Genomic DNA, 59,935 nt, shown 5'->3' on the forward strand with positions numbered 1-59,935 from the left:
CGACCTCTAAGTGAATTTGAAAGGTGGAAAGCTACTGAATTGCGCCAATTTATAATTTACAGTGGACCTGTCGTATTGAAAGGTAAACTCTCAGATGATGTTTATCTCCATTTTCTTCTCTTATCTGTTTCAATATATTGTTTATCCAGTTCATTGTACTTGCCGACATATTGTGACTATGTTAAGGAATTGCTTGACACATTTGTTAAAATGTGGGCAGGCTTGTATGGGCGAGATATGCTTGTATATAATGTCCATGGGCTAACACATTTGGCAGCTGATGCCAAGAAATTCGGTCCTCTCGATTCGTATTCTGCCTTCCCGTTTGAAAGTTTTCTTGGGAGATTGAAAAAAGTGGTACGTAAACCGCATAGGTGTCTACCTCAAGTGATACGAAGACTATCTGAGAATAAAATAGGAGGAAAGGATGAAAAAAAGTCGAATGACTTTTGTTTGGGGCCTGAGCATACAGACGGTCCAATCCTCCTTGCCCACAAAAGGCACTTAACACAGCACAGATATGTACAATTCAATGGCCTTTACTTTTCAGCAAAGGACAGTGACAGTTGCATTCAAATTGGTTCACGATACGGGCTGATAAGAAACATTATTCAGGATCCACAGAATTTGACTGTGATGGTGATGTTTCAACAATTTATGAGGGTTGACAACTTTTTCCAGCGCCCACTGGATTCTTCAGACCTTGGGATTGTGAAAGTCAGTCGATTATCTGATACTCTGAAAGCCGAAAAGCTATCTGAAATTGTTTGCAAGTTGTACCGAATTCCTTATAAGGAATCATTTGTACTTGTGCCCCTTGTCCACCAGTTTTGTTGAATTTTCTGTCTGAGTTCAGATTATTACTTACAAGAATCTTCTGTAGTTTGTACAGTAACGCAACTCTTGTATCAATGAACTCTTATGCAATTTGTTTATTAATGATTGAATACATCTAGATGCAATTTGTTTATTAATGATTGAATACATCTAGCTGCATTTAGTGAAGGATAGTTAAGAAGTGTTTGAGACTTGACAGATCTATCAAAAATATATATTTTTTCTTTGAGCTGTCGGGTAGATATTGATGATGACATTTTGCACTAGCCATATCTCTGGGCTGTCGGCTCTCGACAAAATATCTCGACAAAATATCTCGACAAAATATCTCGACAAAATATCCCGCTAATTGCAACTGCAGGCTGATGAAGACCCAAATTAGCTGGATAATTTGCGATTGGGATAGTTTAAATAGCGGCAATCTCAAGCTGATGAAAACAGGCCTATGGTCCCCCCCCCCCCCAATTTCCAGTAATTTGGCTTGCGTATCTTGCTCACTGCTTGTGTACAGGGATCAGCAATCTGCTGTGAAGCTACAGTGTATCCTTTAGTCCATGAAGTTGGAAGTATTATTATCAGAAGCATAGAAATGACTTAGAAATTGTGTTGAAGATGAGTGGGAAAGAGAATACTTTTACTACAATTACTGTACATACACATTTTAATGTAAGTGTACAATTAAAATCACAGTATCACAACAAATTTGTCACTTCTCAAAATCTTTAAAGATAATGCCATTGAACTACGTGATAGTAGAATTTGAGAAGGAGGCTGGGAGCGGAGAGACATCTCTAGAAGTCGTACCAGAAACCTGGAGGGACACAGAAGGGAATGGTTGCTTCCTGTACCCGGAGCATTACACTGCACCACGGGTGATAAAGGCTGCTAAGAAAGGAGAACCTCCAACGGACCTGTGGAAATCTTTCCCAGTTAAAAAGGAGTGGCTTACCACAGGTAAAGAAACATTTTAGTGTATAATTGTTATAATCCTGTATTAAATGTAATGAATACAATACAAGAATAAATTTTCTTGATATTAGAAGATTCACTATGCAATTGGTACCCCCCCTCCCCCCCCCCCCAAAAAAAAAATGAAATAACATAACATAAATAAATAACAAATAAATAAAGTATGGTGGTCAGGGATATTCTGTGCTATGTCATATGACCTCAAATCACAAGTTCAACTTTAAGTATATTGTTAAGTTTTGTATTATGTGTGGCAAGTATTCAATAAGACTGAAAAGCATGGGGGGGGGGGAATCAAATTTCTCTGTATCTACAGTACTTGATCTAATTTGATGAGGATGTTTTTGTGTTTTTTTTTGCTTTACAGAGTCATGGGATCGTGCCAACAGAAGGTGCACGAAATTGGTCGCAACTAGCAACCCAAGCGATTCTGAGGAGGATTTAAGCATCAGGAAGCGGAAGAGGAAGTAGGTTCCAATATATTGCATAGATTAATCAAAGTCGTGAATTCTTGTCTGTGATAAGTACCTCTAAAAATAAGTTTTCTAGTGCAGGGCCAGGTAGCAGGTGGAATTGACTGAGTTAATGTTTAGATCTGAAATATATTACTAGAGATACTTAGCAATTAAATCCAGCAACAGCAAACACATTTTGAAAAAATTGTTTGAAGTTTCCACTTTAAAAGTCTATAGATGACCTGTTCTTTAAAATTGTAACTAAGTGATACATTAAATTAAAGCTCATTAGCCACTCGTGCAATGAAATAGAAAGTCTCTGCTGACAATTGCCTGTTATTGGGTCACATATAATAGATCATGCATTTTTTTCTTTAATGAAATATTCACCAGCTTACGCATGTTGCGAAATTTATATTTTAGGAAGAATTCCAAATACATAGATGAAGATGACGATGATGACTGTGAAATGATCATGGACAACAGTCGTGACACAATCTCGGAAAGTGAAGAAGAACAAGTAAACCTCCCAACACCACCACGTCTTCTAGTTGCAAGTAAGTTTCATCATCTTTTGATAATTTTGCACAGATATTGACATGCATATGAAGTACACTGTTACAGTCATTTATTTATTAGTTCATCACAATTTAGGCAAATAATTAGATGACAATTTTTACATATTGGATTCTTTTATGAAGGTCAAAAGTTCTGAGTAGCATAGTCAACAATTTTGTATTAAAAAAAAGAAATCAAATTTCAAATCTATACCTTAGTATTCTTATTGTTTTTCTAATTTCTGATCTATTCTATTGTTTTACTAATTTCTGATCTATTCTATTGTTTTTATTTCTCATGTATCGCTTTATTTTTATGATTTGTTGCAAGAGTTGCGAGAAACTTAAAAGAGGCAAAAGTCATGAAAAGGCAAGTCGCGATCTGCAGCGGTTGAGCAGCTGTCATGGAATATTAATTACCCCCCTTCCCACAAATGGGATGAAATTTGTTAATAAGACTATTGAGGCAATTATATTTCCCTTTAATTTTTATGCCTCCGCTACAAAGTAGCCGGAGGCATTATGTTTTCTGGTTGTCCGTCCGTCCGTCCGTCCGTCCGTACGTCCCGTTCTCGTGATCGCGTTATCTCAAGAACCAATTGATGTATTCCCTCCAAACTTGGATCATGTATGTATCTTACAGAGCCAATGAACTGATTAGATTTTGGGGTCACAAGGTTGAAGGTCAAAGGTTACAGGGCTCATTATATATGCAAAAATAGCTCGTGATCGCGTTATCCCAAGTACCGGTCAATAGATTCCTGCCAAACTTGGGTCATGTATGTATCGTACAGAGCCAATGAACTGATTAGATTTTGGGGTCATGAGGTTGAAGGTCAAAGGTCACAGGGCTCATTATGTATGCAAAAATAGCTCGTGATCGCGTTATCTCAAGTACCGGTCAATAGATTCCTGCCAAACTTGGGTCATGTATGTATCTTACAGAGCCAATGAGCTGATTGGATTTTGGGGTCACGAGTTTGAAGGTCAAAGGTCACAGGGCTCATTATGTTTTCAAAAATAGCTTGTGATCGCGTTATATATTCCTGCCAAACTTGGGTCATGTTAGCCTATAATCTAGGCGGAGTGCCGAGCTTTTTTCTTTGCTGCTAGACTAACCTTAAGCAGAACGTCTGATACGGCGAGACTACGTACCGTGAGCCGCGCACCACCTATAATCACTGGTCTAGCTTTAGTCGTTGTTTTTTTATTATCGACCATGAATCCGTGGCAGTTTTTCGTACGAAAACTGCCACGGATTCATGGTCGATAATAAAAAAAAAACAACGACTAAAGCTAGACCAGTGATTATAGGCGGTGAGCCGCTTCGCGACTCACGGTTCGTAGTGCCTCTACTTATAAAAGTTAATATTATCTGGTCCTGTGACTTACAACACACCATACCAAAGCACAAAATGCTAACATTTACATTTTACATACTACTACTTCGATAATTCTTCCCACAGACATGTCTATTGTGAGCTTAGTTGCTCCCTGAATTCATGATAGTTGAACTTGCTGCTAGTGAGTCTACCATCATATTTTCTTTCCTTAAGAAATGTTTGCCTTCCATTTTCCTTAGTGCATTTAATCAATGTATTGTCCGGGATTGAGCTACAGTGGGCAGGAACACCAACCACAGATCAAGTTCAAAATAAAATAGGCAGATATTTCTACCATTCCAGCTTAGAAAATGTGAAATTGGGCATTGGTAGCGAAGGACAAATATTTGTTAAGGTTGAAAACTAAATTGTCATGAATGGCACCCGGTATACAAATATGCTTTTGACATCCCTGCATACTGCCAAGTCCAATATTATGTGCTACCCTAGATTCCTCTGGAAGATGGATTTCAACAAACTTTTGAAGTGTTTTTTGTGTCATACTTGAAAGAACACTTCTTCATTTTCAAGATTTCACTGGAGCAGATTAAGTATTGAGGAAGAAATTACATCTGATTAATTGTGGATGTTGTGCTGTTTCTTTATTACAGGACTAAATAAGGTACTAGTCACCAATGACAGAACTTCAAATGACAGAACTTCAAATGCCGAACATCCATCTATAAGTACTCCTAGTAAGTTCTTATCCCGACGTTGATTTCAATTTTTTTTTCTTCTTGCTATGTGAATGGGGGCGATGCCTGGGAGCAATTGGATCAAGTTAAATTACTCTGTTGGATTAGGGTGGAGATATCCAGTGATACGAGGACGCAAGGTGAGGACTGTATCTAGATTCTTAGTATGGGTACTTTGGCACCATACAGATGAGGCATCCTGCGCAGCGCTGTAGACCAATGCAAATGCACTGGTGCATAATGTACTGCCACCCAACAAGAGACAGCCAGGTGTCGTAGAAGTCTGGTTTTCATAGTCACCTTTGCTTATAATCAATGCTTTAAGATGTTGTTTGTCTGTCCAGTTGTTGCCTTGTATGAGAGAGATCAACCAATCTAAAGTCTTAAATTATCTTCAATTCATTTCCTAAGTGTGATTGCAGATTCAAAGCCCCAACCAGTCAGACTTTGTATATAAGACGTGCATCAATTACACTAAACTTTGAAACAGAAATGTTGCATCGTAATATCTTCTTGAATTTTTTTATCTGGAAACATTTCTATTTTCATTTAACCAAATGCTAATGTGAGTGCTGTTTTCTTTCACTACAGGAACTACTAAGTCCACAGGAGCTGCCAGAAATTCCACATCGGAGGAAAGTTCACCCCTGACTGCCGCCAGTAAGTTCATATTTTCATATTGATCTCCAATTTGATGTCTTACATTATCTTTAATTTCTTTGTAAATGTTCTCAATGATTTTAATTCCCAACCAGTCTGACTGTGGATGTACAATTAAAAAAAAAAAACAATGATTTTTATTAATTGAGGAGGCATTATACTAACTTCTCTTGAAAAGCGTATTTTTCAGTTAAAATGCAATCAAATAACAATTTAAACGGCATAATGCTGTCTTGTCTACACCTAGCAATTTGCCTATTAAATAAGAGTGAACACTACTTATTGATATTTAATGAGAAATTTGATAATTCGTCCATATTGACTAAAATCAGGTGAAATAACCAACCACTGGATATCAACACCATTCATTCAATCAAACATAATTGACCTTTGATCTTGGTGATGAAATTTCTTCCAGATAATTGGTGATACCGGTACTTCATATTTGTTGGGTGCAGGTTTTTAATTTGGACATCCACTTTTGAAATGAGAGTTACAATTCAGGGATAGTTGAGTTCTTGTTTAAGACCGCAAATGCCTTCAAACTTCAAAGTGCATGGTTATTGCTTTTATTCTTATTTATGACGTTCCAGTTGCTTTTTTAGGACCTAACATTGCTATGAAGGTAATTTTATACTCCCAAAATGTGTGAAATTTGGCTAATACGATTATGCCAATTCAGCTCCAATTTCAAAAAAATATGTGGACCGTTAATTAATTAATAATAACAATACATGGGCCAGCTGGTTGTGCGTATAATAACCAACACGAAAAAGCCAACAAAAAGCCAACATCGGCATTGGCTGGAATAAAACGTATAATGTGCTTTTTTCAACGGCTGGGTAAGGTCATCTTTTTTAGGTCCTCCATTAGGATTTAAAAAATAAATAAATCATAACTCATAAGGGGGGTTCTCAAACAAATACACATAACAAAAACTGAAGGGGGGGGGTTTAACCCCCCCCCCCCCCCCCCTGCGTACGCGCCTGCCTGAATCATATATCAAAATGAAGCTTCATCAGGTTACATTTTGTTTCTCAAATTGTAGTGACAAGGATGTTTGCTGCCTTGGAGGCCATAAAGCAAAAACAGGATAAGCAAGAGCAGATGCTGTCACAAGTACTGCAATTGCTTGCTGAGGCAAGTTTGGGAGGATTACGCACAGCTGCTGATGAGGAGGAGGCCGGGCTTCCAAACCTTCCCAGCAGCTCATTCGAGGAACTAGTTCGGCTGAACGAAATAGTTCAAGATCCCGCGGCAAAAAAGAAGCTGGTAATGTTTTTTTCTTTACATCTTATGCAAGGACAGATTATTCCTTTATTATCATTTAATTCCACAATAATTATACATGTACATATTCATTAAGATCATTTTCTCCTCGTTCATTTGATACCACATTTATTACTCACACTCCATACATGACTGGCCACAATGTGAAACTCAAACATCAAAGTCCTGTTTGTTCACCTATGAGGAGTGATGGTGCACTAGTGTTTTGTGAGGGATTTGTCAAGTATCAAATTAAAGTTATGAAAATAGGACTTTAACTGATTATCTTTACATACCAAAAAAAAAATCACGATGGACTGACTGAAAATTAACCTCATAAATGTTTTCATCCCGTGAACATATTGTTTGTGGCAAGCATGGAGAGTGTGTGCAATAAATTTGGTACCAGTGAACATCCCCAAATTGCAGATGTGAGATGCTTGTAGGATATTTTAAATACTTTTTGTTGAAAATCTAATATCATGGACTACGCCGTTAAATATAACGTATCAACAACATATTTTATATTATAGAAAACAATGCAGTGCAATTTCTCATCAATTAAGTACCGGCATGCCTTTGGAAATGAGAACATGAGAGACACCCTCTATTTGAATGCTCAATTTTTTTTTTAAAGTAACGTACAGGGGGTGGATTACTTGCAAATTATTTGAGGGGTTTCCCGTCAAGTCCTAACCAGCACGCGACTGTGGCTAAATTTCACCAACGCAGTTTACATTTCATTTCACAGCACCGAATGCAATGCAAACTATTGCTCATTTATCTAGCTGCCTGTGGATTTTCACGCGTTCCACTAGTAATAATGTGTAATATGCATGGGTTCAGGGGCGTCGCTAGACCTTTTTCAGTGGGGGGGGGGGGGGTGGAGGCCAACGATTACCGACAAAACTAGCCACCAATTACCGACAAAATAAATTTTACAAATTTTTCAAATTTAACCCTATAAACCCGGGGCCGAAGGCTAAATTGTTTTTCCTATGAACTATCTATAGTTAGTACTTGCGTATGCGCAGATTGTCATTTTCCTTGACGACATAAATATACGAATTATTTCGTCAACTTAGTCAGCATCATAGCTATATATATATTAATGTAGGCGCGTAGCTAGGATCTTATTTTAGGGAGGGGCGGTAGTGAGCTACTCCGGGAGGGGGGGGGGGAAGGCGCGAAAGCTTAGACGTTTTATTAAATTATTAGAAAAAGAAGACGATTTGTTGTACCGCTCTTGACCCTTATTTCTTGTCTGAATTCAGTTTCCCATTCCGCGAGACGCGTGGAAGCTTAGACTTTTCATAAAATTATTAGATAAAGAAGACGATTCGTTGTACCGTTCTCGACTCTTAATCCTTGTTTGAATGAAGTCCCCCCCCCCCCTCCCGCAAAAGTTTTGACGTATAGAAAAAAGATGATTTGTTGTACCGTTCTCTACTCTTATCCCCAATTGTCTGAATTCAGTTTCTCCCCAAGCTATGATGTTTCATTACATTTTGAGGAAAAAGCAGACGATTCGTTGTACTATTCTTGACTCTTAATCCTTGCCTGAATTCAGTTTCCCCCTCCCGCGCGAAGAGCGGAAGCTTTGGCGTTCCATTTAATTATTATAGAAAGAAGACGATTCGTTATACCGTTCTAGACCCTAATCCTTGTCTGAATTCAGTATTCCCCCTCCCGCGCGATGCGCGAAAGCTTAGACGTTTCCTTAAATTATTTGAGAAAGAAGACTATTTGTTGTAACGTTTTCTAATTATCAGAATACAATTTTCCCCTCTCGCGCGAAGCGCGGAAGCTTTGACATTTCATTGAATTATTATAGAAAGGAGACGATTCCTTGTACCGTTCTTGACTCTAAATCCTTGTCTGAATTCAGTTTTCCCCCTCCCGCGTGAAAAGCTTTGGCGTTTAGTTTAATTATTATAGAAAGAAGACGATTCGTTGTAACGTTTTCGATCCTAATCATTGTCTGACTTCAGTTTTGCCCCTCCCGCGCGATGCGCGAAAGCTTAGACGTTTCCTTAAATTATTTGAGAAAGAAGACTATTTGTTGTAACGTTTTCTAATTATCAGAATACAATTTTCCCCTCTCGCGCGAAGCGTGAAGCTTTGATATTTCCTTAAATAATTAGAGAAAGCAGACGATTCGTGTTACTGTTCTCGACTCTTTAGCCTTGTCTGAATTCAGTTTCCCCCCCTTCCGCGCGAAGCTAAGACATTTCCTTAATTATTAGAGAAAGAAGACGATTCGTTGTACCGTTCTCCACTCTTAATCCTTGTCAATGAAGTTGCCCCCCTCCCGCGCGAAGCGCGGACGCTCTGGCGTTTCATCAATATATTAGAGAAAGGAAGACGATTCGTTGCACGGTTGTTGACTCTTAATCCTTGTTTGAATTTAGTTTCCCTGAAAATTTTAAACCTCTGATTTCTTAAGCTGTTATTATAGGAAAGTGAAACTTCGAGAAAATACAAATATTGTAGTTGTAGTCACTCTCGAAGTCGTCACAGCGGATTAAAAAGTCACATGTCGTAGGGAAAAAAAACTTGTCGGCCGACCGACATTGTACATCTCACCGACTTCAAACTTATGCATTGATATAGTACACGAGGATCGAACAAGAATACCGACACAGCAACATATTTAAGCGTGTCTTTCTTGCTCCCTCGAAGAGACAACTCCACCCAAAACCCCCCCCCCTCCCCTCTCTCTCTCCTCTCTTTCGTCCCCCGTTTCTTGGTTTCCTTTCTTTTCCTTTCTTTCCTCTCCTCCCTGTTTTTCTTTTTTCTCTTTTTTCTCTCTTTTCTTTCCTTTCTTTTTCTTTTCCTTTTTTTCTTTCCTTTCCATCTTTTCCTTTTCTTTTTTTCTTTTCTTTCCTTTTCCCTCTTTTTTTCCCCTCCCCCTTTTCTCTTTTTTCCCGACGGCAGCGCAATTTTACCGACAAAATCCTGACAGGTGGGGGGGGGGGTGTCACACCCCCCACACCCCACTTTGGAGACGCCCCTGCATGGGTTCTTTGTACAGGCAGATCACAAAATATAGTCACAAAAATCTGGGTTTACTGATGTGATGTGGCATCTCATATGCATCCCATTTTTAGTGGTGTCCAGTGGTTCCTCACAGGGGTACTATTACCAGGGTATGTGAGTTAAATATCCCTGCTATTACATAAACTTTGGGTAGCAACAGCATCCTTGCTGGCGGGGGTGCGCTATGATTGGTTGTTATATTAGTCTCAACTGCATACAGCATTGATTTTTTCCCTGCACATATTTTGAAAACTACTATAATGTATGATTTCACTAGTGTGCACATGTTGTAATCGTCACAAGAGTTTGTGAGCACATGACATAATCTACATCACGTACATGTACTTATATTTTAACGAATCAAACCTTTTTCATTTTGTTTCATTATTTTGAATTGATAATTCTTGGTATCAGTTGCTTTAAATTGTTTCAGCATATGTACAACATGGAATATTGGGAACAAAAATTATCTGAAACTAGATAGTTATACAGATTTTTTCCTTCTCTTCAGGTACGTTCCCTCAGCCTCGTAGGGGGTAAAAATCTTCAAGCTGTCATTCGAAATGTTTGCAGAAAAATCATTGACAATGAACTTGCCAAGAAAATGAACCTTACAGGTTCTAAGGGCAAGCAGGGTTTGTCTGTCCACAGCTCACTTCTTGCTGTAATGACAAGTAAGATATTTGTTTACTTTTGTACATAAATTATCAGTTAGGGATTAGTATATACACACAAAACGGGAACAATGTACTTCCCATTATATAATCCACAATGCATAACGCCATGTTGAACTTTGTAAATTACCTATTTTCAGATGCATATATATCCAAGCTGGCACTTGACTTTTAAAAGCCCCAACTTGACAGTGCGATAATGCTTTGTGATTACACAAAGTCTAAGGACTCAAAGGCCGAGGGAGGGGGGGGGGGGGGACTTTTAGCTGAGTTACGGTTCTGAAGAATCATATAATTTGGGTTGACGTTGGATTGGAACATAAAATATGCTCCAGAATAAAAGCTACTCAACAAAATTAACTTACAATTTAAGTGTTGCTCTTAGCGATGCTGTAAGTGATTTTAATCTTAAAATTTAGGAAGCACATTCATGCTGAACCATTTTAGGGGCTACCCAGTATTGTGAGCTATCTTGGAAGTTTACTGGAATAATGCTATATAGTGTACATGTATATAAAATTCCATTGCTTTTAATATTGTTAGCAATATATAAAGTATTGATCTTCAGGATAAGGAGTCTAAGAAGAAAATTGTGTTTGGTTTACTGAATTTTCAAATTGTATGGGAGTTTCCATTTGGTGACCCACTTTTTCTGACACCACTGACACTTTTTCAGAAACTTTTTTTGCCATTCACTTCGTACACGGGGGCTTTTTCATGAGAGTTTCTGGATTGGCTTTTTTTGCTCGTGGATATTCATTAGCTAACTGTGATTGGCTTTTTTGGTATTGAATATTAATTTATTAGCTAATTGATTTTTCAAAACTATTTTATGGTCATCTTTTCGTCGCGCGAAAAATACGATTAACTTTTAAAAAAGTTCCTGAAAATGACTCTTTCAGCAAGTAAATTTTTAATGAGTCAACTTTGTGATCTCAGAGGTGTGTATGTTGATTTCGTAATATTGAAATGTTATGAAACTGACCTATATATTGTTCTCAGGACCATGTTTTGGGGAGGGTAACAGGGTTGAACTTTGCTTTTCAAGTTTATAGTGAAGATGACTTTTTTAAAAGTTGATATTTTTCGCAAAACGACAAAGAAGACCACAAACTTGTTTTGAAAAATCAATTAGCTAATGAATGTACAATAGCAGAAAAGTGTGTTAACAAATGGAAACACCCAAATTGTATTCACACTTCTTTTGAGTCAAATTTCACAGTAGGGTTAAGTAGCATCCAATCTCCTGACCCCTTAAAGGGAAATAAAACCTTAATAGCAAGTTGCTCGATCTGGGAAGCAGATTGGTGAAAGTTTTAACGAAATCGGACAAAGAATGAGGAAGTTATGAATTTCTGAAAGTTGTAAATAAATGTAATCACTATACATATGGGAGTATTAAATTGGCCGAGTCTGTAATGCCACTGTGACGTAGTGCAGGTACAACTCTCCCATTTGTTCCAATACAAAATATGACTCCAATATCATTTTTGAGAATTTAGGACTAGGAATCATTTTTTTTGTTTTAGGGAGGTTTTTTATGGCATGATATCATTAATATATGTTGAGTATTGCCCTGTGTGAAGAGGCGATTAGGAGAAAACCAGAATTTAATGATATTTTAGAGTACAACAAATGGGAGAGTTTCCCAGGAATACGTCACAGTCGAATGACTAGTTCCGCAATTTGAGAATCCCATATGTATAGTGATTACAACTTTCAAAAATTCATAACTTTTTTATTCTTTGTCCAATTTTGTTCAAACTTTCAACAATCTGCTTCTCTGATTTTTCTGCTTTTCCCATTATAATCTCTCAAAAAGGTGAAAATGAAGCACAACATTTTAATATGCAATGTAATTGTCTGTTTGTGCATTTGTTTATAGTGTTAAAATTGAATTTTCCCTGAAATTTTTTTGATAATGAAGTATACTTCCAGTCCCCAACCCTTTGTTACAATTGGATTTGACTGTACAGTTGATGTAGGTTTTCCCACCATTTGCATTTGATTCATGGATTAATTCCCTGGAATATGTCAAATGAAATTTATTTGAATATGTCTTTTCATCCATTTAAATTACAGATGGTATTCGAGGCAACAAAGGGTACCGGGATGCCAGCGAAAAGGAGATTTACGCAAGTATGGGCACCTGGTTTACTGGATCCCGTGACCGGAATGGGGAGAGGAATGCGAGGAGGAATATTCCAGCACCTGCACCTGTACCTTACCCCGTTCCAATGCCTGACCCAGTCCAAACGCCTGACGAAGAGTAATATAAACAAGTAATACAAATCAAAACAAGCAATAACTAATAAATGATAATGAAATGTAGACCCATAAACAATAAAGTTAATAAAATGTGACCCTCTCCTCAAAACCACCAATAAGTTCCTGGAACTCATTAAAAAAACATCTTATCTGAAACTAGAGGTTCTAGTAAGTTTTTATATACAATGATATGTAACACTTCCATTTAGTCTTGTAGAGCAGTCAATGGCATATATACACATGAATATGCCTTTCTTTCCCTATTTGCTCCTTTGTCAGATTTGCGACTTACTGGTGGTTTTGAGGTGGCGGTCACAAATGTAAACCACAGGGGGCGACATAACTTTTTTGTACTACTTTTCCCATCGGGCAAACATAATTTCAAATTATTAGCAAATACTTGACCCTAGAAGAATTTCCGTACTCTAAAACAGTTCAAAACAAATCCCCCCTTTTTTTTTCTCTTGCCGGCGTACTCTTTATGGCCTCGGATACATTTCTATTGCCCGGCAGCCGCCAAAAATATCCTAGCTACATTGAGAAGATAGGATGTCATTTTGATATAGAAATGAATATACTAGTTTGATTTAAAGAATATTATTAGTTTCCAATGAGTTTTTTTTATTTAGATTGCAAAAGTAGATCATTAACTGCAAAATTTGTTGCTACGTACCACTTCCAGTGCTTATGTCGGCATTTTATCCACATTGCTGGTCCTAAATTTTGACAGGATTGGGTTGTTCTCAGGTTTTTTATAAAGTGTTCATGCATGATTCATTGTGGCAAGCCTCGGGTTCTTTTTTTTAATTTGTATTGTTATGCAACTAAGTTTAAAAAGTTTATTATGTTCTTGAAATGAGTTCAACTAGATATTTGTTGTCTGGCTGATTATATTGTATGCTATCATGATGTGCTATACGATGTCTCAAACGATTTCATGTCTAAGTATGTAGCACAAACGGTAGGTGTTTTTAAGTGTGACATAACGTATTTGAAGACATGTATGTAATTGAAATTTTGATAAACCGGATGATGCACCGAGATCAGAAGGTATAATGTTACATTATCTTCTAATTACATGCCAAAAGCGTGGTATACCAATTCAATCTTGAATATATATTTTTTACCGCAGTGGTGCCCCTGTCCGTTCATCCCTAAATTGGTTTTCATTCGATAACTTTGAAAATCTTCATCGAATTTGGATGATAAGTTAGGATTTGGAATATGAAGGTCAAATATGCATAAATATACATAAATGAAATGCTCATTAAATATGCGTAAATATACATAAATTAAATGCTCATTAAATATGCATAAATATACATAAATGAAATGCTCATTAAATATGCGTACAAATTAAAAGAACCAAGATATTTTTTGAATTACATTACGCAGGTCATCAGTGTCCTACGGACACTGTGCGTTTCTAGTTCATATTTGAAATGCAAGTACTACATGTATACAGTATACATGATAGTATAAGCAAATAGCAAACCTGCTGCCAATTGAGGTTTATGGAAATTATTGTAACCACTTTATGCATGACTTGCCAAACTTAATTTGCTGCAAATATTAAGGTAACTAAATGGAAATTATTATTATTACGTTATTTTCTTGAGCTGAAAGATACACTATATTCTGGCCAAACTAATAACTACTTCTATGCTTAAATGTCTTGTATGCCTTATTTATATGCATATTGATATCTGTTTTCTACTCCCCCCCCCCCCCCCCCCTCCCGAGATAACGATGTGTACGTAGTATTAGAGTACATGCAGGGTTCCCACAGTAATGGAAAGTCTCGGAAATGGATCGCGGATATGGGCAGTACATGGCTATTGCAGCATTCCAATTTTGACAGACGATGGAAGCGGAATTTATACGCCGCTTGGATACCATAACCCATACCAGAATGGTATTTATCTGGTCATGGAACCGCTAGGGTGAAGATGGGTCATGGAATTTAGTCCTCAAATTTATGTGGGAATCCTGACATTTATGTAATCATATCTTAGTGGAAGTTTGAAGTACATACCATGTTTTGGGACTGTAGCTGACATGTATATAAACAGTAGAAGATGTACCCTGTATGTAATACATGTAAATGTAGTAACATTTATAGTTCACGTGTTGAGTTTTATTATGGAAGAAATAACGTTTTCCTTTTACCATCTATTAAAAAGAAAAGAAAATGTATCTTGATTTTGTATGTTGATTTTATTTTTCTGTGTTCTACGATCTACATTTATAATGTGGACCCCAAATGATACCAAAAACCTCACTTGATACGAGATACGCCCAATTATGAAGATTTTGTCCAGATGCGTGTCATGTGAGAATTACAAGGGTTTCAGTTCAGATTGACCAGCTTTTACTCATACAAAACCCACGTGGCCCATATGGGACCCATATAAAAACACAATTATTGATACCATATGGTTCTCAGATGGGCCATAAGGGGTTTTATGTGCATGGGAATGCCTAGATTTTACCCTAAACCCGCATGGCCCATATTTGACCCAGATGAAAAAGCGACACTAATATACTATGTTGGGCCCATATAGGACACAGATGAAAAGAGGAAATTGGTACCATGTGGGGCCCATATAGGAGCCAGATAAAAACATGATCTTGGTACCATGTGGGGCCCATATTGAACCCAGATGAAAAAGCAATATTGATACCATGTGTGGCCCATAAGGGGCCCAAATGAATATCTAATCTTGATACCACGTGGGGCCCATATTGGACCCAGATGAAAAGAGGACATTGATACCATGTGGAGCCCATAAGGGGCCCAGATGAATATCTGATCTAGATACCACGTGGGGCCCATATTGGACCCAGATGAAAAGAGGACATTGATACCATGTGGAGCCCATAAGGGGCCCAGATGAATATCTGATGTTGATACCACGTGGGGCCCATATTGGACCCAGATGAATAGAGGACATTGATACCATGTGGGGCCCATAAGGGGCCCAGATGAATATCTGATCTTGATACCACGTGGGGCCCATATTGGACCCAGATGAATAGAGGACATTGATACCATGTGGGGCCCATAAGGGGCCCAGATGAATATCTGATCTTGATACCACGTGGGGCCCATATTGGACCCAGATGAAAAGAAGACATTGATACCATGTGGAGCCCATAAGGGGCCCAGATGAATATCTGATGTTGATACCACGTGGGGCCCATATTGGACCCAGATGGAAAGAGGACATTGGTACCATGTGGGGCCCATATAGGACCCAGATAAAAACACAATCTTGAAACCACATGGGGCCCATATAGGACCCAGATGAAAACACAATCTTGATACCACGTGGGACCCACATAGGACCCAGATGTAAAAACCAACATGGCCCACATGGTACCCATTTGGGGACCCGGGTGCAAACGGTATATGGGCCCCATATGGGCTATATGGGATCCAAATGGGCCCCATATGTGCATCACAGCTGGGGCCCATATTGCATCCCAGATACGCCCAGATAAATCCCATATGGGCCCCAGATACTTTGCTATCTGGGCTAGGCCTATTTAAAAAAAAAAAAAAAAAATTCTAGTTCAATAACTAAGTTTTCATGCATTGATTTGATGCAAGAACTGTAACATAATAGACCCTAGATTGTGATTATTTCTGACCATGAATTTCGATAATCATTTTTCAAAGTAAAATTTTCACAGGAAAATCAAACAGTCTTTTAAAAACGAAGACATTAGAGTCTAGTAATACTTTTACTTATTCTAAGCTCAGGTTTCGTAAATCTATTCACGAAACTATATTGAAATCGCGGCAATAATGATGCAAACCAACAGATAACAATTTCAAAGTGTCAAATCTCTTCGACTCGAATTCAACTCACACACTTTCAACTGCAACTCAGCTCACTGATCTCACACACACTAAACAGTGGCAATGCACTGTCAGTTACGGTGATTTTGTCTGATTTTCTTTACTTTGAAGAAATGATTATCAAAATTACGTAAACATGGCGAGAACATCACAAAATAGGCTTTAATTTCATACCTCTATTTATGGAAACTTTATAATATTGCAGCAATCGTGAATTCGTGATGGAAATTGATTGCAGTTTTGCGATGTTTAGTGGTTCATGGTCTAGACTCACACACTTTCAACTGCAACTCAGCTCATCTCACACACACTACACAGTGGCAATGCACTGTCAGTTACGGTGATTTTGTCTGATTTTCTTTACTTTGAAGAAATGATTATCAAAATTACGTAAACATGGCGAGAACATCACAAAATAGGCTATAATTTCATACCTCTATTTATGGAAACTTTATAATATTGCAGCAATCGTGAATTCGTGATGGAAATTGATTGCAGTTTCGCGATGTTTAGTGGTTCATGGTCTAGATTCAGCTTCTACCGAAACAAAATCGACCGCCAAAAACTCGAGCCCTACGCTCCGTCTCGATCTCGCAACTGCGAAAATGTACGTGTTTTGGCGTACTTGCGTGCGACATGGTAAGCCAGGTAAGGTATGGAATATGGTTCGAGTTTTTTTACGACCGATTTTTGTGTATACAATTTTATACGGATAGTCATCGGTCGTGTGTCAATGTTGAATATCCATGAGGTATCTCTGTCGTCACGCATATCCTGCATTATGCATGTCGCGTCTGTTTTCGCCCTGGACGTCGACACGGAGGAGGACCTCGGGCGGAGTATAGCCAATTCCACAGAGTAGACTCTCCCGCGGACGATGGCACCGGTCACCGGGACCCCGAGGGGAGGGTTCAGGAGGAGATAGCTGCACCAACTTGGGTCGGCGATCTCATTAAAAAACAATAGAATACAAAGGCTGGCGGAGACGTCATGCCCCCCCGCGGAGCCTTAGCGTATTATTATTATAGATATCTGACTGGGCGTGCCGTTCTCCTACAATTTAAGGGGCAAGCCCCGGTAGGCACATCATTCACAGGTCACCATCTCCCAGCCAGGAAATACCCACACTAAATTCTACTAAGCAAAGAAGGCCTACATAAAAAATTAAAAAAATCAGTACCTGTCCAAAAAGGGTCTTTAAATATATTAAGAAAATATATAATACCCGACTGGGCGTGCCGTTCTCCTACAATTTAAGGGGCAAGCCCTGGTAGGCACATCATTCACAGGTCATCATCTCCCAGCCAGGAACTACCTACACTAAATTCTACTTAGCCACGAGGGCCTACACAAAACAAAAGAAACAAGTCCAAACAGGGTCTTTAAATATATTAAGAAAAATATATAATACCTGACTGGGCGTGCCGTTCTCCTACAATTTAAGGGGCAAGCCCCGGTAGGCACATCATTCACAGGTCACCATCTCCCAGCCAGGAATTACCTACACTTAATTCTACTAAGCCAAGAAGGCCTACATAAAAAAATCCAAAAAAAATCAGTACCTGTCCAAACAGGGTCTTTAAATATATTAAGAAAAATATATAATACCTGACTGGGCGTGCCGTTCTCCTACAATTTAAGGGACAAGCCCCGGTAGGCACATCATTCACAGGTCACCATCTCCCAGCCAGGAATTACAAATACTACATTCTACTAAGGCTCAAGGGCCTACAGAAGGAAGATTAAAAAAAAAAATCAGTTCCTGTCCAAACAGGGTCTTTCAATTAATTACGAAATATATATAATATCTGACTGGGCGTGCCGTTCTCCTACAATTTAAGGGGTAAGCCCCGGTAGGCACATCATTCACAGGTCACCATCTTCCAGCCAGGAACTACCTACACTAAATTCTACTAAGCCACGAGGGCCTACAGGAAATTAAGAAACAAATCATTACCTGTCCAAACAGGGTCTTTAAATATATTAAGAAAAATATGTAATACCTGACTGGGCGTGCCGTTCTCCTACAATTTAAGGGGCAAGCCCCGGTAGGCACATCATTCACAGGTCACCATCTCCCAGCCAGGAATTACCTACACTAAATTCTACTTAGCCACGAGGGCCTACACAAAACAAAAGAAACAAGTCCAAACAGGGTCTTTAAATATATTAAGAAAAATATGTAATACCCGACTGGGCGTGCCGTTCTCCTACAATTTAAGGGGCAAGCCCCGGTAGGCACATCATTCACAGGTCACCATCTCCCAGCCAGGAATTACCTACACTAAATTCTACTTAGCCACGAGGGCCTACACAAAACAAAAGAAACAAGTCCAAACAGGGTCTTTAAATATATTAAGAAAAATATGTAATACCCGACTGGGCGTGCCGTTCTCCTACAATTTAAGGGGCAAGCCCCGGTAGGCACATCATTCACAGGTCACCATCTCCCAGCCAGGAATTACCTACACTTAATTCTACTAAGCCAAGAAGGCCTACATAAAAAAATCAAAAAAAAATCAGTACCTGTCCAAACAGGGTCTTTAAATATATTAAGAAAAATATATAATACCTGACTGGGCGTGCCGTTCTCCTACAATTTAAGGGACAAGCCCCGGTAGGCACATCATTCACAGGTCACCATCTCCCAGCCAGGAATTACAAATACTACATTCTACTAAGGCTCAAGGGCCTACAGAAGGAAGATTTTTAAAAAAAAATCAGTTCCTGTCCAAACAGGGTCTTTCAATTAATTACGAAATATATATAATATCTGACTGGGCGTGCCGTTCTCCTACAATTTAAGGGGCAAGCCCCGGTAGGCACATCATTCACAGGTCACCATCTCCCAGCCAGGAACTACCTACACTAAATTCTACTAAGCAAAGAAGGCCTACATAAAAAATCAAAAAAAATCAGTACCTGTCCAAACAGGGTCTTTAAATACATTAAGAAAAAATATATAATACCCGACTGGGCGTGTCGTTCTCCTACAATTCAAGGGGCAAGCCCCGGTAGGCACATCATTCACAGGTCACCATCTCCCAGCCAGGAATTACCTACACTAAATTCTACTCAGCCACGAGGGCCTACACAAAACAAAAGAAACAAGTCCAAACAGGGTCTTTAAATATATTAAGAAAAATATATAATACCTGACTGGCGTGCCGTTCTCCTACAATTTAAGGGGCAATCCCCGGTAGGCACATCATTCACAGGTCACTATCTCCCAGCCAGGAAATACCTACACTAAATTCTACTAAGCCACGAGGGCCTACAGAAGTAAAGAAACAAATCAGTACCTGTCCAAACAGGGTCTTTAAATACATTAAGAAAAAATATATAATACCCGACTGGGCGTGCCGTTCTCCTACAATTAAAGGGGCAAGCCCCAGTAAGCACATCATACACAGGTCATCATCTCCCAGCCAGGAATTACCTACACTAAATTCTACTAAGCCACGAGGGCCTACAGAAAAGGAAAAAAATCAGTACCTGTCCAAACAGGGTCTTTAAATACATTAAGAAAAAATATATAATACCCGACTGGGCGTGCCGTTCTGGGGCAAGCCCCGGTAAGCACATCATTCACAGGTCACCATCTCCCAGTCAGGAACTACCTACAATAAATTCTACTAAGCCAAGAAGGCCTACATAAAAAATCAAAAAAATCAGTACCTGTCCAAACAGGGTCTTTAAATACATTAAGAAAAAATATATAATACCCGACTGGGCGTGCCGTTCCCCTACAATTTAAGGGGCAAGCCCCGGTAGGCACATCATTCACAGGTCACCATCTCCCAGCCAGGAATTACCTACACTAAATTCTACTGAGCCACGAGGGCCTACGGAAAAAAAAAATCAGTACCTGTCCAAAAAGGGTCTTTAAATATATTAAGAAAAATATATAATACCTGACTGGGCGTGCCGTTCTCCTACAATTTAAGGGGCAAGCCCCGGTAGGCACAACATTCACAGGTCACCATCTCCCAGCCAGGAATTACCTACACTAAATTCTACTAAGCCACGAGGGCCTACAGGAAAAAAGAAACAAATTAGTACCTGTCTAAAGAGGGTCTTTAAATATATTAAGAAAAAATATATAATACCTGACTGGGCGTGCCGTTCTCTTATATACAATTAAAGGGGCAAGACCCGGTAGGCACATCATTCACAGGTCACCATCTCCCAGCCAGAAACTACCTACACTTAATTCTACTTAGCCACGAGGGCCTACAGAAAAAAAAGAAACAAATCAGTACCTGTCCAAACAGGGTCTTTAAATATATTAAGAAAAATATATAATACCTGACTGGGCGTGCCGTTCTCCCACAATTTAAGGGACAAGCCCCGGTAGGCACATCATTCACAGGTCACCATCTCCCAGCCAGGAATTACAAATACTACATTCTACTAAGGCTCAAGGGCCTACAGAAGGAAGATTTAAAAAAAAAAATCAGTTCCTGTCCAAACATGGGTCTTTCAATTAATTACGAAATATATATAATATCTGACTGGGCGTGCCGTTCTCCTACAATTTAAGGGGCAAGCCCCGGTAGGCACATCATTCACAGGTCACTATCTCCCAGCCAGGAAATACCCACACTAAATTCTACTAAGCAAAGAAGGCCTACATAAAAAATTAAAAAAATCAGTACCTGTCCAAAAAGGGTCTTTAAATATATTAAGAAAATATATAATACACGACTGGGCGTGCCGTTCTCCTACAATTTAAGGGGCAAGCCCTGGTAAGCACATCATTCACAGGTCATCATCTCCCAGCCAGGAACTACCTACACTAAATTCTACTTAGCCACGAGGGCCTACACAAAACAAAAGAAACAAGTCCAAACAGGGTCTTTAAATATATTAAGAAAAATATATAATACCTGACTGGGCGTGCCGTTCTCCTACAATTTAAGGGGCAAAGCCCGATAGGCACACCATTCACAGGTCACCATCTCCCAGTAAGGAACTACCTACTCTAAATTCTACTAAGCCAAGAAAGCCTACATAAAACATTTAAAAAATCAGTACCTGCCCAAACAGGGTCTTTAAATACATTAAGAAAAAATATATAATACCCGACTGGGCGTGCCGTTCTCCTACAATTTAAGGGGCAAGGCCCGGTAGGCACATCATTCACAGGTCACCATCTCCCAGCCAGGAATTACCTACACTAAATTCTACTGAGCCACGAGGGCCTACACAAAACAAAAGAAACAAGTCCAAACAGGGTCTTTAAATACATTAAGAAAAATATATAATACCCGACTGGGCGTGCCGTTCTCCTACAATTTAAGGGGCAAGCCCCGGTAGGCACATCATTCACAGGTCACCATCTCCCAGCCAGGAATTACCTACACTAAATTATACCAAGAATTAATTCAATCCATATTATATGCATGTATACATAATTTGAATAGCAAACATGGATATGTATATTTAATTTTTAGTTATTTATTCAGTCTTCTTTAAAATACAGGGTAGTCCCTGTAGGCAAGTGACAAAGTACATGCTAACAATTACACTATATTTACAAAGTATGATGATTACGGATACGGATTCACATGAAATTAAAAATAAACTGAATGCCACTAACAAAATAAGAAAAGCAATCTCTTAGGATATAGAACAATAGCAAAAACGCACCCAGGTAAATGTACAGAGGTGGCCCCAGTGTAGTGTAGACCTATGGTCGGATTCCTAAAATGGCACCAACTTTTTGGCGCCGGAATCGTTGAAGAACTTAAGTAATCACAAAGAAATTATACACGATTATCTCCATATATAAACAGGCTGACATGATGACATCACATTCCAATTGTATCAATATTGACTAAGATACACGCAATCAACCATCATTTTTGAAATTGTGCACCCAAGCACAAAATATTCCACTCACACGTTTACGAGGCTATATTATCTATCAGATAAATTTACAAGTTTCAAAATAATATACATACCAGGAAATGGCAATCGTACTCAAGATAATTGAATGTAAATCACTCTGATACAAACCCTCGTTATACAAACATATTCCGGTAGATATTAGATGATAAATCCCGTAGATAAGACAGAGCTAAAGGAGATGACGTTCACTAACTGAAAACTGTGCAAGCCAAGGTCGAAGATCAGTGAAGATTGCCGTTTAATACCACGTGATAATGAGAGACGCTCCTATTGAACTTGACCACTGGACTAGATAAGAATCAATTGATAACCTGTCATCTTAACCAGTAGCTTAACATTCTATTCTGATCTTGATTGTCCATCGTGAGCTCTATGAAATACGGCTTTGTCATGTAAGAGGAAGTCATTGTCCCAGTCTGCTCTGGTATGTTTGTATCCTTCGATCCCCATCTCAAATGAATTGACCGAACACCCTAACCTGGAACATACCGAAGCAGTAGTAACAACAATCGGAATAAAAAGAAAACTCTTTGAAACGATTGTTATGCAAATGTTCTTAATCGGTGCCCAGTCTTTTGATAATATCTTTTCAGAATGAATGTTTGCTTCTAACAGCAAATATAGCTAGGGCAAGTCCACGGTTAGAAATCATCTCTTTTCCTCTCTTAAAGACAACTTCATAGAAATGTTTTTTGTTGTACTGTTCTTCTTTCGTCTGAAGTCCTTGTCAAGCCAACTCATCGGCAACGTAATCTTTATGTGTAAATTGAAGTTTCATGTTCTTCTTTTCTCTCTCTCTCTCTCTCTCTCTCTTTTTTTCCTATTCCTCTCTACCATTAGCTTCTTTTTTTTACCTTCTTTCCCTCCATCGCTATCTTTCCCCTCTTTTTTTTTTAGGTCCCCCAAAATAAGGACGAGGGCCATGGCCAATTCGCCCCCCCCCCCCGAATCCGCTATACTGACTTATACCTGTAAATTTGTGTACGCTTTATGCATAGCTTGTGCTGGGGGTGGGGTTTCCATCCCATCCAACACAGAGCCATTACTCTCTTTCTGTCCCTCCCTCTCTCTCTCTCTCTCTCTTCTTGTCCTCTCTTCTTCTCTTGTACCTGCTTTTCTCCTCTTTTCTTCTGTCACTCTCTTTCACCATTCTCCCCCCTTTTCAAAGGCAGCCAAAAAGGGGTGGGGGTAGGACCGGGGCCGAATCCCCCCCCCCCCCCCCCCCCCACCTGGATCCACCACTGGTTTGGACGAAGAGTAAACACAATCCTTGCAAGAAACAAGGATAGAGATAGAGAGTACACAGAGCAAACAGGTGGTCTTGCTTATTACACATGAATGGCTTTATACAAATACAAACATGTTCAAAACATTCTCCTAACTATTCTGTTCAATTTTTGGTAAAAGGTTTTAAGTAGATATAGAAATATCTCCATTTTCTCATTATTTTGATCAATTTTGCTGAAAGGCTTACAAATAAACATAAATTTCATTGACATTTTATTCATTTAGCGACAAGAAGCAACACACGAGATCACATACATATTTTCTTTCAAAATACATCTTCTAAATGCTTTAAGGGCTACCTATTACAACAAAATTTGTACCAAAATAACATGATCATAAAAATCAAAGTTCTCTTAAAAATACAAATATTATCTTGCAGCTCATGTAAAGCCCTTTGCTTTGCCTGGAAAATATCTTCTTCTGCATGCACAAGCCTTCTATGCATCTAATAGACATTGCACTATTTATCTAATTTTTCTATAAAAACAGACTTTATAAAGATATCATTATTTTAACATGGTTTAACATATCATTGTAAGTGGATTGCACATACATTTTTCTGAATAAAACACATGATTGCAGCTTTTTAACAATATTATCATCTAGTGTTACAAACAGACATTCCATTTACAATTATCTACAAAATTCAAATATTTGGAAATAAGCATTTGACTATTTTGTTGTTGTTTTCTCTCAATGTCCAATATGTATTTACGATTTTTACCATTTTACTTTTTTGTTAGTAGCATCACAAACTTCCTTAACTGTAATTCTAATTTTCCCACATACCTCTTGATAAATTAAATTAACATGATTTTTCAAAGTATTTAAATAATTTAGTGGATTTCAATAATCAATTATTAATTTACACAACGGGTTTTGACTCGTAACTAATAATGCCAATAATGCCGATACTGACTACCAACAATGCATTTTTTATGCATGGAAAACATGTACATAAAGAAGGGGTAGCTCACATAATGAATCATTCAAGTGAGCTCCTATTAATTTGAAAACTCTTAAAGTAAATGATTTCAGGCTCAAGGCACTTGTTTCTGCGTAAATAGGCAATTTTCTAATTGTGGCTGTACTGGGCTTGGGGGCTACTATTAGAATAGAATTAGAATAGGAGGCCTCCGATCTAAACATGACACATGAGATAAATGTAAGTAAACTGGTGCCTGGCTGGAATGATCCCCAGGGAGTGAAGAACATGTGTATACATTATGTGCAGGCGAGCCTGAATTTGATGACCGAGGTATAGTATAATATCCGTATTAAAGGTACTATGTCCCTTTTGCAGCCAACCTCTAATTCTGTAGGACTTTGCAGGAATTATGAATATGTCATGTTTGTCCTATCTGTGAAATTTAAACGTTAGCCGTGTCCTCATATTCAAATTATGCAAGGAAACCCGTTTACTTGCTATACTTCACTGTCAGACACTATTGAGTGACTGAATGGCTTTTTTCTTCTTTGGTAATAACATACATGAAAAGAGTTGTAAAGGGTACATGAGCATTTGTCTACATCAATAACCCACTTCTTGTGATGGCCAAAATTAAACTGATTGAATCTTTGCACAGCATAAAACATATGACCATTCGGTACAATTGTCTGAAAATCAAGACTATTACTTATTGGCTCTATAGCCCCTAAGTCGATTTGACAACTAATAGTCGTTATTTTCCCACTTGAAGACATTTTCAAGCCCCACCTTTTTTAGGGAAGTTCGAAGTTAGTATTATCTTTCAAATGCAGTTGGAAATTAACTTTTTCATTTTTTTGGGGCCTGCAAATGGGACATAGTACCTTTAAGTGCTATATGAACACAGAATGTTATTATTATTATTAGAAATGTCTACACTTTGAAACATACAACCCTACAACAAATGCAAATATGGTGCTTGAGGCAATCCAGGGGGTGTAATATAAAGACCTGCAGGTACATCATATATCTAAAAGCTTTGATAGAATACCCCAGCTTTCATTTTATACAACACCTGAGAGATACCCTGAGAGAGGCTACTCTAGATAAAATGCCTAGCGGTAGAGCATGTAATGGGCACCACAAAGTAGATCTATTCATAAACCACAGAATTTGAACCATGCTGTAGTTTTTCAGTGAACTTCAATCCAGCAGGAACAAGGGTTGACAGATATCCATCACGACTGTAAGCTGGCCTAAATATTTTCTGAAAATAGCAATCTCAGCTTAATATTTCTCCTTATAATGAATATACTATTGCAAAATAAACTTAAATTCATGATTAATTGTTGCATTTCTACAAATTAAATACATGTACAATCTAAGGATGCTCAATGGGTATTTAAAATAGAATCACTAATTTCATGATCATTGCATATGGCACATTTTCAATATCACTATGGCTTATTATCAATAAAACACAATTACATTATCTTCTTTCCAAAAATATTAGAGCATGATCACACTTTATCTTACTTACACACAAAATGTAGGAATCTAAATCGAAAATCGAAAGTAAAAGAAATCTGTAAGTAAATCTCATAAATATGTTAATGAGTGAATTAAAGGGAAAGTCCACCCCCAAAATAAGTTTGTTTCGATAGAGGCAGAATAATAAGAAAATCAGGTGAGTGAAAGTTTGAGCAAATTCTGAATGAAAATAAGAAAGTTATGAATTATTGAAGTTGTGATCAATCAAATACAAATTGGCAACTCTGTGACTTATTATACGAGCTCTCCTTCATTTGCTTTGTGCATAATATTCCATAAAATCATGTTTTCTTCGTTATTGATGACGGAATATATATTTGTTCCTTGCAGGGGGAGTATAGAAACATATTTGCAATTATTATATTTAGGGTGCATGCATGGTTGAAATTTTTCTTGAGGGAAAATGAAAATTTTAGAATTTTTTAGTACTGAGCAAATGGAAGTTGAGCTCGCATGATACGTCATAGAGTTGCCAATTTGTGTTTGATTGATCACAACTTCAAAAATCCTAACTTCCTTATTTTTAATCGGAATTTGCTCAAACTTTCACTGACTTGTTTCTCTCATTTTTCTACTCCTATTAAAACTAACTTAATTTCAGGGTGGACTTCCCCTTTAATAGAATTTCCATCAATACCAGCAATCTAAAAATGAATTCTTTTGCACCTGAAGTACAAAACTGCTCACTTCAATTCAGTGTAAATCATTAAGACATACCACAGAAGCCTTTGTATACTATTGCATAATTATTCCTCACTAGCACCTAATATCTGCATAACAAAAAAGCTATTCAAAAATATATATTTAGGGTGACACACATACATGTATAGCATCATGCTGCTCTTGCTAAATATGTTATAAAATATATTAAAAATGACCATATTTAGGGCCAAAAACAAAGTTATACCTGCAATCAATGTAATGATAACCATACTTGATTATCCAAGGACCAGAATTTGTTTGGGCTATTTTACTACCAGAATAAAGTAGTGACGAAAAATGTGCTGTAAAATTTCTAAAACTATCTCACTATTTTTCATGAAGTGTTCAATTCACAGAGACTTATTTCTTTTCTCAAATATGATCCTCTATACCATCGGTTAATCATAATCATCATAATTAGAGCATTAAAACACAAAAGGTTCTCTTCGACCTTTAACCCTGTTAAACTTATATTATATTCATCTTTGAATTGTCTAGCAAGCCTAACCCAAACCATAACCTCTTTTTGCACTTGAAGAGAAATATCCCTTTCTTTGGCTCTACAATCATTGTACATTGACATTGGTACATGAAAATATGATCCTCTATACCATTGGTATCATTTTCATAATTAAAGCATTGAACACAAAAGGTTCTCTTTGACCTTTAACCCTGTTAAACTTATATTATCTTCATCTTTGAATTGTCTAGCAAGCCTAACCCAAACCATGACCTCTTTTTGCACTTGAAGAGAAATATGCCTTTCTTTGGCTCTACAATCACAGTACATTAACATTGGTACATGAAAATATGATCCTCTATACCATTGGTATCATTTTCATAATTAAAGCATTGAACTCAAAAGGTTCTCTTTGACCTTTAACCCTGTTAAACTTATATTACATTCATCTCTGAATTGTCCAGCAAGCCTATCCCAAACAATAACCCTTTTCTTTGGCTTTATATCATAGTACTTTAACACTGGTACATGAAAATATGGTCCTCTTTACCATTGTATCATTTTCATAATTAAAGCATTAAAACACAAAAGGTGCTCCGTGACCTTTGACACCCTTTAGCTTTTAATCCATCCACATTCAATTAACCACAACTACAGGAATTTTTTTATGCACATTATGGGTCCTTGAACTGTATAACTTTTCAATATCATTTTATAATCAAACCGTCAAAATATAAACTGTATGCCGTGACCTTTAACCCTGCTTAGTCCAAACCTCACCCATCTTTGAATACAGATTTTCTTCACAATCAAGTATTAGAACAACTCACGCAGAGGGTATGTCCATGGACCGTAGCCTCAGGAATCAGCTGCAGTAGTGATATACAGTTCATGACCCTTAACCTTTGACCTTTAATGTCTATTCTCTAGTAAAGGGTCACTAGAGGTAGAGAATCCTTTGGCATCGCAGAAGTCCTTCAGTTTGGATGGATAATCGGTCATGATGCCATCGACACCGAGGGAGATAGCGCGGGACCACTCCCTCTCACTATTCAGCACCCATAAATATATCTGCACCAAAAAAAAATTAAAAAGAGATTAATAGAGTTTCGTCGTTAAATCAGAGCCATGAACAACATCTAAACTGCATGAATGGATCTCTGATTTAGGTTCTTATTCACAATTTCATTGTGATTTTGCTAGACAGGCAAATACTCTATGTTAAAGAGAATGTATACAATTATATACACTTAAAATATTGTACCAAACCATATTATTATGTTCATGAAAATGTATGATAAAAAAAAAAAGATGCAGAAACCAATAAATCTAATCAAATCAAATCAAATCAATGTCCACTTCTGGTATAGAGTTGACAAGTAATTCATGATTTCTCTTTCTTTTTATTCCTGTGTGGGAGAGTTTCATAGGAGCGACGTCATATGAAAGGGACTGCTCTAAAAATGCCCTCATACTCCAAATTTAACATGAAAAAACATTGACAATTTTTATCATAGTACTCAACTTCATCTTCACATAATGTTATGTTGATTCATCCTTTAGATTTTATTGTATTTGTAGTTTTATTTCCAAAATTACAAAGGTGGCATAAAATGTATTTCCCAAACTGTGATTTCTCTCTCTCTCTCTCTCTCTCTCTCTCTCTCTCTCTCTTCTCTTTCTCTCTCTCTCTCTCTTTCTCTCTCTAGTGATCAAGTTCTATTCACACTGTGCCATTCGATAATATTTTCAAATTTGACTTTGCACTTTGACAGAAAGCATATAGAAAGCTTTCTAAAGTACTGACCAATTTGTTTTATGAAACCATCATATACTTTGAAATTATTTGAGTCAGAAAATATAATTTTTAGTGTTTAATACCTTAATACCCCTCCTCTGAAGATGGCGAAACAGAAAAGGACGGATGAAGAGAAAATCGTAGAGCCTCAATGCTGTTTTCATTGCAGTGCTGGAATTCTGTGTCCATTCCCTGTACACAAAATAAACAAATGAATGAATATATAAATAAATAATTGAATACATAAGCAAATAAACAAACTGATATTCAGGAGGTGTATTACTGAATGATTTTTCGTAATAAATCATGAATGTACCAATAATCTTACATTTTTGGTACTCTCTGTACTCTTTACCAGTTTATACTATGTGGTATAGTTTGCTTTTGTAAACTTTTGGTGAAAAAATATACTGTTTAAATAAATGTTAAGAATATGAATGCATGGCCTGATACTGATGAGTCTACCCTGGTAATGAAGACCCTGCTTCTACTACTCATGATAATAATAAAGAAGAATAATAAAAATGATAATAATAATAATAATAATAATGATAATAATAATAATAATAATAATGATGATAATGATGATGATAATAATAATTATAATAATACTACTAATAATATTAAAAATAGTAATATTTATAATAACATTTATGATATTATTAATGATCATTATGATGACCATGGTAGTGATATTGATGATCCTCCTCCTCCTCCTCCTTATCATCTTCATCAATATCATCCTCATCGTCATCATCACCATAATCATCGTTGTCACCAACATCATCATCATCCTCATTATCATCATCATCATCATCATCAACAACATATCATCATTATCATCGACATCATCATCACCATCATCAAGATCATCATCATCATCATCATCATTATCAACATCATCATCATCATCATTATCAACATCATCATCATCATTATCAACATCATCATCATCCTCAACATCATCATCATCATCATCATCATCATCATCAACATCATCATCAACATCATCATCATCATCATCAACATCATCATCAACATCATCATCATCATCATCATCATCATCATCATCATCATCAACATCAACATCATCATCAACATCATCATCCTCATTATGATTTGTCATGATCTTCTTACAAGTCTTTTACGAGTGTCCCTGTAGGTATCTCCAGGTAAGATTCCTTGAGAGGCACAAACGGTAGTAGACCAGAATAGGTGAGCAGGAACAGCTTGAAGATACTCGTCAGACCAAAGAGAAGAGGGATTTCTGGAGCCTTTGGGTAATAAATAAGTTTAAATAAATAATAATGAATTAAAATAATTACCTTACTATTTAAAAAAAAAAAATAATAATAATTAAATTCTTAGCCACATGTGCATAGAAGCATCATTACAATAGAGGTTTTTTTTTATATTATTGTGAAATGTTAATATCTAATCAAGAAAAGTCGTGGAAAATACATGTATATGTCAATTAAATGTAACAAAAATAGCAAACCTTACTGAAAACCACAGACCCTGAAATTTGGAAAAACATATATATGCCTAGGACAAAGTTTAGACATACCGGTAGTCACAACTTTTCATGAAATGCTTTGCTTATGTTTACCTAACAATAAAAGATTTTATTCTAAAATAGTGCAAAAATGCAAATGCAATTAATTCTAAATATATCGGTGGCAATAAACTGTGCATAAAACTAACATCTGTTATTCCATATAGTATTAAGCTAAGGATTGACAGGACACTTTAATTAAGATGAGATTTTTTTTGTTGCACAATGACCGGGGAGAATACCTTGGAAGTTTGACAAATACAACCTTTTAAATGCTGTAATCGTTTGATTATGTTTTTACTTCAATGTAAACCAACTGCAATTACATAAGACAACAGTGTTCAGTGGTGCGTGACCTAGAACCATGACCTAGAAACATTAAAGGGATCCGGTAACTCTGTCTTAGATCCTTTAGAAATAATCCTTGATTTAGCTCATGCTGCAATGATAATTATCACCTTTAGGTCAGTCAGGAACTCCATGACTTTTACAAGCCGATCGCCTGTCTGATTATCAAGATGTTAAGAATTGGAATTACAAATTTTGAAAAACGTTCGCCGAACGGTTTTCATAGCACTATAGTCTATTGGGGAAACCATGTATGGTAAAACCGGTCACTGAAAGGGGCTTTTTTTAGGGCTTCAATATTACACCATATCACAGACACTGGTAACATGTAGGACCATGTACCTCAGATTTAACATTGGTAAACGATCCCTTTAAGGAGTAAAGAAATTCTACTTGATATCAATCATATTGAGGGTGAAGTAATCTTACCGCATTGATTTATTTGATATGAAGTTCAATTAAGTCATTTTTTTGAAACCCACTGTATGAATCGTATAATGGTTTACCTTTTTATGTACTTTATCACCAATCTTGCTGTCAAAGTTGCCTACAACAGTAATGGTCTCCCTCTTGTATTCTTTGATGAGATCCAACACCTTGGGAGAGAGAAAAAAAAGACAAAATATATCTCTTTGAGCATGTTAATGTTAAAGGGAAAAATAAACAGGATAGCAGCTAAGAAAAGTTAAAGAAATGTATAAATGTTCTCTTTACTATGCACAATTTCCTTTGAAGTACTTACATGAAAATCTTGTTTATTAATGTTCCAAATTTTCTAGAGTTAGTGTGATAGCTTTTTCTTTCTCTTTACATCTCATCTAGCCTTTACCATTCCTTTACTGCATTCTCACACATTCCTCTGTTATCTCCCTCTTTCAACAATTCTCCCTCTCTCTACCCCTCTTTCTTTCTTTCTATCTCTCTCTCTCTCTCTCTCTCTCTCACTCTCTCTCTTCATTTTTAATGCATTGTGTGCTCTTACCATAATTTATAAATTCATTGATTGTTCCCCCTCTGACTTCTATCTTCTCCCCCCCCCCCCCTCCTCTTTCTCTCTTCATATGTATGTCTGTAGCTCTATATTCTCCAATCTGTTGTTCTATCCACCACCCCTTTTTCTCCCCCTCTCTCTTTATCTCTCTCTTTGTCCCTCTCTCTCTCTCTTTCTTTTTTTTCTTTCTTCCTCTCTCTTTCTCTCTTTCTACCTACCTTTCTCTCTCTCTCTCTCTCTCTCTCTCTCTCTCTCTCTCTCTCTCTCTCTCTTATAAAACATTGTGCTTACCCCATTTATCAGTTCCTCATCATTCCTCTTGATATCAAGGTTGATGGGGAAGTCTTTAAACTCTTTAAACACCTCACTCAGGAGGGGAATATGTCGGTCTGAAGACTCTGATGTACACATGCCTCCTGTATTATCAAAGGAAAGAGATGGGTGAGGGTTTGTGAGGGAGAGGAGAGTTAGTCAAGTGTTACAGTTGACTCGCTGGTTTCTGAATCTGTTGGATCCTATTTTCAAACCGAGCCATGCGTTTTGGAAGGTGACATTAAAGGGATTGGGTAACTTTGCCTCAGATTCTTAAAAAAAACCTGGATTTAGCTCATGCTGCAATCATAATTATAAACCTTTTATAGGTCTTTTACAAGCCAATTGCCAGTATATTGGGAAAAATGAGTATGGTAAAACCGGTCACTCAAAGATTTTTTACTTTTTGAGGCACTTCATGATCATTTTGAAGTGCAATTTTTTAGGGCTTCATTATTACACCATATATTACAGACACTGAGGCATGATGCACTGATGCCATGCATCTCAGATTTAACATTGTTACACGATGCCTTTAAAGATTGGTCCCAGTTGTAATTACTATCCTATTAATCCATGTCTGACAATTTACACACATTTTGGAATGAGCAAGGGGTGGGAGTAATTGCTGTATAACACATGCTTGAACTTCAACGTTACGTTTCTGTAACAATTCATCTGTTTGATGCAAGTAATGACAACATCTTACCATTAGTAAACGTTACAGCCAGTGGACAGCACATGGTCGGCAAATCCTAAAATTAGACAACATAATGACGATACTGTTACATTTGTTGCATTGAATGTATCAACCAAGGTTGTAAAGTTGTAATCTAAACTCCTCAATTGCTACAATTCAAGTTTGAGCCATTGATATCTCGTCTTTCAATGTACTATCATGACTTAATTTGATACCATAATAAAGCCTGTTTCTTTCCCTTTACAATAATGTTTTAATAATATTTAATCATGGATTGTACAATACACCTGAAAATGGGGCCAAGCCAAAAGGAAATGTTGTAAAATGCATTGTTATAGTTAACAGTAAATTCTTTATTTGTTTCAAGAGTGGATTGTGTTCTGAGCGGGGGTGGGGGGGGGGGGGGGGGTTATTCACAAATGCAATGATGTTTTCTTCTTTTGTTTGGAAGATGAAATGTGCCTTAAATGATGTTGAGGTCTGGCAATGCTTACTCTTACGGAATGGCCATCTCAATGTCATTCGAAACTTCACTGATCTGAGTCTTCTTTTGCATCAAAAATTACATTTAAAATTTAAACAAACTTTATTCAAGAGGCCCTTGTTTTTCTTGTTTTCCTGCTTTTTATTAAAACTACCTACATTTATACACCAGGGCCCGTCTTACAAAGAGTTGATATCAATCGGAACTATGTACATAAGATATATTGAGTAGGAGACTGCAAACGTGCGATTGAATGGAGGACTTGCGATTGATTTGATTTGGATCAATCGTAAACTCTTTGTAAGATGGGGCCCAGGGTGGACTTTTCTTTAAAATCTACTCTTATTTGACATGTATAAATTACCTCATAATTGGTGTCCTGTATAAGAGCGTCTCCCCCGGATGCCCTTGATAGGTGATCATCGTGAGACACCACTATCTGTTTATCCTTGGTGATCTGACAATCCAACTCCAGCATCTCCATCCCAATACTCCTTGCACTGGCAGATATGGAAATCAATCAATAACACCAGTAATAATGATAATAACAGTCAAACTGTCTATATAGCAACCGCCCAAAGGAAACATAAAAAGTGGTCTTTGTAGACAGGTTCCTTTATTACATGTTTCAATGAGAAACCATTTTCAAAGGAAACAAAAAATGTGGTCTTTGTAGACAGGTGGTCAATAAAGCAGGTTTGACTGTACTATTAATAATAACAATAATAATAATGTTATTAATCATAATAATATCACTACTACTACTACTACTACTACTACTACTACTACTACTATTAATAATAATAATAATACCAACAATTATAATGATAATTATGATGATGACGGATATGATAATTATGATTTTAAAAAAGACAAATGTCAACCCTATATTCTCCCCCCCCCCCCCAAAAAAAAGCAGTTTCATTCACCCTACCAACCTCTCCTTATAATGAAAAACCATGCATATATATATATTCATCTTGGCTAAAGTGTCTGTCATTACACTCACATAAAGCTCCACTACTTATCATCTATTCCACTCAAAATGTATATCTCTTTGAGTGATTTTTATCATTTTTGAATCTTGACCTAATTATGAAATCTGTTTACTCACTGTTTGAATGCTGTGATTGTGTTTTCAAAATTTTCAGCTGCACCTGTGAATGCAATAGAGTAAGAGTGTGCAAGAGAGAGTGAGAGATAGAGAGATAGAGAGAGAGAGAGAGAGAGAGAGAGAGAGAGAGAGAGAGAGAAATTGAGATGTGTTGGTTACAAATACTTTTGTTTTTCTTGAACAAACATTAGACTAGCAGACGGACCTACTGTGTTCGACTACAGACTAGTTCTACTTCTACTAGTACTATTATAGACTCAACTTATGTACTCTAGTCTAAATCTAGTCTAGGAATACTTTTAGTTTAGTTTCAGGTCTGCTTCAAATTAGAAAATATAGATCTAGGCCTAGTCAGGCCCCTGCGCGCCTAGTGCCACCCTCATTCCTTATGGCAAGGCAATGCAGACTGCCGAGCCAAGGCAAGGGCCTTGCCAATAAGCGAGGTCGTAATTGCACACTGCGCCTGCGCCAAAATCAGGAACAAACTTTTCAAATGGTCACATGAACATAAAGAGAGCTGAGAGAGGAACTGTGATTTGTTTGTGTGCTGGCCTTTCCGTTATGAACGATCACATCTGACACATCAGTCACCGAAAATCATTTCTGAATGTCGGAGTTGGTTCTATTACATTTTACTTGGAATCTGAAAATCGGTAAAGTATTATATCAGCATTAAATATAACTTTCATTAAATTCTGTTTTAAATGATATTACTGATTTATTTAGTCAAGCCAATTCATTCACTTATTCAGTCAAGGATCATTGAGTTTTAAATGGTGCCAAACTTGACTAGTTACATAACAATGTAAGAGAGAAAGAGAGGTTATCTCTAAAATGAAATGAAAGAACTCTTGAAAGTAAAATAGCCTTTTAAATTTCTAAAGAAATAAACTCTAATCCATCCCTTGATATTCAAATTGCACTGCTCCTATTGTGTGCCTTTTTCAAACTCTCCCTGATCTATAATGGATTCTTTCTTTATTTGATCTTCAACAGAAACACAATTCTAAGCCCAAAACCTTTTGAAGCGTGACCAGATTCAAAGTATGCTTAAATGGGGGCATTGATGTAGAAAAAACAGGATTAAGATCCCATGCAACGCTTTGAAATGTAAAAGAAGAATAAGAAAAATTAAGTTGAGATTCAACCTTTATGTCTAGATGTTGCATAATGCAATTCGTATTGGTATTATCTTCCATCTCAGAGTTATTTTAATGGTTAATAGTTTAAGCTGTCCAGGTTTTTGAAGATAACGCTTCAATACAAATCGACCAAGCTGTTTATTTCTTTATTCATGGTCTGTTTCTAATGTTTATCTACTTTTATTGCGAGCCCTCGAAAACAAATTTATTATGCATTTCACAGAGGAAAGTTTGCATAGGAGAACTATATATCTCTCTATACAGTGCGTCCCAGAAAAAACGAAACCGATTATTATTAATGTTTTATCATACTTAAGTCACATTTATAATTAATAAATGACACATATTTGGAAAGCTTAGATCCTCCTCTTTCATTTAATGCAACTCATATGATGCATATTTCATGCATGAGTGATTAAAATCATTTTGAAGAGAGGAAACCGAAAAGTCATTTGGCGGGCAGTATCTGAATTTCAAAGAGAAAATCACATTTCTAGAAAGTTGGGTTTCTGCCCTTTCATATGACACCTGAAATTTGCATTATATGAGTTGCATCAAACGAAAGAGGAGGATCTAAGCTTTACATCATTTATCAACTATAATTGTGATTAAGTTAAGATACAACATCGATACTTCTCGGTTTCGTTTTTTCTGGGACACACTGTATATGTATGTATACATACACAAATTATTTATTGTGCTTATTTTGCTTTTTAATGGATCCGTACAATATGGCACAGCTTGAGGGGCCTGGGGGGTCAGAGCCCCAGGATGCTCTCGAGTTTATTTGACTCTCAAGAGAAAGTGTCTCTAAGAGAGAAAGAGAGGTTATTTCTTAAATGAAATTAAAGGACTCTTGAAAGTCAAATAGCCCTTTCATGTCATTTAAATAAACTCTAATCCATCCCTCATTATCTTCCATTTGAAAGTGATTACCGGTATAGAGGTTGTTTATATGGATAATAAAGATAAAGCTGTCCGGGTATTTAAATATAATGCTTCAAAACAAAATGACCCTCGAAAACGAATTTATTATGCATTTCACGGAGGATAGTGTGCGTAAGTGAACTTCAATCGAATTTCACATTCTAAGTGGTTTACTATTCACTCAATTAATGCCCAAAACTATCTAAAACCAAAGGGAATATATTGTTGAGCAATTTAGTAAGGCAGCCAAAAGTTAGGATTTTCTTTCTTTTGTAAGAGCACTCTTTTTTTTCATTCCAATTTTGGAGGGAATTTTAGCAGTGACGCAGCCAGCTGGTGAATAAGCGGGGGGAGGGGGGGCACTTTTTTCACAATTCGTAAGAGGGAGAGGGGGCCGGGCCCGTCGCCCCCGACCCCCGACTTACTGTACACCATGAGGAATATACTCCTCTGTGATCCTCTATGAGAAATTTGATGATTTTAACATGTAAGGGGATCTCGGCGACAAGGAATAAACAGTTTTCTAGTGTTTAGAGTCATATTATTTGATCATATATTGAAGTTACCTGGAGGTGTTAAATGAATATTTGCTGTTATAGTTTATCACTAACATCAAAAGAATCTGACTAAAAACACTATGAAACTGTTTATATTTTCCTCTAGGTGCGAGTCCCCCTTGCATGTTAAGATCATCAAATTTCCAATAGGACGGGACTTACACCACGAGGAATATACTCCTGATTGATTGATTGATTGATTTTTATTCGCCATGCTTCCAACATACAACAATATACTGTACATGTACAAGAATAATCAAAATTAAGTCAGCTTGAACAGGATATCCTTCGAAAGCTCAAGAGCTTATATTTAGTGGGGTCCCGACAGTCATGTACAAAATTAATGAGTTAAAGTAGTAATACATTTACAGACAGATAAGCAAACAAAACTTATGAAAGATAATAATGATGATAATAATAACAACATTAAATGATAGAAATGATAATAAGTATTAAGTACAAGAACAAAAACATTTCATAAAAATTCATCGATCAAATTCAAATTTTTGTTAAAAAAGGGGGAAAAAGGGAGAGGTGTAGGAGAGGGAGAGTTGGAGTGATGACAAAGAGAGAGAAAGAGAGAAAGAAAGAGAGAGAGAAGGAGAGAGAGAGGGGGAGGGAGAGGGAGAGAGAGGGAGAGAGAGGGAGAGAGAGGGAGAGAGAGGGAGAGAGAGAGAGAGAGAGAGAGAGAGAAAGAGATGAAGAGGGGAAGAGACAGCAAAGGGTACCTTATCATTGCAGATGAGGGGAGATGGCAAGAAATATTCAGCAATGCAGAAAATCAAGATAAAAACTATCAAAAGTCATTCACATATAGTTCAATAATGGACTTTTCAAATTCTAAAAATACAATCTATATTGGTATTACATTTTATTAAGAAGATTTATAAAGTAGGGCCTAAGGAAGAGAGCTGCACTGGAAGCGTTTTGTTTTGCATTGGTATTGTTTAAACTTTGATTGAGATCTTAGAGAATAAGTGCTTTGTTGTCTAAGAGGTAAACATTCAAAAGATAGAAAGCACGGCGAACAGCCAGTAAAACATACACTAAACAGTGAAGGACGAACACACTCACAATTTTTCATGTAGCCCTACATGTAGTGTACATTACGCAGAGCGTACAAGTGAACGGGCAAGTTTATGTTCATGTGACCTATGACACGTTGACGTCATACGACTCCAGTGGCTATTTACGAACTCACTTATTGCCATGGGCCCAAGTAGAGTGCTGTCAAACTTGACACGAGTCATTTACCTTTACCGCAAATACTGGAAGAATGCTGAGACAGCAGTCGAGCTTCCAGGACCAGGTCTATCTTCTTGGCTAGCTATCTTCTTGTACTCATTCTCTTTAATAGTCATTCTCATTCTAAACAAGTCAGGGCTCAGGCAGAGGGGCAAGAGGTTGCATCTTGACTGGACAATGTACCACGATTGACTATTGTCAAAAAGTACTAGGCCTAGGCCTATTAGATCTAGGTCTAGACTAGTATTATTTGTTCATGCAAAAGGGCGATTATTAATTTGACTAGACTAGACTCGATCTAGATCTAGGGTCTAGACCCTACTACTAGATGATAGATCTAGGTTATATTGGTCATTTTCTATACCAAGACGTTGTGTATACAGACAGTTTATTTGAAACAGCAATTTGATAAAGTTTACAGGCAATATTTCATCAATCTTCTAAGACTATGTTGGACAATGAAGGACCACGAGCAAGTGCCTGCATGCCCCGCCTCCCTTAATGATTAACTACAGCACAGTACTAATCCCACCCCGGGAGTTTAGGGAACACCTTATCGATGAAGTCACTTACCTCCACGGTGGGCAATGAGCTTAGCATTAAACTTTGATTTCTTCTTTAAATGAATTAAAGTCGGAAATCTGAATAATACGGTAGATACAATGATATATCCGCCAAACAGAGACAACGGTATAGCGTATGCGAGAGTACTCATTTTGAGAAAATATGATTAACGAGAATTTTTTGACGTGTAAACAATGACTTCGCAAATTCAATTTTCGACTGCTAGCTCTAGATCTATCTATACCGGTGAGTCAACGTATAAGCTCGTGCTAATTCGAGGGACAAATCGAGCGCCATCTGTTGTTCCAATTTATGTGACAGAATAAAGTCGACGAAAAACAATGGCAGACAGAGTAACGCAACTTCAAGACGCTGTTAATCAGGTAAAAGTTTATTTTTGTGACCAGAATATGTTATCATGGTAATTATAATTTGTATAACATATTTAACATTGTTTAGTTGACGAAGAAGTATATGTTGGAAAGTAAATCCAGCCGGGTCCGGGTGAGGATTGAACATTTTCTCTTGCCGCCCCACCCGTTTATTTTTGTGCTGTGTGAGTGTCAACTAAATTTTTGTTTTGTTTAGGGGGTCTAGATCTAGATCTAGTCTTCAGAAAAATAAAATAAGTTGAAATATCTTTTTTGAATTTCTAGATGCGATTATGAACAAAACTCAAAAGCCTGCAGCCATTGTCATGATTGTTTTTGTGAAATGTGATGTAGGGTCTACGTTCATTCCACACTAACTTTACAAAGTCAATGCCTATGGCTATGCCATGCCCATGGCGCATCATTATAAATTATAAAATGGCTCTAGTATTTTAAGCATCGTGATTGGTCAATACGCGTCACATGACATTGAAAATTTTTTGATGCAAGCACGATTTTGCAGAAATGAGTGCAGAAAAAGCGCAGTAAAAAGTTATATTGCACGGTGCGTACGTGACCATGGAGATCCAGTGCGCGCGCGTACGCGTAGTACTAGTACGCTCCCTCGAGTGCATTGTAGGCTATAGGCTACGCGTAGCTAATATTGTACGCTCCACGCACCATGATCCCCAGCGCAGCGTACGCGTAGCTAGCTTAGCTCTAGCTAGAGCGGGGTATTATTAGAAAGCAAATTTTTATTTTACTTTTGCCTTGGATTTAGACCCGTTTTGACTTTTGGATTTTATAATGAAGCCAAGAATTTCAGCTGTCTGATGTAGACTCGTCTCTAGACACCCTATGCATTTTATTTTTAATCAAACAATGAATCCCGTGGACTTTTCGGTAAGCCTGCAAGGTTTTACTTTTAGACCCTCATTTTAGTCTAGTAGAATCTAACGTTACTACTAGATCTAACTTAGATCTAGTAGAACCAACATAACTCTAGACTTCTAGATCTAGATCGAACTCTCGTATACTTAAGATCTAAACTTTTGTTTGTTGCTGTTTGTGTCGCTATTTTATAAAACAAATAACGCACTTGACCCTGTTGTGCGAAACGTAAATGCAGTGTTCGCTCGGTTTCTTCAGATGGTTCGCACTGTCAACTCGCCGCAAGCGGCTCGTTGCACAGAGCGGCACCAATCTAAAGAAACCTCGCGCGTACTGCATTCACCGCTATTGCACTCTGGGCCGTGCGTTATTTGTATATTATCGAACACTTGGAAGTATCTTCATTCCACATGTACGGTCCAGATTTTTCATACGAGGGTGTGCATGCGCACAGAACAAGTAGTTTCCTATTTCACGCTACATACAAGTTAGTATGATGAATTATAAAATAGCTCTAGTATTTTAAGCATCGTAATTGGTCAATACGCGTCACATAACATGCACCTTTTTTGTGAATGCACGATCGTGCCTAAAAAGCGCAGTCAAAAGTATCATTGCACACTCCAAGATCGATATCCTGCACAGCGTACGCGTAGAGCAAGTAGCAGGGTCTTATCTTTTAATTTTTCGAGAACCAACATAAATCTCCAAGACTCGAACGTTAGATCTAGACTTTCGTTTGTTTTGATTTTCATGTGTCGCTATTTTATAAAACAAATAAATAACGCACTTGCCCCTGTTGTGCGTAATTTAAATGCAGATTCAGCCGTGCGTTATTTGTGTAGTAACTCCCAAATTCACATTTTTCAAAGTGATCATGAAATCCTTTTTTTTTTGGCTAAGCAAATGTATTAAAAAACTATTTGTCATCACTTTTCTTATGTCATTAGATTCATGATACTGGTATATATGTTGTTTAATGCAAAAGCAAAATGAAGATATTAGATCTACAGCAGTGGCAGTGGATAATAAATCAGATCAAATGTACGCCAAATATGTTTTCTTCATTAATTGCATTTTTGTTGTTGCTTTGTACAGCTAGCAGAGCACATGTGTAACAGCATTGGTGTACTGCAGCAGAGTGCTCAGCCGTCAAAGTTTCCTGGGTGTGAGAAGCAAGGTATACTTGTCTTTCATATAAGATCATGATTCTTTCCTATGATTCTTTCCCCTATTTTGTAATTCCTTTTGTAGTTACGGATTAGTTCATTTAATTACTCATTATTCCTAAGTATCATTTGAGGTGTTCACACTTGTACAGGCATTGGTTTTTAGTGGACCCCTGTTTTCAACATGTATTTCTTACATTTCTTTTAAATGCTTATAATTGATTTGTAATGTTTTGTTGGAAACATGAATAAATTGAAAAAAAAGATTGTAATAAAAAAAAAAAAAATGTTGTTGAGCCTCTTGCAAAGTTATGGCCCTGTTTGATTTTACTACCATAAAACATTGGGCAATTTTCTGTAACCTGCAAATAGATCCTTCTGATAAATTTCTAACATTTTGCTCATGTGTATTGAAGTGTAAAGATTTTGTGTTATAGTCATTACCAGTTCAATTCATTTTTAAATATAGAATAGTTATGTGAATTATAGTAAAAATTTGTGAAGTTGCAATCAGAATTGATCATGCCATAGGCCTAACCTTGTAGCAAGTTTTTGAAGTCAAATTAGTATTTTGGTTCTAAAATAACACAGACTGGTTCATTACCACTGTACACCTGAAAATTTAAAAAAAATACAAGTACAAATATTTTTAAAAGTCACTTTTGAATTCAGACAGTCGTTTTACAAATGCTTAACTTTTGTAATGCTAGCACAAGAATGTGGAATTGATACCATACAACACAAGTAAAAAGACCATGCAACAAATTGAGACTATTCTTAAAATTTACCCCTGTATTAGATAGAGTGACTTACTACATTGACTTGACAAGTGTTTGCCACTCAATCTTTCTTTAACCCTCAGCCTCCCAAGAACAGCAGCCCAACCATGAAGATTACACCCAGCTCTTTGCTCAGCTGATAGCAAGAACAGCCAAGGATATAGATGTACTGATAGACTCACTTCCCAGTGAAGAATCTACTGTTGAACTGCAGGTAATAATGATTATTTAGTGTATATTTGGTATTCTATATAAATTATATGTATAATTCTGTTACAAAAATTCAAAGGCATAGGCTCCTCCAATGAAGTCAGTAGTTTCACATTTGCCAAAACGGTTAAGTTTTGATGCATGATTTGAAGTATTCTGGAATGTCAATCTCACGAAGAGAAAAAGGGAGTGAGTTCCACAAACGAGGAGCAATGGATAATAATAATAATAAGAAGAAGAATACAGTCACTCATCCAGGTTTTCCAGCTATCATGGGAATTAGGGAAAACCTTGAAAATGAGTTTCCTTTTTTTCCAATCATGGAGAAGTTGGGTGTTATGAGAGAATCATCCAAAGCAGGGATTGATTAGGGTATTTCATTGGCCTCCAAAGAGAGTAGACAGCCTCTTGCATTTCCCCCTTTCCATGATGAGAAAATGTTGTGAAGATGTTCTGTACAACAGAATGTAAATTTACCAATGAATTAAGTTTTTAAATAGATACAAAACACAAGAATGCACACTGAAAATAGGTTTGAATAATGATCATGGAATTTTGAGACCAGCAGGAAAAAATCAGAAAATATCAGGGCAATTAGTTTCTATGAAAAGCCTGAAACCTTGTCATAGAGACATACTGATATTTGAATGGGAAAAGATATATGTTAATAAAGTCTAGCCCAAATAGTACAATGATAACCCAAACAATATTTTCTCTTGATATGTGATGCTATTTAACTTGTTATTATTGAGTGATTATTCTTTATTTGTAAATAATCAACTAATCTTGAATCCTTGACAAGCTTTTGCAATAGTTGGTTGACTCCATTTATTGAATGCATACTTATTGTCACATCAATTTTCATTGTAAAAAGACAACTGAATGAATGAATGAATGAATGAATAGCAAGAGGTGTGTTTTCTCCCATTCAGAATGCCAGTCTTCAGAGGCTCGAAGAGGACAATGAGATAGCAGCCAAACGTCTTGGCGAGGTCGTCGAGAGGGGAGAGCTCCTGCTTCACCGCATCCAAGAAGCCCTTGCTGAGATCGCCGACGCCCAACTCAAGACCAAGAGTTCCTCCTCACTGGCAGCATCGTTATCGTCTTCATCAGGTGCTGCAGCATCAGCATCATCGTCAACTCCATCATCGGCGTCCAGCTCATCTTTGAATGTGAGCGCAGCTTCGTCAATGAATGGCACAAATTCTTGAGATTTCTTTTCATCAGGTATCCAAGATTTGGTATTTTTCCTGACTATTGAACTGATATCTTGGAGGTAAGGTGTACATAGTCTGTAATCAAGGCAGGGCCTTCTGCTTCTGATTATTACTACAATCACACTCCAATACTGGATGAAGTTGTTGCAGGTGCAATTAAGGCTAGCAGAAAGTTGATGATGGACCTTTCCTAGGAGTCTAGATCTTTGAATCTACGATTTTACTTTGACCTTGAAATGAGTTGACAGATGTAGATTTGTCAAGGGCTCCTGAGTCATTAATATAAAGGATATGCACAGTCTCCAGTAGCTTTCATTGCCACTGATTTTACAGAAGAGCTGGGGTGGAGAATGCAGAGAAGACTGTGCTCCCATTTTATGAACATTTCAACTCGCCATGTGAATGATCACCTGTACAACTGAGAGAGGAAATCTATTTGGTGCAATGGCTACAGGGGTTGTACACCATTTCCATTTCAAAAGAGCCAGTGATGGTCATCGTGAATGCTGTATTAAATGTGACAGACTGTATTACTGGTGAAGATTTGACATGGATGACCACTCTGAATGACTTTGTTTCTTCTAATCTACAATAAAGGGGTACAGTATATTTTCTAGCCATTTGTGACAAACCACAATATTAGAGTGAGAAAGGGAGAAAAAAGGGGTCTATTTTAGTATACCCAGTGTACTTGATTACCATCACCTCCCCCTTTTCTGGGTTGTGTATTTCATAAGATGGAGATGAAGACATATAGAACAATAGTCCTACACAAGCACTACAAACAATCCTTTACATTACGTTGTGTCAAACAAATTAGACTTGGGCCAACCAAACTTGTAAACCAGTCCAATTAGTGTCTGTTTGGTGCCAGAGGGGCATTACATTTGTGTAGAATGAAACAATTTAATACTCTTCTGGCTCCAAACAGACATTATTTGTTTTTATCTAAAGAGGTTTTTTTTAAATCAAGTAGGAAGGATAAAACCATATATACTTGTACACAGTAAATGTAAAAATTCTGTTACAGGCTAGGTTGAAAAATTATAATAAGCTTATGAAGCATGTGAATGAATATTAGGATTCTCACAAAAATGTGGAAAAAAGTTTAAAATTATGTTTTTCTTGAATAAATTTCTTTTTATATATCATTGTTTGTACATTTGTATACATGTATAAAGCAGAGAAAATAAAATGCTTGAGAGGGTTTCAAAGCAGAACTCAAATCTTACTTTGTTATTCTTTTATTTCATCCATTTTGTATCAATGCGTGTTATTTAATGTTTTCTATAATTTCTAGATGTACAGTAGGTAATATATGAAGAGCAATTATCCACATATCTCCAGTTTCTTTGAAAAAATTGTTCCATATGCTTCCCAGATTCTTAATTGTAAAATCATGAATTGAAATTTGACATTATTTATTCTTCATGAGGTTTCACAATTAAGGATTTGAAACAATTAAGACACAATGCTGTCCTAAAATGAAAGAATATAATTACCACAATACCACCCCAAGAAGCAAGCTTTTGAACACTTGCTTTCTCAATTACGAACATATCCTCAGTATACATCTATCTAACATTATCTAAAGATAATAGACCGTAGCCCATAACTTTAATCTCCAAAACATTTTTGTTATACATTCTTTATGAATATCATTTTATTTATTTCTGTGTTAGGTTTTATCACTCTTTGCATATGCATAGTGGGTGTATCTCTGCATAGAAATTACACAGGTTATACAGTGGAAACTAGTACAAGGATCATGAAAATTGAAAAATGCTCTTATGCCAGGTACCGTGTTATATCAGGATAAAGGAAACGAGAGAATGTAGAAAGTGCTGGGACCAGCAAAATAAGTTAGTTATATGGCAGGTATCTCTTGCTATGTCAGAGCCCTTTATAGCAAGTTTTAAAAGTTTATTTAATTATTATTATTCAACAAATACACCTGTCTCTTTGCCCTTATTCAAAATCTAAACAAAAGTACAATACATTACTGGGTATCAATATTAACAACTTCCTTTTATTTCATAAAATAATGCCACATCAGTACATTCATAATCCTCATCAAATATCTCATACACATGGAATATAAAGAATTCATATGTATACATAATTTAATTATATATGATCTTGCCAAACCTACAATGTAGGTGTTCTAATGTAAATCCACAACATAAAAAATTAAGAACTGTCAAGATTAGCAAAATATGTATGAAATCAGACCAACAAAATTTGAATATTCTATAGGAAAAATCTGGAATCGAAAGAGTGGAATAATACTACCTTGCATAAAATTTGAATATACTGGTCAAACATATTGCTCTCACTACAACATTTTAGAACTTCAATTCAACTGAAAATCACTGAGGTATGAATAGTCTACTTATATATTAAGCATCTCATAAAGCATACAATATAATGTACAAGCATTTTCTGGTAAATAACGGTCGCTTTTAAAAAATGGTCGGTTTTAAAATATGCATTATGTTGGAAGTATGCAAATAGAATGATCAATTGAAGTAAATTGGAAAGTGAAAGAAATATACATACATGTATTATACAGGTACAAAGACAAATTATATTTTACTGTACCCCCTTATAGTTCTAAACACCTTATAGAGAAAGTCAGAAACACTTCACACTTTCTTATTTCAATATTCATTATCAGCTTTTCATCGTCAGCCTTCATCAATTTGTCTATTTCTGTTAACAAAATAACAACTGAATAGAAACTCTAACTTGATTCCTAAGTTTCCATCAGTTTCTAATGGTTCATGTCCAATTACAGTTCAGGTTTCAAAATAATGGTACAAACCCACACTCGCATACACCAACATATTCTCTCATACACATTTCCAGCCGAGTGATTAGACCACTCGACTATGACGCCTCAACAATGGCATAAATGTTGTAGACTCAATTATACATTGGTTCTTTGAATGATTCCAATACAATTAATTGCATGCAATTTGACAAAACACCTGATATGAAAGTCTATCAGTGTCCATCACACACTAAACATAGATACCGGTATAGAAATTGACCTCTACAATTCTTAATTTCTGTTCGAATGCACAAGAATTGAAAGGTCAAAAGTAGACCCTGCAGCATTTTTTTTTATTTGTTTGCTTGTTTGTCAAGACTCTAAGATTTACTCAAAGTGCTGATGACAACAAATTTACATTATACTCATTTGTTGCATCCCCACACATAATATTCCATCAACTCTTTTGAAGTACAACATACCTGTCATAACTGAATGCTTGTTATACATTTCATACCAACTAATCTTATAAAAAGAGTGACTATAGATAATGCATTTATTTCAAGCTTTGCTTAAATATTATGGTACATACTGTATGATGTATTAATTTTTCAAATATATTAATATTCAGACAGCCTCTTACAAATATATTATCTTATGATCAAGGAACATGTAATTTGTATCAACAAGTTAAAAAAAAATGTTATTTTCAATGCACTGACTACTGATAACTCTCTTTGAAGCTGGTAATGAATTTCTAAAATTTTCTTTTGGCAAGCTTAATAATTTTCTGAGTTGGAATCTTGACTCTATACACAACTCTCAAAAGAGCATGGCTAAAACACATAGTGACACAATGTCCAGTAAACTTGGCCACCTCCCCATTTTCACGCCATATTTCACAAAGGTGTGACTGTTCTAACCGGATTTACTTTTTATGAAACTTGGCATGATGGCATTATTTACATATGGATTGCTTAGAATAAAGCCATATAATTTCTTATTCAATTTTCCATTTGCTCTAATTCACATACAGATCATTTTGTTTTCTTAAAGGCCCACCGCACTACTTGTAGCTACTTGCGCCCTCTATATAACAAACAATGCCTAATCGGTGACCATTGGTCCCCCATGATCCTCTTTTTCTTATGTTAACTGATAGCTGAGTTGATGAGATAACCACCTGTCCAGTGACCTTGTAGGGCGGTCTAATCCCTCCTGTAAACTATGGCAGATAAGCTTTAAAACAGAGTGCAATAGTTGTATTCATTAGTTTACATGCTTCCTCATAGACATACCGGTATATGTATACCAATTTTATAGCTTACAGTAAGAACCTGAATTTCACACATACGGATCAATACAATTTGCACTATCATGTTTTAGAGTGTTTCACAGTATTCACACACACGTTTCATTACAAGGCAATCACAATATTTTGAGATAATTCTTACTTATTCTTTTTATAGTTATACATGCTACGCAAAGGAAGAACTAGGAAGATTGTCCGAGAATTATTTTGTTAACAAACAAAAAGGAAAAAGGAAACAAAGGCAGTACAAATTTGATGCAGTGTTGGGTAAAATTTGATTACATTTAGCAGTCCAATAAAGCAAGGGATCATTATTTGCAATCATCAATAACAATGTCTGAGTTCATGGTTCCTGACAAGTTATTTATTTGTTCCACTACCATTTTTGATGTGTGGTTGCTGGGATACTCACAAGCTAAGAATCATGATGGTTTTTCACTAACTGGTCTATATATTTCTTTTCATGACAGCACAACAACTTAAGAACAATTGCCTGGCATAGAAACAAGTCATCCATGTAAGGTAGAATCCATAAGACTTGTTATACTTAGAATTTGAATGAAATATTCATTGATAAAATATGAAAAATTGAATGAACGATATTGAGCATGTTAGCATGTTAGCATGTGTACTATGGTCACATCGTACAATGACGCCTTTTTCTCTTACATGGCAGTCAGAAAATAGAACTCCAATTTGAAAGGTTCTGAATTCAGTTTTGGGGTCCTTGTGGTACAGTGTACATGTTTACACAGTTTCACAGGTGTGCCAATCAAATCAATATCACTATCACTTTTGTTCATAAATCATGAGCAAATTTGTTTTTATGAAAATGTCAGGTATGTCTCAATCTTGCCTACCAAGAAAGGCTATCATGAGGTAGCACTGTTTGAAAACCTAAAATGCTATTGCTTGATAGAGAGAGGTTTACGTTACTTCAAGCAGTAGCTGGTTCACAAAGAATGACTTAAACAATTACTCATCTGAACATTAAGATCGATTCATGCAGGGGAAGAATACATCTTCCTGTGTTCAAGAACCCAGAGGGAATGGATCAGAAGTTTGTAAGTAGGAATGAAAGGTGATTCCTGAGCTATTTCATCAACTTTTCTTAGCATCAGAGACAGAAGGGCATTCGAGGGGCCAGTCTATTTCACCACTAACTTTACAATAATTATAATTTGTTTCCAAACTGTGGAAAGGGTTTTGATATCGCTGTTGCAATGCCACCAGCTGATGGCTCATTTGCATAAATCAGCAAGATGGGACGTGCACTCAGCGGTATCCTACCTGTATATCCTAATTTAATATTGTTACAGTTATAGTTATTATTATTCCTCAAAAGGGATAAGCACATGGGTTAAGACTGGCATGATCAAAACAGATACTTTTTTAAGTCAGATTTAAACTGATGTAGTGAAGTATATAATGTATTCGATTTGGTCTATATAATGTGATGTGGCTAAGACATAGATCAATCCCTCTTGTTTTGTCTACAATTCTTGATTGTGCTGCAGTACACTGAAGTCTATATGGGGGACTGAAGCAAATTACCAAACCTCCTTATTGCTATTAAATACGAAGCATCACTGCAACACATGCCGCACATTCCACGGCCAACTGTCGACTCGTTGCAATGCGTGTCCTGGATGTTAATAGTAAACAGTGCCCTCTATGCTGAGCTTACTGACTGCTTCACGGAGTTCTTCACCTTCCTTGTACGTATCCATGGTAACAGGAGCAAACTGTTTCAACGTGAAATCCTCCAACCTCCGCCTCCAGACCTTCTCTTTGTGCATGTTGAGTAGATGGTTTGCTATCTCACTTTTCAATTCAGCTGAAAAAGAGCAAGATAAAAGTATTATGAATTCAGAAATGGTCACTTGCCAACTTGCAAAAAACCTTCTAAAAGAGGAAGGGGAAGAGAGTGTAAGGAGCCTTTTCCATCACTAGAGTTGTGTTCCAAAGCTATGCTATGGTACAAACACAAGGATGTTTAAGATCATAAGTTCCTCTTCCTCCTTCATGATGTTGAATTTGGTTTTTCATCATCATCATACTCAATATCATCCTCGTCCTCATCATCATCCTTATCATCATCAACATCCTTATCCTCATCATCATCATCATCATCATCATCATCATCATCATCATCATCATAATCGTCATCATCATCATCATCATCATCATACTCAATATCATCATTATCATCATCATCATACTCAATATCATCATTATCATCATCATCATACTCAATATCATCCTCATCCTCATCATCATACTCAATATCATCATCCTCATCCTCATCATCATAATCAATATCATCATCATCATCAAACTCCATACCTGGATTGACTGAGTAAACCATCTTGGGCTGTAACAGTAAAGGTCTTATGATTATCATCACCAACATGACCACCTCCATTATCTTCTTAATCATCACCACCAACATCACCACCATCATCACCACCAACACCACTATCATCATCATAATCATCATTATCATCCTTTATAAAATGGCTCTAGTATTTTAAGCATCGTGATTGGTCAATACGCGTCACATGACATGTACAAATTTTTGATGCAAGCACGATTTTGCAGAAAAAAGCGCAAAAAAAAGTTATATTACACGTGTACGTGTAGTACGCCCCTTTTCTGAGTGCATTGTAATGAGTGCATTGTAATTGTATGCATAGGTAAGTATTGTACGCTCCATGATCCATCCCAGCACAGCGCGCGTACACGTAGCTTAGCTATATAGAGCGGGCCGGGGTATTATTAGAAAGCAATTTTTATTTTACCTTATTTTGCCTTGGATTTAGGCCTGTATGAGTTTGGGATTTTATAATGAAGCCAGGAATTTCAGCTGTCTGATGTAGACTTGTCTCTAGACCCCCTATGGATTTTATTTATACTCAAGGCAATGAATCCAGTGAAGGTAAGCCTGCAAGGTCTTACTCTAGTCTTAGTCTAGAACCAACATAACTCTAGATCTAACTCTCGTAGACTCTAACTTTATACTTAAGATCTAAACTTTTGTTTGTTTTGCATTTGTGTCGCTATTTTATAAAACAAATAACGCACTTGACCCTGTTGTGCGAAACGTAAATGCAGTGTACGCTCGGTATCTTCAGATGGTGCTCACTGTTAACTCGCCGCAAGCGGCTCGTTGCACAGAGCGGCACCAATCTAAAGAAACCTCGCGGGTACTGCATTCACCGCTATTGCACTCTGGGCCGTGCGTTATTTGTATAAACAACCACTATAGCATCACCACCATTATTATCTGCACCCTCATCATCATCATCATCAAAAACCAACATCATCATCACCACTACCATCACTCTTATCATTACCATGACTACCAACAACAACAAATTGCATACCTGACATTCTTGAGTTGACCACCATGGGGTGAACCGGTAAGGGCCCCCAGGAATCCATGATGTGGAGTTTCTCCGCCAGCGAAGGATGCTTCTTCATCTGGTAGCTGAGGGTGGTGGAGTTGATTGCGGCAGCATCTACCTTCTTGTCTGCCACCATCTCAATAGACTTCACATGGGACCCTGAGGAAACAGAAGGTAAAGTAGTAGAGGTGTTTATGGTCTGGTAGAAAAGACTCTGGACTGTGCACCAAAAGGTTGAGGGTTCAAATCCCTGTCACATCACTTACAACCATTGGCAGGCTAATAATCTACATTGGCCTCGCGCGACCCAGGAGAGTTAAATGAGTACCTGGCAGTAATGTCAGGAGTGTCAAGTGTGACAGACACGAGTGCTATACAAGAACCCACATTAATGTTAACATTTGAATACAACCATTATGACTGGAGGAGGAGGTAAATCATTCTACTGTAGCTATGAGTTCTATATAAGGGAAGATTCTTATGACTTTCTGAATAATAATGCAAGATATTTCTAATCACTCTTCAGTAATTAATGGCGTTCCTTTAGTAACTACTGCATATTATGAATTCCATTTAATGGATTATTCCCACAAAATAACTGGGAGAGTCGTGTCACATCACATGCTAGTAAAGTAGAACAAAAATTGTGAGCTACACTGTATCTATTTGAATACCACGCTGCAATTAATTGAGAGAAAACAAAGAGAGTAGAGACAAAGCTGACCAACCTGACTGGACGATGTGACCAAAGAACATGACGCTCTCTCCCCTCTTCTTGAGTTCTTTCAGCGTGGTGAGGACACCACTGGGAGAGTTGGGGCTGGAATAGGCCCACCTTATCCCTCTCATATCGTTGAACTCTTTGTACTTCTCACTGTTAAATGGAACAACAATTTGATCAAGGTTCAAAGGTTAATGCAAAGTTATGACTGCATAGTTTTTTCATTAGGTAGAAAGCAAAAGCTCACAAGTGATGGATGTGTGATCAAATACTAGGATGATAAATTGCAATTGGTTTCACTTTGTATTATGATATGAAAATGACAATTTAAAGTTTGTGGCATTTTGTCTATGGTCCACTGAAAGAAATCATGAAGCAAGTGAAACTTTTGCCAAAGCTAAAGAATAACCCTCAATAATATGATCTGAAATTGGCTCTGGTGAGAATTGTGCCAGGCTTTTTTTGCCCAAAATGTTGAGTTATGGTTAGGTTTACAGTTAGGTTCAAGATTAGGGTTAGGTTGGGGTTAGGTACAGGGGTGATGTTAGGTAATGGTTGAAAAGGAGATGGTCTTCAGTCTCCATGTGCAGTAGGTCATAATTCGCTGACATCAGACTTGGTGGAAATAACATCAATGGGTGTACAAGTCTAGCACACACCAAACCTGTATTCCTATCAAGAAATATCCCCCAGTCTCTTGGAGAGTCTTTGGATGAGGGCAACGTAGGATAATTACTATTCCATATGGGACGATCGGTGGAAAATGCAAAGCATTACATAAGGCCTGTTCATCCTGGTGATTGACAACACCGTTTATTGGGTAAACACCCGAAAAAATGTTGAAATCCTAATGAGAGCCCACTTTTATGTGTCTTGGAACAAGTACCACATGATCATGTGTTGTACGACACTAAACATTGTTTCTACAATTTCAATTGGGACAATCGCCCACAAATTAAAAGCTATGTGCGTTTAAAAAAAAAGAAGCCCAATACACCTACCAGTTATCAGCATGAACTATGACATCTGAAAAGTAGACTGGTTTGTTGTTGGACTTTGGATGTGGAGAAAGTGGCGCAACAGGAAGCAATTCAGCCTTGTCTTTGACCCTCTCTAGTAATCTTGTAAATGGCTCTGCATTCATGAAAGCTGAAAGAGATGTTAAGATAAAAAGTAAAGGTGACAAAAATACACTAACATTTATCTAGACACTACACAAAGTAGGAAAACCACAGTTGAGAAAAATGATGGTCATTCTTTCAGGTTCAACTTGCTCTAACATTTAGTAACAAGCAAACAATCACAACAACAATATCGTCTAACAATATCAACATAATCCTCCTCCTCATTTTCATTTTTCGCCATGATTGCGACCACTATCATAATCAATATCATTATCATCATTTATATCATTATTATCATTTTCTTTACCAATAATTTCTGATATCATTATAACTATCATTATCACTATTGTTGATTATCATTATCATCATCACTATCACTATCATAATCATTATCACTATCACTATCATAATCATCATCACTATCACTATCATTATCTTTTTCCCATCATCATTATCATTAGGATCATCATAACATCATCATCATTATGTCATCATTAACATTATGAAGGTCATCATCCACATCATTGTGATGATGATCATCCACATCATGTCATCATCATCATGATCACAATATACCTATATCGACATCGTCCAGTGTGAAGGGGTCTGGTCTATCAGCAGGAGGACCAGGCCAGCGGCTTTCGTAGATGAGATAGACCGGGCACTTCATCTTTTCCTCCAGATAGTGGGCCACCATTTCAAAGATCTCCACTGGTAGGCCTGGACAGAGATAGGTCATCAGCCTTAGCTTGACCGGAACCCTCCGTGTGTCAGCCATCACAACGTTAAATGGTCCTGCACCTAGATGAATCAAACTAAATAAAGAAGAAAAAAATCAATTAATATATATCTCATACACTTGTGGTACTCACATGCGTCCAATCCAGCAAAGCATAGAGAGTCAATGCTAATGCGTATTGACCTCTGGCACGGCATACTTATTATTTGCTGTGAGGCAGGTATTATACACAAATATACACACCACACAATATTGCTTAGACTGCACACAATAGGACCGGTTGGGCTGATCGGCAAATTTGACACTAGACTTACAATTTAAATTTTTAAATTATTCTTTTTAACATCAGTAAGTTGAACAAATTGTATTTTACTGCTATTTAGGTGTCATCAATTGTCACTAAAGTACCGATTTTTGGTGAAATCAGTTGAGTTTTGTACAGTGGTGTTTGAAATGTTGAGAATCAAAAGCACAACTTTCACTACACAGCCAGGATAGTGATGCAGCTGTGTGTGCATGCGTCCATCAACCTCTGAAATAGACTCTTATGGCATATCACATTTTCTGAAATGGACCCTTTATTAAGAAAACTTTGAAACCTGTGAACATGAAAAGGTACATTTTGGGGGTTTTGGCGCAATCTGTGCTTGAAAAATACCTCTTTTTAAGGAAAAAGTTGACAACGCTGTATAGCTGAAAAAGACATCCTTTCGGTGCTTTTCCTGGACGCAGGTGCGTAGCCAGTCATGTTGGGGTCTACAACGGCCCTAGTCCAATTTAGCATAATTAAAATAATATTTCGCATTCGTATGAATGGTCCATCACTAACCTAACCCTGACCCTATTAAACACCAACGCTATCCATAACCAAAACCCTTACCCTAGCCAGTAGAGGTGCTGGTCCGAGAATGAGGATCGTTCTCGTAAACACGGACAATTTGCGTCCTAAAAAATAAGGATCGTTCGCATTTTCGCGAAGGTTTTTTTTTCATCGGCGCTCTGCGGGTTTCGGGTTCCTGAACTGCACGCTGGCGATGCGAAAAACAGACTCTACACACAGTCTACTATATGGGTTGTCCGTCTTCCTAAGGATTTATCGATCTTAAAGTGAAAGTCTCTGTACAAACTACAAAGTCATTGTGTAATGCATCAAGAGAATCACGCAATCCGTTTTTCACATCGCAGATCGGAAATAAGTTTAAGAAACGTCTGCAAAATGTGGACGATCCTTATTTTTGCGGACCAGTGTCCTTACTGGTAACCCTAACAATTGGCAACTTTTCTCTTTCCAGGCTTTTTATTTCTACTTTGGGCAGAATCCAGAGAATTACCGGAATTTCTTTCCAAATCCACATGCAGCCTCCGAGATAGCTGAATTAACGCGTAAGTCATGCATGCCAACCAAGTTGAAAAAGGGACAGTCACAGACACACTCACAATCACAGTTGAGAAACAAAAATGAAACTGAATGAAACTTAACTCAAACCTTTGTTCTTATAAATTAAAAATACTAAAGTAAATGCACTCATCACTTTCATCACAGGTTATACATATACTGCTTCAATTCATATCCAAATTACTTACAAAGATGGAAATTACACAATTTGCTTGTCCACAGAAAAGAATCCAACTCAGACTGTCAGAGTCAATTTACCGGCACGGCGTGAATGACGTCAGGGCGGTTATCCGGTGATTATGAAAGCACTGTACAGGTATCCGTGATCAGCGTTAAAAATGTATGGAAAGCCATATTTATTCACAAGGACGTGAATCAAACCAAGATCAAGTAACCACAAACATGAAGTTTTTACTAACTTTGATTGATTGATTGTTTAATTGATACGAGGTTTTCTCTCTCTCTCTCTCTCTCTCTCTCTCTCTCTCTCTCTCTCTCTCTCTCTCTCTCTCTCTCTCTCTCTCTCTCTCTCTCTCTCTCTCTCTCTCTTGGTTATGGAAAAATTGTACCGGTAGTTCTTTACTTTGTTTTCAACGCGTTATGTACTATACACGAACAGTTTATCATTATCATATAACTTTGCTCATGATATCCTAATGTTTATCCACCTCAGCTGCCCATGCATCCATTAACCCTCTTCCCCCGCCCCCCTAAAAAAATATTTGTTATCATTCCTCCTCCTTTCTCTTGTAACCTTTTTTGCCTTCTTGCTCTCGACATTCCCTCTTCATGCTTTATATTCACTATGAACATGACTGACAAAGAAAGCGGACAAAATATACAGTTCCTCAGGTAGACAAAGGAACATCTCTTCACTGCTATTAGGGCCGCTTTTTGTGTTAGAACAGGTGTCGCATGCATATTCACTTTTTACATAATAGCAGTGAAGAGATGTTCCTTTATCTACCTGAGGAACTGTATATTTTGTCCGCTTTCTTTGTCCCTCATATTCATAGTGATTTCTACCTGATCACTTGTTTGTTACTGGATAGGCCATTGTCGTACGTCTCTGTGAAGTGTCTCATTATTTCATCCACCTGTTGCAATGGAATGCACATTGCAAACATCAATAGGCCATTTTCGTAATGTAACCATATTTAATGCATTCTTGTGAAGTGCCTCAATACAAATTATTTCAGTCCCCTGATAAGAATAATAGTATTTCAATAGCCAGAATGCAAACTGCACTATATATTACGTTTTGCTAGGTAGGTCAAGCCATAATGTTTGTCCTAGCTGGTAACAACTAATGTATGCAGTTCGGAGTTTGTATATTAAAATACTATTATTCTTATCAGGTGAATGAAATAGTTTGTATTGAGGCACTTAACAAAGAATTAAATCTAGTTACATTACGAAAATGGTCTATTGTTGATCGGTGGGATAAACATGATTTGCCCCACCTAACATTGAACACGTAACTGATGCAACATACATCAACACGTTAAAGGAAATAATTCGTTTCGAGGAACTCGAGGTATATGATTTGCATTTTATTGCATTATTGCATTACGAAAAATGCTTATTTCTGTTCATGCTTCATGTCGCCTGCACCAAAGATGTGTAGAGTACCACCTAATTACAATGAATGCAAACATCTGGCAGAATTGAAAGGATGCACAATTCAATAACTGAAATGCCTTGATTCTTTGTTTGATGTCAGAGGTACTCTCTAAAAAAATAGGGACTTTTAGATTGAGTGGACGAGAACACGACGTACGTACGCCGACTGATCATGCTTGTCAACGTACTTAACTGCCCATGTTGACTACAATTAGAAATCTATTGGATTGCACTCGACGATATGCATGCAGGAAGTAGCACTATGAACATCACGGACAAAGAAAGAGGACAAAATATACAGTTCCTCATTCTACCCTCAACAAAAGAACATCCCTTCACTGCTATTATGTAAAAATGTGTAGAACAGCTGAATATGCATGTGACACCTGTTCTTCACATTTTTACATGGATGTTCTTTTGTATGAGGAACTGTATATTTTATGCGCACGCGGCATACTAGTACCTTGAGCATGTAAAGGCGCTATATAAATACCACTATGTATGTATGTATGTACTAGATTTAGGAAAATCAAGGTTGACGCATTCTCGATCGCCGACTGAGACGACGTAACGCATGCGCAGTGCCTTAAAATGACGTCACACGTTGCAGTCGAAGCTGTAGACGTGCAAATCTAAAAGTCCCTAATATCGAGTGATCACGGACGTCACTCCTCTGGAGAGTGAAAATGTAGTGAAAATAGAGTTAACATTCACTATTTTCTTCTTAGAGAGCACTCTAAAATCAATTGATTTTCACTCCTAAACAAGTGATCACGGACGTCACTCCCAAGAAAGTGAAAATAGAATGAAAATTCACTCTTTTTTTTAAGAGAGTACCAAAGCCGCCAAAGAAGGTAAAAGCTATTTTTAAAAAATTATGAAGTAGTATATTATGATGCACAGAAAGTTGTTGAATCAATAAGCACAATAATCAAATATTAAGCATAATGATCAAATGCAGATGTATTATAATAAATAATTTAATCTTAAAATATCCAAGTGTCAACATTTAGGATTTTTTGAGATATAATCTCAAATATACATTTTATGGGTAATTGAATCCTTTTCTGTTTCATTCTGGTAGTTGTATTTCATAAAATATCATCGTGAAAGATTATTTCATCGAACGTCATTTACCATTAAAAGGCCATTTTGGTAATGTAATCAGACAAATTTAATGCAAAAATCTCTGTCAAGCCGTGCCATGCATGCCTACAAATAATTTCATTCACCTGTTATAATGAATAATTAAATAGTCAGAACGCGCACTATTTTTATGAACAAAGTTTCTCTTGATATAAAGCTTGCAATAGGCACTATGAATATGACTGACAAAGAAAGCGGACAAAATATACAGTTCCTCAGGTAGACAAAGGAACATCTCTTCACTGCTATTAGGGCCTATGTAATGTAAATGTGTAGAACAGGTGTCACATGCATATTCACTTTTTATAAAATAGCAGTGAAGAGATGTTCCTTTGTACCTGAGGAACTGTATATTTTGTCCGCTTTCTTTGTCCCTCATGTTCATAGTGAGGTTTTCCCGACCTAGCAATGTATGTAACTAGATTCCACTGTATAGCGAGTGGATGAAATAGCTGCAGGTAACCCGGCTGGTAACCAGAAACCAGGGGTTAGTGACATGAAAGGGTTTATACGAATAACATGATACATGCAAAACGTCATATCTATTCAAAAAAGGATTCTTCAGATCAAAATTAAAACTGTTTTCACAACACACAATATGCCATTTTCGTAATGTAACCAAATTTAATGCATAAGGCTTTGTGAATAATAATAATAATAAATCACATTTATAACGCGCCTAATACATTGTTTCTAGGCGCAGTGGTGCTGTTGTCCCAGCAGCCATTAAGTGAAGCAATATCCTTACACGAAATAAAGCCGGGACGACAGCACCACAAGTACACAATATTATTCAGTACACAATTATACAGTATGCTATGTTACATTACAAAATCAAAATTACAGTTTGTTTATACAAATAAATGAATAAATCAGCTTAATCTAACTTAAATCTAACTTAAATCTAACTTAAATTCTGCTAAAGATGACTTATTTCATAACAAATGAAAGTACAACATCATTTATTTATTTGACATGTTTAGAGAAGAAAAAATTCATGGTATGTTTTTGAACAGATGGGTTTTTAACATTACTTTGAAAGTGGAAGTAGAAGGAGCATTTTGAATGTAGGACGGGAGGTTATTCCACAACTGGGGGGCAGCTACAGAAAGCGCTCTATCCCCGTATCTCGTTTTCACACGAGGGCCAGGAATTAGTTGAAGGTAAGAGGAGTGCCTTAATACAAATTATTTCATTCACCTGATAGGAATAATAGTATTTCAATAGTCAGAATGCAACTGCATATATTGAGTGTTGCTAGGTAGGTCAAGCCATAATGTTTGTCCAACCTGGCAACAACTAATGTATGCAGTTCGCATTCTGTCTATTGAAATACTATTATTCTCATCAGGTGAATGAAATAATTTGTATTAAGGCACTTCACAAAGACTCATGCATTAAATTTGGCTATATTACGAAAATGGCCTATTGGGAGGTCTCGGGCATAAAAAAATGACTTTAAGTAGAAACAGGCGCGGTTCCACCGGGAGTGGGGGGGGGGGGGCGACAAACCCTGCCCCCTGGCGAAGAACAGGTCAAAAAACAGTTTAAAAAACGTATATGTTACCTTCTTTTTAAAAAAATGCCCCCTCCCCCTGGCAAAAAAAAGTAAAACATTTTTGCTTATTTTTCCGCTCAAGGCGGGGGGGGGGGGGCGGGGAGGGTTATTGTTGAGAAAACAGGAGTGTTCACCCCCCCCCCCCCCTCTCCCGTTGAGCCACCAAACCACCAACAAAATTGGTCGGCGCGATTTTCGAATTTCAGGGGGGCGAAATAAAATAAAATGAGTGCGCACTACCCTCCCCCACT

The 59,935-nt window shown here is 37.1% G+C and overlaps 4 protein-coding genes across 4 annotated transcripts; 2 read left to right on the forward strand and 2 right to left on the reverse strand.

Annotated features, from left to right (window-relative positions):
• Positions 1–1,564: 1,564 nt before the first annotated feature.
• On the forward strand, positions 1,565–15,001 carry LOC115926651. The gene is made up of 8 exons (XM_030991608.1): positions 1,565–1,791; positions 2,174–2,273; positions 2,685–2,818; positions 4,812–4,895; positions 5,487–5,555; positions 6,604–6,827; positions 10,375–10,537; positions 12,620–15,001. The coding sequence occupies exons 1-8, from the start codon at positions 1,569–1,571 to the stop codon at positions 12,808–12,810; spliced, it is 1,188 nt and encodes a 395-aa protein (XP_030847468.1). The 5' UTR covers positions 1,565–1,568; the 3' UTR covers positions 12,811–15,001.
• A 12,642-nt stretch (positions 15,002–27,643) lies between these two features.
• LOC591453 (lysophospholipase D GDPD1) lies at positions 27,644–39,492 on the reverse strand. Its single transcript, XM_030991609.1, has 9 exons — positions 39,258–39,492; positions 34,814–34,856; positions 34,064–34,199; positions 33,225–33,270; positions 32,495–32,619; positions 31,719–31,808; positions 30,447–30,583; positions 29,393–29,501; positions 27,644–28,582 (listed from the first exon to the last, which is right to left on the reverse strand). Exons 1-9 carry the CDS (start codon positions 39,397–39,399, stop codon positions 28,424–28,426), a joined length of 987 nt encoding a protein of 328 aa, XP_030847469.1. The 5' UTR covers positions 39,400–39,492; the 3' UTR covers positions 27,644–28,423.
• Positions 39,493–39,555: 63 nt separating this feature from the next.
• Positions 39,556–45,111, forward strand: LOC591467 (mediator of RNA polymerase II transcription subunit 21). Its single transcript, XM_791027.5, has 4 exons — positions 39,556–39,631; positions 41,609–41,690; positions 42,542–42,672; positions 43,601–45,111. Exons 1-4 carry the CDS (start codon positions 39,590–39,592, stop codon positions 43,877–43,879), a joined length of 534 nt encoding a protein of 177 aa, XP_796120.1. The 5' UTR covers positions 39,556–39,589; the 3' UTR covers positions 43,880–45,111.
• A 3,744-nt stretch (positions 45,112–48,855) lies between these two features.
• Positions 48,856–55,615, reverse strand: LOC591494. The gene is made up of 6 exons (XM_030991610.1): positions 55,546–55,615; positions 53,799–54,037; positions 53,100–53,247; positions 52,106–52,251; positions 51,357–51,536; positions 48,856–49,807 (listed from the first exon to the last, which is right to left on the reverse strand). Exons 2-6 carry the CDS (start codon positions 53,998–54,000, stop codon positions 49,623–49,625), a joined length of 861 nt encoding a protein of 286 aa, XP_030847470.1. The 5' UTR covers positions 54,001–54,037; positions 55,546–55,615; the 3' UTR covers positions 48,856–49,622.
• Between the last annotated feature and the right edge of the window lie 4,320 nt (positions 55,616–59,935).

This window comes from Strongylocentrotus purpuratus, unplaced genomic scaffold (assembly GCF_000002235.5).
Source record: "Strongylocentrotus purpuratus isolate Spur 01 unplaced genomic scaffold, Spur_5.0 spur5_scaffold_2, whole genome shotgun sequence".
NCBI lineage: Eukaryota > Metazoa > Echinodermata > Echinoidea > Camarodonta > Strongylocentrotidae > Strongylocentrotus > Strongylocentrotus purpuratus.

Coding starts and splice junctions, on each gene's coding strand:
- LOC591453 (XM_030991609.1), bottom strand. CDS start 39,399: ATGAGTACTCTCGCATACGCTATACCGTTGTCTCTGTTTGGCGGATAT. Junction 34,857..39,257: donor GCTCATTGCCCACCGTGGAG/GTAAGTGACTTC, acceptor TTGCATTCACAG/GTGCAGCTGAAAATTTTGAA. Junction 33,271..34,063: donor TACAGGACACCAATTATGAG/GTAATTTATACA, acceptor GTCTAATTTTAG/GATTTGCCGACCATGTGCTG.
- LOC591467 (XM_791027.5), top strand. CDS start 39,590: ATGGCAGACAGAGTAACGCAACTTCAAGACGCTGTTAATCAG. Junction 41,691..42,541: donor TCCTGGGTGTGAGAAGCAAG/GTATACTTGTCT, acceptor TTTAACCCTCAG/CCTCCCAAGAACAGCAGCCC. Junction 42,673..43,600: donor AATCTACTGTTGAACTGCAG/GTAATAATGATT, acceptor TCTCCCATTCAG/AATGCCAGTCTTCAGAGGCT.
- LOC591494 (XM_030991610.1), bottom strand. CDS start 54,000: ATGGCTGACACACGGAGGGTTCCGGTCAAGCTAAGGCTGATGACCTAT. Junction 53,248..53,798: donor ACTGGACGATGTCGATATAG/GTATATTGTGAT, acceptor CATCTCTTTCAG/CTTTCATGAATGCAGAGCCA. Junction 51,537..52,105: donor TGGTCACATCGTCCAGTCAG/GTTGGTCAGCTT, acceptor CTGTTTCCTCAG/GGTCCCATGTGAAGTCTATT.
- LOC115926651 (XM_030991608.1), top strand. CDS start 1,569: ATGCCATTGAACTACGTGATAGTAGAATTTGAGAAGGAGGCTGGGAGC. Junction 2,819..4,811: donor ACCACGTCTTCTAGTTGCAA/GTAAGTTTCATC, acceptor TCTTTATTACAG/GACTAAATAAGGTACTAGTC. Junction 4,896..5,486: donor TCCATCTATAAGTACTCCTA/GTAAGTTCTTAT, acceptor CTTTCACTACAG/GAACTACTAAGTCCACAGGA.